Source organism: Cibotium barometz, chromosome 65 (genome assembly GCF_041138505.1).
Source record: "Cibotium barometz isolate CiBa-2024 chromosome 65, ASM4113850v1, whole genome shotgun sequence".
Lineage (NCBI taxonomy): Eukaryota > Viridiplantae > Streptophyta > Polypodiopsida > Cyatheales > Cibotiaceae > Cibotium > Cibotium barometz.
Genome location: NC_141110.1, coordinates 13,985,997 through 14,058,085, shown reverse-complemented (window position 1 = coordinate 14,058,085; position 72,089 = coordinate 13,985,997).

The window sequence follows — 72,089 nt, the reverse complement described above, 5'->3', positions numbered from 1 at the left end:
CCCGAGTGTCGGGCCCTGTCTCGTGCAAGAAGTGCTACTTCCGCTTCTAGCACCCCTGAAATTGTTGCGCGGTGGGGACATGGATCTTACAAGGACCGCTTGCTCGATCCTTGCCCATCGTACCAGAAGCGCACCATTTTAACCATACTGAGGCTGGTCAAGACCTCGAGAGGTTTTGCCACGAGCGACGTCCCTCGACAACTCCCCGCCGCCAGCTGTTGCAACAAATCTCTCCTTAGTTAAAAACATACCAAATGCTTCCTCCAACATTCTGGCGTAAAACAGTCCTTTAAAGAAAACAGACGTTCTATGCAAGTAAAATTCCCGGTTTGAGATTGGTTCCACAAAACCCTTTTTCTCTAATCCAGATTTTCTTAATGAGAATCATTGATCTCACTTCAGGGTAACCTACCCATCATTTGACTGAATTTCCAACTAGATTCTTGGTGATTTTGGTTAAGGGAAAACTATGCTAATTCAACTGTAGTCTATTGTTTAGGTCAAGAATTGGAATTGGTCATGAGGTTTTGCTTGATTCAGATTCAAGAGATGGGCAAGTAGTTTACTGGCCGCCCCTCTCACAGTCGTGGTCTAACCAAAATTATTCGGTTTACTTTTAACTTTGATTCCAAAGATTTTCTTCAGATGAACTTCTAGCTATAAGGAGAATTCTAACTTTATGAATTTCATTCCATAATAGATTAAGAATTTGTTCTATATGAGAATAAAGGATTTTTATAAAAATACCATCAACCCTAATTTTCTAGGTGGAATTATGGTGAAAATTTCTCTTTTGTCACCAAAATTTAATTTAAACCTTTCTCTACTTAAAATACCATAAAAATTCTTCTTTTAATTAAATACAAATATCTATTTTTTAATATCTTAAAATCCCTCTTTTTTCATTTAAATGATTGAATTCCAAATGTCATGGGAATTCCTCTTTTATCATCTAAAAATAAATTTATCTAAAATTTCTTTTTTTTTAATTATATAAAAATATCCATTATTTCAAATATGCTAAAAATTCCTCTTTTATCATGGGAATTCCTCTTTTCGTATAAAAATAAATTTACCAAAAATTTTTGTTTTCTTTTAATTAAATATTTATGCATAAATACTAAAAATTTATTTCACATGAATATGATGAAAATCATTCTTTTTGCATAAGATGTCAAATTCTAGAATATGGATAGGAAGTCCTCTTTTAGTTTTATGCATAAAAATAAGATATGTATTATTTTTTAAAAATTTGGCCATAGCTTCGCTACTATTACTGATAATTTTTTAAATTTTTCTTAAAAGAATAAAACATTGTAATGCAAATATGATAGAAGATCTATTCTTAAACTTAAATCTAAACTATGAATTTAAATCATAATTTTAACCATAATCATAAACTTTAGTTATGATTATTCTACTAGATTAAGCTATTTCCATTATTCCTCTTTTCCCAAATTGATAGGATTATCTCTTTTCCATTTAGAATCAATTAAAGTAGTTCTTAACTACGTATAAATATTCTAAAAGAAATTACCGTTATTTTGTTAACATAAAAGCAAAAAAATACCATTTTCTTATCCTCTATCTTCACCAAGCTTAGAGTTTGGTTTTGAAATAAGAATTTATCAATGAAAAACATTCTTTTACTAAAGAATTAGCCATAGGAATGACTATTCTTTTTGAGAGAGAGATATACATAAGAAAGCATTCTAATTAGGAGCATAAAGATTAACTTTTTCTTGATTATACATTAAAATTCTTAGGGAAAGCTTGATTTGAATTTAAAACAAACAATTAGAAACTTCTCAAGCATGAGAGGGGTTGAGAAGATGAGTCATTTGAGAATATTAATAAAAAACCATCAAATTCATTCTTACCTGAAGGATTAGTTTGCTTCTTTTTCTAGAAGTGAAGTTCCCAAACCAATCAATTGGTTTATCAAGTGGAGAAGAGATCTCCAAGAGTTGTTGAAGAGAGAGAGAAGCTCATAGATGAGAATAAAAAATAATGAGGGTCTATTTATAGGTGAGGGAGGCCACTGACTGAGTCCAATTGGGTTCTAGAATTTTCCAGCTTCAGTTTGACTAAATTTGGACAAGGTTTGGACCAGTTTGGCTCCCCTTTTGATCTAGTTTGATCCATGAGAGAGGAGAGATAAAAATATCATAATTTTTTTGAATTAAAAAACCTTTCCATTCATGTGAAGGAGGCACCTACCTCAAAGGTCTCCCCTTCCCTATTATCAAGGTGTCAAAAATTCATCATTTCTCCAAAATATCTCATTTTTTTAGTAATATATCTTAATTTTTAACTAATAAACCTTAACTCAGTCAACTCTTCATCTTATGTGAGTATTTACTCATTTTTGGATATTTTCTTTTATTCTTTGGATTTATCTTATCCCAACACTTGGATTAATCCTATTGGCCCATAGGAATCTTAATTGGACCATGATCCATAAATTTCTAAAAATTTAGACCCTTAGGCTAAGGTCCCTTATATCATTTTTAATTGATTCCTAATGCACCTTGGAGAATTTATTTTGAAATTATGTTTCAAGGAAATATGTTTTAGATATTAAGAGAATTTTTATATCTAAAAATATCTTAATATTGAATTATCTCTCTCTAGAATTTTTCTTCTCTCTGGGCAAAAACAAGGAAAAATAATATTTTCTTGTATTCAGAAATAGGGAATGATTACCGGGGATTGAGATAAAAGTTTTTTCATTATTCAAGCTAAGGAGGACAAGGAGGAATCTCACAATTACGTACATATGAGTTTTAAAATATCATGAATAAGCTATTTAAAAGTTATCTAATTTTGAAAAATAATCACACACTCATTTTTAAAAAAGATGTGTCCTTGATAGTGATAAAAAGGGGTTAAATGGTGATTTTAGTTATTAAATGAGTTTAAAAAGCATGAAAAATCTCCCTTAAAGAAACAAAAGTTTATACTTTCCAAAATACTTTTTTGAAAAATATCAGATAGGGACTTAGGTTCGAATCCTACTAGTTACTACACATGGTAAAGATGTTTTAGCTACAACATTTGTAGCCAACTTAATGCTGAGTAAGAACTTCTCAACTAAGAGTTGATGTTTTTCATTAACTTGATACAAAACATCAACTTTTAAGAAAATTTGATATTTTGCATCAAGTTGATGTAAAACATCAACTTTCTATGCAAAAGATCAACTTTTTTACAATATTGGATGTTTTGTATCAACGTTATGCAAAACATCAACTTCCCACAAAACTTGACATCAACTTGACAAAAACTTGATGTTTTGCATCAACTTTGATGCAAAACATCGAGTTGTGTGGAAAAGTTGATGTTTTGCATCAACTCGATGCAAACATCAACTTTTAGCCTAAAAGTTGATGTTTTGCATCGAGTTGATGACATCAACTTTTAGCCTAAAAGTTGATACAAAACATCAACTCTACCACAAAACTTGATGTTTTGCATCAAAGTTGATGCAAAACATTAACTCTACCACAAAACTTGTTGTTTTGCATCAAGTTTCGGATGCTTCAGAGAAGAAAGTTGGAGGATCGGAGGTCAATTTTCACAAACGAGGATTCGAATCCTACTATTTACTATACATGGCAAGAACTTCTCAACTAAGAGTTGATGTAAAACATTTACTTTTATGAAAATTTGATATTTTGCATCAAGTTGATGTAAAACATCAACTTTATTTGCAAAACCTCAACTTTCTATACAAAAGATCAACTTTTTTATAAAGTCATGGACAAGTATAATGTAAATAAAACTTGAAAAATTTTAAAAAAAAGACAATTGCAACTCATGGTTTCAAGAATGCCAAAATTCAATTACAATACTTGGCGAAATTACATAAGTGTATGATTCCAAAAAGCTCATATACAAAATAAAGCATAATGAAAAACTTTGGAGCTAGGGACTACATTGAGGGGGTCTACATCTCATGCATTGCGATTATTATTGTTCCTTGTTGCAACTCCACACCCGCTTCGCTTCTCACATTTCCATTGCTTCTTGCTTGGACATTTGCACCACTGTTTCTGGTTACATTATCCTAAAACATAGTAAAACTATCACAAGTGAAAATCAGTTTTGCAAAAATAAAGATGTTTAGGGTTTAGGAATGTACTTACTTGCCATGCTTGCCAAGCATTTCCTCTAGTAATAACAATACATTCTTCATCTTGCACCCTTTCAAATATAACTTTCAAACCCCGTTGTAATGCAAAATCATATTCATCTTGCATAGGGAGGCAACCCGTTGCTTCAAGCTCTAGACATACAAACAAATAAACATTTTAGAAAGTTGTTATTTAAGATAACCTTCTTTAATTAAAAGATAAGATACAATTTGAGGCTAATATATACTTACAAATATTGTTGGGATATTGACTCCTCCTTCACATGTAACATCGCGCCGCAAGTTATTTGCCATCTATCCAAGAAAAAACATAAATACTTATTAAAACTCTTATGCATATGGCCTTATTCATGTGGCTAATGCATAAAGCTACTGGCATGCCTATGGTGTTATTGGCATGCATTGTAAGCTACCAGCATGCCTAGGTTGCTACTGGCATGCGAGTTGCAGTGGAACCTACCGGCGTGCCTAGGTTGCTACTACCAACATGCATAGGAAGCTATCAACATGCCTAGGTTGCTACCGGCATGCCTAGGGAGCTACTGGCATGCCTAGGTTCCTACCGGTGTCCATTGGAAGCTACCAACATGCCTAGGTAGCTACCGGCATACCCGGGTTGCTACCGGCATGCATAGGTTGCTACCGGCATGCCTAGGAAGCTACTGGCATGCCTAGGTTGCTACTGGCATGCCTAGGAAGCTACTGGCATGCCTAGGTTGCTACCGACATGCATTGGAGGCTACCGACATGCATAGATTGCTACCAACATGCCTAGGATGCTACCGGCATGCCTAGGTTACTACCGGCATGCATTGGAAGCTACTGGCATGCCTAGGTTTCTATCGGCATGCATATGAAGCTACCGACATGCATAAGTTGCTATTGGCATGCGTAGGTAGCTACTACGGGCATGCATAGAAAGCTACCGGCATTCCTAAGTTGCTACCGGCATGCCTAGGATAGGAAGCTAGTAGCATGCATAGGAAGCTACCGGCATGCCTATGATAGGAATCTAGTAGCATGCATAGGAAGCTACAAGCATGACTAGGTTGCTACCAGCATGCCTAGGAAGCTACTGGCATGCCTACTAGCAAGCCTAGAAAGCTACCGACATGCCTAGGTAGCTACGGGCATGCATAAGAGGCTATCGGCATGCCTAGGTTTCTACCAGCATTCCTAGGATAGGAAGCTAGTGGCATGCATAGGAAGCTACAGGCATGACTAGGTTGCTACCAGCATGCCTAGGAAGCTATCGGCATGCATTGGAAGCTGTCGGCATGCCTAGGAAGCTATTGACAGGCCTAGGTTGCTACCGGCATGCATTGGAAGCTACCAACATGCATAGGTAGCTACTACCATGCCTAGGAAGCTACCAGCATGCCTAGGAAGATACCAGTATGTGTAGGTTTTCTACCGACAAGCGTAGGTTGTTGCCGGCATACGTAGGTAGCTATCGGCATGCCTAGAAAGCTATCAGCATGCATTGGAAGCTACCGGCAGGCCTAGGTAGGTACTGGTAGGCATTGGAAGCTACCTGCATGCCTAAGTAGCTATCGACATGCATAGGAAGCTAATGGCATGCATAGATAGCTACCGACATGCATAGAAAATTATGGGCAAGAAGAAACATACAAGAAAGAGATCTCTTACCTTGTGAAGCTTGTATGTGTTGAAAACCTATAATATCAAACCAAAATAAGAAAAGAAAGTACTTACAAACCAGTCCTAATCTTAAAAGCCCTAAAACTTACAAACCCTAAAACATGTAAAAGCATGAAAGAAGAAACATACAAGAAAGAGATCGCTTGTGAGGTTGGTATGTGTTGAAAACCTACAAAATTAAACAAAGTCAAGAAAAAAAAAGTATTAAGAAAAATCAAAATCTCTTACCATATGAAGCTTTAATGGAGAGCTATTAATTAGGAAAAAAGAAGAAGGAAAAGTAATCTCTTACCATATGAAGCTTTAATGGAGAGCTCTTAATTAGGGAAAAAGAAGAAGGAAAAATAATCGTAAGCTTCAATAAGAAGGGAAAAAGAAGAAAAGAAAAACTTAAAAGAGAGGAAAGAGAAAGGAAATACTCTCATAAGAAAGCTTTCATTGAAAGCTTGTTTGTATAGGAAATAAATGAAAAGAGTAGATATACCTTGCTTGAGAGGTAGAAGTGATAGATAAGACATAAGACTACAAAAAAACTTTGAGTACAAGTTTATTATATTCTAAAGATAAAACTACGTGGTGGCAAAAGAAGCAGGATATTTTACAGTATAGCAGCACTGTTTTGTTGTTATACATGTTGCTAGTGAAATTTCTCTGCAAAAAGCACTGCTTCACACACACATAGCAAAAAAAAGTTGCGGAGAGCAACGATAATACTCAGCATCATGAAAACCTTTGATATTTTCCTTTTGAAAATGTTGCTGTGATCAGGATATGTTGTGGTGAGTGGATGATAGGCTGTGTGACAGCCATTTTGGAGTGCTAGAGTTATGGCATAGTTATAGCGCCAACTCATATAGTCGGGTTCATGCCATAGACCACTTTGTATGTTGTAGAAGAGTACCACTTTGTATGTTGTAAGAGAGTACTTTCCCTTTATGTATGTACTCTTATATTTTAGTTATATGGTTGTAGAAGAAGATAGAAGAAAATTCAGCCGTCCACCTCTCTTGTGTCTTGCACTCTTTTGTGTGTGTGTGTGTGTGTGTGTGTGTGTGTGTTGCTACAAGCAACTCAAGCTCTCTCTCTCTCCCCCCCAAATTCTCTTTAGAAAAGAAACATTTTTTGATGAAGATGTTGATGAATTTGTTTGTTGGACTCAATTAAAAGCACATGAAGTTTTGCTATTTTTCTTTATCGCACATGAACCATCTCTTATGGAGGTTTCTTTTACACCACCCTTTTTTTATAGAAACATTATCTTCCTGTAGAGTTAGACGCTTCTTCCTTGTTGGTCTACTTGTTTGCCACACAAAGCTGTGTGTCGCTGCCTCATCTCACTGCTTTCCATCTTCACGAGCAACTTCTTCTTTCTCGTGCTATCCTTGATGCTGCTGCCGTTGTCCTCGCGTATTTTGTGAATCCCATATTGAGCCATCTACCAGGCACCTCTTTCTTTTACTGGTGAGGAAGTGCCTTAATGCACCCAAGACCGGATACCACTTTCTCTTCTAGTAAGAGAACGTCTTGGGCTTCAAGGAATTCTAAATCGCTACAATGTTTAACATTGTAGCCATTAGACTAGGGGGAGGGGGAGCTACAGGCTTTCTAGCATCATTTACTGAGCGCAACACCTCCATAACAACATGATGCATTTGCTATGCTATTCAAAAGATTTAACATAATGCCTCTACCTTAGTAAGATCAGCCGACAAAGGTAAAATGGCACAGATCTTCAGCCCTCATCTTATCTATTGCTGGTCTAGAGTCGAGGGGTTTCATTCAAAGAAAGCCTTTTGTGAAGGCCTCCCTCTGCCATATTTGCTAAAAGCCAGATACTACAATAGCTTGCTACTCTGATGAACTCTCAGAAGGCAAGGTTGGAGATAATGATGAAAGGGCCCCATGAAGGCTTGTCATGTGTTCACCATCGTCATCATCCTCATCAGCTTCTCGTCGTGCTAGCTTCTCCATTGGCCTACCTCTTGCCGGCTTCTTTCTGATACTTTTCTTCTCTTACCCTCCTCCTTCTCTTTGCTTTTCTTGCCAATGGCAGTGATAATCTATCTCAATTCTAATTTACACTAAGAGAAGCTTGGTGAAGATGAGAGAAAAAGAGGATTTTCTAAAACCTAATCAACTAATCAAATCTAGAAAATGATTGCTCCCTATCAAAGAAAACCTAATGTTCCGGATCACTTACTAATGAGCTAGCTCGAGCAAGCTCTGATACCATGTTAGAAATCATGGATCTAGGGCAGCTCATAGTAAGCAATCAAATCCATGGTGGAGCTTACGAAAAATACTAATACAAGATTATGCTAGAGATTAAGAGACCACACAATAATGAGGACAAAAACTCAATAATCTCCTTGTAATAATCAAGTTGCATACACCCATATTTAGAGCTTTGGGAAGGGATCCAATCCATGCTTTGTGTTCACCCTAGTGCCAACCATGTGTCCATAAATGCTCACACTACATGTCCTCCCTTGCACATTCCATGTGCTACCTTTTTAACCTTTGACTTTACCTTTTACAAATGACCAAACAAACCAACCTTTGCCAATGTACCCTTAGTCTATTCCTTTTCTAATGTGCATGCCTCTTCTCTTGTTCATGTGACTTACTCCCTACCTTTCTTCTGCTCTTTGCCACCACATTTCCCAACAAGAATAAGCTAGATGCGAGTTTAACATTGAAATATAATGAAGTAAAAAAATAATGTTTGTAAAGAGCCTATTATTTTTTGGATATATCTAAAATGAATTATAGAACATTTGAGAGAGAGAGAGAGAGAGAGAGAGAGAGAGTTATGGCATAGTTATAGTGCCAACTCATATAGTCAGGTTCACACTATAGACCCCGACCACTTTGTATGTTGTAGGAGAGTACTTTCCCTTTATGTATGTACTCTTATCTTTTAGTTTTATGGTTGTTTTGAGAAGAGAAGAAGATAGAAGAAAATTCAGCCCCGTCCACCTCTCTTGTGTCTTGCACTCTTTTGTGTGCATGTGTGTGTGTGTGTTTTGCGCTAGGAACTCAAGCTCTATCTCTCTTCCCCAAATTCTCTTTAGAAGAAACATTGTTTGATGAAGATGTTGATGAATTTGTTTGTTGGACTCAACCTGTTAGAAGCACATGAAGTTTTGCTATTTTTCTTTATTGCACATGAACTACCTCTTATGGAGGTTTCTTTTACACCTGTTTTTTGAGAAACCTTATCTTCCTATAGAGTTGGATGCTTCTTCCTTGTTGGTCTACTCCGCCACACAAAGTTGTGTGTCGCTGCCTCATCTCACTTCTTTCCATCTTCACGGGCGACTTCTTCTTTGATGTCCTTGATGCGGCTGTCGTTGTCCTCCCATATTCTGTGCATCCCATATTGAGCCATCCGCCATGCACCTCTTTCTTTTACTAGTGAAGAAGTGCTTTAATGCACCGAAGACCAGAGACCACTTTCTCCTCGAGCAAGAGAATGTCGTGGACTTCAAGCTCTTTTTGACGGTTATTTCAAAGATCTTTTCGACGTTATTTCAAAGATCTTTTCGACGCTTATTTGGATGATCGCTGTACTTTTCATTCAAATTCTAAATCTTTCCAGATCTTGCATGCCCTCGACATTTCAAATTACCTAACTATCACCGAATGCCACCCTCCACAAATACTTAAGGTAGGATTTCCCTCCAAAAATAAGCATTCGTTCCCATTTTGCAAATCAATATGGAAACCATGGACGACGCTACACCCTCAATTTTTGTTGATTTAGAGGAGAAGACACTTTGCCCATGTACTCGGTGCAAATACCAAGGGCTTGACGTCGACAAATTTGCAACGATCATACAAAAAAATGAAAAATATTTTCGGTGGAACGATTGGAACATCTAATTAGTGGCAATGTGCGCTTCAACAATGATGACTATGCATGATTGGCCTGGCTATGGAGAATGCTCATGTAATACTGTAGCTTGTTAACATATTATGTTAGGTCATGAGGTGATTATCATCCAAACTTACTTGCTACAATCTTTTTTGATGTTCTACAGGGCTTTCATCAGTGTCAGGGTATAATGGATGTCCATTATGTGGGCCACAACTTGAGGCTCGATACTCAAAGTCTATGAAGAAGATAGTATACGAGGGCCACAAGAAGTATCTCCCAATGGACCATCCTTTGCGTGAGGGAGTTCTAGAGGGAGGTCTCCTCGCATATGGAAGAGTAGTGATTGGAGGACCTTTTGGAAGCTGGATCCAACCTTTACACCTCCAGGAATGAAGCGTCTATCCATTTTCCATCAACTTCCATACTGGAATGACCTTCTAGTGAACCATCTTCTTGACCCAATACACATTTTCAAGAATATAGTCGAGGTGCTTTGGAAAACCATCACAGGAACAAACCATCACAGGAACAAAGGAGAGCAAGGCACAACGAGATGATTTACAAGAGGTTCAAGGCATACACCACTTATGGCCCCAAAAATAGGGTAGATGGAAAGGCGAAGCTACCAAAAGCACCTTGGGTCATGACAAAGGATGAGCAACGGGGTGTAAAGAAGTGCATTAGTGAGTTTTGTACCCCTACAAGATGCATGCAGTGCTTGAAGGGAGCATTTAGAAAGGATGATGAGTTTAGTGGCTTGAAGAGTCATGATTGGCACAAATTCTTGGAATTTGTGCTTCCTATAGCCATCAAGGATTACCTCAACGATGACATTAGAGAAACAATTTATAAAATTGGTGCAGTGATACGTTGGATATCAAGGAAAGAGATTAGTAGAGACACATTGAAAGCAGCACGATTAAACTCCATCGAGGCTGTTACAATGACTGAGAAATACTTTCCATCGAGGCTGTTACAATGACTGAGAAATACTTTCCAACAAGTATTTTAATCATTCAATTGCACTTGCTAGTTCATGTGGTTGAGATGAAGTTGCTGTGGCTCGGGATGTCCATAGTTGATGGATGTTTTTCTTGGAGAGATTTATGAAGACACTTAAAGGATTTACTCGTCAAAGAGCTCGTCCTGAAGGTAGTATGGCAGCGTGATGGCTTGTTCAAGAATCACTTGTATATATAACTGAATTTCTCAGTACGTCTGATCCTGATATGCCAAGATTATGGACATAAGAAGAAGATGATCGACTAGTTGGGGAAGAGCCAAAAGGAAAAGAGGCCTTGTGAGAACAATGGATGTAGCATTGTGTGAGAAGATCAATAAATTTTGCATCTTAAGCTCACATGCTATGGAGAAGAATCACTTGTATATATAACTGAATTTCTCAGTACGTCTGATCTTGATATGCCAAGATTATGGACACAAGAAGAAGATGATCGACTAGTTGGGGAAGAGCCACAAGGGAAAGGCCTTGTGAGAACAATGGATGTAGCATTGCGTGAGAAGATAAATAAATTTTGCATCTTAAACTAACATGCTATGGAGACATGGATCGAGAGATATAACTTGGTGAAGGCTGAAAGGAAAAAAGATCGTTTGAGTTTTATGAGTGGAACAACCCGCACACTACCGTACCTAACAAAACTTGCACTTCTTCCACTTACCTTCTAATAAATGGGTTCGAGCAAACCATACTACAGGATGGAGCAGTAGAAAGTAGATTCTCCAAAAAAAGATGATACGAAGAGCTTGGACCATGTAGAGCAGCCTCTGGATCAACAAGCTAAACGCAATGGTGAATCAGTAAGTGATGAGGAGGAGGAGCTTGCATATGGTTGTGATTTCTATGTATGTGAGTTAGAGATATCTATGCATTTTCTTTTATGTTGTGCTTTCGTGAATTTATACAATAAAAGTACTTATTTATTGTGCTTTTAGTATTGTAAGTTTGGGACAATTTAGTCACGCAGACGTCACTTTCGAGTAGAAGGAATAGATAAAAAGAGAACAACATTTGATTGTGGTATGAGGCTAATTTCATGCAAGAAAGTCATTCAAGTGCAAGTGATGGCAATAGTGAAGTAGGCATGCTAGATTATTGTGGAACAATCCAAGATATTATCAAGGTTGGATTCAGAAACTTTGATATGTTCATTTTTGATGTGAAATCGTTCAAGTTGGTAACTCAAGGGATGCAAGTAATTGTACGCAAAGACAAGTGTGGATCTCTTCAAGTAGACCGCACAAAGATATGGATTGACCAAAGGGACATATTTGTGCTACCAGAGCACTGTTAGCAAGTCATCTTTGTAGAAGACCTGACAGATCATAAATGGTTGTTTGTGATCCAAATAAATCCACGTGGAAAACAAATATTTGAAGAGGTGAAAATAACAGTTGGCTGTTTGCCAAATGGTGAGGAACTCCCCCCAGATCATGTGATGGTTGAGCATACACCACTAGCACCTATTGAATAACAAGAAGAACAAGAAGAAGACATACTAGTTGAGGAAGTAGGTGAGGCTCACACGGGACTAGGATTGCATGAAGGTGTACTCATTGAGCAAATACATCTTGAACGAGAAACAAACACTAGAGATAATCACAAGAAGAAGAGATTCAAGTTGAGTATGATCAAGATGCATGGACAGCTCTCATACTAGAGCTAGAAGAGGATGACGACATGGATGAATTACCTTCTACTACTACAAGACAAGATGCATGGATGATTAAGATGCATGGACAGCTCTCATACTAGAGCTAGAAGAGGATGATGACATGGATGAATTACCTTCTACTACTACAAGACAACTGGTTCCACCAATTGACAATAATGATGGAGTATTTCTAAAAATAGATTTATTTGGAACCATGGATCTCGAGGACGAGTAAGTTGATGATGAACTCTAATTTCATTGTAAAATAGAGCACTTTCTTAATTGCACCTTAGTGACAAGGAGGAGGAGCTAGCATTTTTTCTCCTTCAAAGAGCGTGATGGAAGTTATACCCTCCTCTCTCCCTCCTTCAAAGAGCATGATGGAAGTTATACCCTCCTCTCTCCCTAGGCTCCCCCCTTTCTCTCTCTCTCTCTCTTTATCTATCTCTTTCTCTCTGATCATCTCCCTCTCTCTCTCTCTCTCTCTCTCTCTCTCTCTCTCTCTCTCTCTCTCTCTCATAGACACATATGCTTGCAAAGAGGTAGAAAGAGAAGGCTAAAACACACCCCAGGATGGGAACTAGCAAATATTATATATAAATTTAAATTTTTTTAAAAGAAAATTTTCAACTGTTATTTCGACGCTTATTCCGACGACTTTTTCCACTGTTATTTCGATGCATTTTTCCATGCATATTTCGACGCACATATCGACAATGTGACCAGGCATGGAAACTAAGTGTCAAAAAACAATGATTCTCTTATAGTGTCTCTACTTTTCTTATGTCAAGTGTTTGGAAAAATCCGATTACTTTTCGGAATTTTCTTCTTAATATAGTTTTTGGTATATCTTGAGCATAACAATTCCAAATTTATTGGATAATGTGGATTTAGAACCTACTCCTCAAGAGATTTCTAATGATATGTCACATAAGGGGGTTTTGATAAAATCTTAAAAGGGTTCACCATGCTACCAATTTTTGATCTTGCAAAATGGGAATTGGGATTTTTTCGAACTCCCTAACATGGTCTTAATTTCAATTCCATCATTTCACTAGTGTGCATACTAGCCGACACTAAAAATTCAATGTGCACACACTAGAATTCCAACAAACAAATTTCATTTCAGTACAAATTCAACTCTAAAGCACCATCTTGGCACCAAGAGACATGCACTTGGAAGAGCTTAACACGCTAGGTATATCATGCCTTCTAAAGCAATGGTATGTCTGCATGTAGTGTGATGCATAGGGTGCGGCTAACATAGATATGCTATATAAAGGTTATGTACATCAAAGGGGTACTAGGAGGAGGTAACCGATAGGGGAATCGGGGGGTAGAAATGGCTTGCAACAACGGGTGGAGTTTTTGGTTGGTCAGGAAAACAGTGTCCACAGCAGCCAGCTTGCTCTGGTCTTGGCAGGGTCCACATGAAGTGTTGCACATAGTAGGCTATGTTCATGTGGATTACGTTCATGGCTTGTGTGACACCTGCACACATCCTCTTGCTTGTGCCAAACGGGAAGCCCCACAGTCCTTGAACCCCAAGTCCAGCTTCTCATCTCTGAGTACCCTCTCGAGATCCCATTCCTTAGGCCTACTCCACATGTCCTTGCTATGGTTGATCCCATACACATTGGTTTTATGATCTGCATCATAACGCATTATCATTGGCAATGGCTCTTATCTCCCCAGGCTCAGTGACTACCGATCCGTCCTACCTCCTGAGCTGGTGGACTCCTGCTCGAGCATGGCGAGGTCCAGTAATCTCAAAAAACTCCCGAGTCACTCTATCACCAAGCTGTGTCCACTGACAGGCCTAGCGACGATAGTAAAACTCATGTCTATGCTCCTCTGCCTCTCTAACTTCCTGGCGTGCCTGCTCAGTTGGGACGCCACCCACTCCCTATGTCTCAATCGCCGCTCCCGCTCGTGTGTCTCTCCCAGCCGTGTCAAGGCTGCAGCGTGCAAAAAAGAGCTGAGCTCGATGAGTCCCTGGGCACACTGGCCTGCTGCATCTTGGTCAGAGCTCTAGCTATCATGCCATATCCTCTCAATGTCCTCAGCGAGACTAGGATTTGTAAGTATCCTCTCTGGGATCCTTAACTGCAAGCTGGTGTCCCGTGTCCTCTCCTCAAGTGTCAAAATAACTGGCGCATGGTCTGAAAAAGAGGTACCAGCGAGAATGCCAACGGAGCCCCCTCGCTTCCCTAACCTGTCGCCCAAATAGAAGCGATCAATCTGTGATAGATTAGTCCCTCCTTGCCGATCCGATCGAGAGAAACTAAGACTGTCTTGAGAGCAAGAGAAAGCCTCATGCTACCATGCATCAGTGATCCTCAGTGTCATGCAAAATCGCTCCCAATCTGCAAGCTTTGTGCCGTGCATTGTGACATGACTGCCTCCCACCCTATTGGTCGAGTCGTCAAGCATGTTGAAGTCTCCCCCGACACACCAATGTGTGGCCTCTGGCAATGCATCCGTAACCTGGGTCCAGAACTCTGCTCTGGCACTAGCATGGTTGGGCGCATAGACATTGAGTACACCAAAGATCTCATCATGCATCCTCAGAATGACATACTATGCTCTACCAGGCACAATGATCCTGCAATCCACAATGGCCTGCCGCCATACATCCGCAATGACCATACATACTCCTCCCTGCCCACCCCAAGGGGCCAAACCCTACAGACCAAAAGGTGTCCCATCTACTAGGCATCACCAAACCGTATCTCTGGATCCTGCTCTCACCCAAATGGTGCTCCTGCATCATCAAAATATCAATACTACCCCCAACCAAGCAACTCTGAAGCTCCTGCCTCAAGCAACCACGATAACGTATATAGTGTTGTGCACTGCGCCAGGGCCCTGTACATTCCATGACATGATCCTCATGGATGACCTACTGAGGTGGATGCTATCTCAGTCGTATGGCGGGCCTTTGCAAGCAGCTTGGATGGAGAATAGTCCCCATCCAAACGGCTACAAATCTGCCCACTCGGTGTGCTGCAAGAATCTCAGATCAGGTTGTGTCCCATGGCGATTGCCTCCCACTCAGACAGAGCAACCTCATGTATGCATACATATCCAAGGTCGCGTGCTAAGTTTGCCACTATGCGAACCACCAAATGTCAAATCCCGGAGGCATCCACACTCCCGGGATCAAGGAAAAAATGAGCCAACTCCCATAGTCTGCCTATCACATCTGTCACCTCCAGATCGCTCACATGGTGAGAAAACTCAACTGCCTGAGTCTTCAAAGTGCTAAGAGCGAGATCCATCATCCACTCCCGGTCGCTAGGGCCATAGAGAGGGAATGAGAAGGCCACCGCTGAATCAAGTGCCTCCTCCCCTCGGGCCGGAGGTATGACTACATGAACTCTGATGGTGGGTGTTGGCTCATGGGGCCCTCCGCTCCAAAAAGCCGTGTGAAGGAATAATCAAAAGCCTCCGAGCACTGTCTAGTGTCGAGGCGACTCAGCCAACTGCGGATAGAGGATATCCGTGAAGCCCGAATCGGCATGGTAAGTCTCCTCTGCGGTGCTCGAGCAAGGTCGGTGCTTAGTGTCTACCGGACTATAGATGAGCGCCAGGGAACTGCCAGGGCCTCTCGAGGAGCTGAGGCGAGCTAAAGGGGAGGAGGGGGGGAGGAGCTGCTGCCAAAACCGGAGCAGGGGGACGGGAGGAGGCGAAGGTGGAAGCGAGGCGGCGGGAGGGGGGGACGGGGGAGGGGGGGTGGGGGTGGGGGTGAAGGAGGGGGTGCTGGCATCTCCTGGTCCCCTCAGTCGTCGACGCTGGGGTCTCCTCCTATAGGGGAGCAAAGCTATTCCTCACGGGAACCTAGTGATGCTGAGACTGTGGCTGCTGCTGCATTCGGTCTCTGGGTGTGCTATTGGGGCTGTCTCCCTCGACGCGGCGCCCCTTTCCAGGCCACCACTCCAAGGTCTCTGTGGGCTGAGCAGGTGTCTCGGAGGCTGCCTGCCGAGCCGCATCTGTGAGTGGGCCATCAGGGGTCTGCTCTATTACGGTGAAGGTCGGGGTCTCCTGCAAGGGCAGGCCTTGGCCAGGTGGCCGACTTGCTTGCAGATAAAGCACTGGTTTGGGAGCCCCAAAACTCCACTCTCTGATCAATCCATCCCCCCCCTATCCTAGGTAGCTGAATGACCTTCGGAAGGGAGGAGATATCAGGAACCAAAACTCTGACCGAAGGTAGTCCAACTGCTCTGGCCACCACTGAAGCTGGTACGGGGCCAGCCTCAAGCACCGAACCCACCAATGCTCCTAGCCTAGAAAGGAGCGGAAGGTACTCACGGCGGAGCCCAGGGAAGCAAACTGTAACAGGGAAAAGGCGCTCTCCCTGGTCGGCTGCTGCTGGGTCAAAGCCATGTTGCCAAGGTCTGAAGAATGCCCGAGCGCCCATGATGTCAAGGGGACTCATGGCTAGGACCTTGGCCATGCTCTGGGATGTCTCGAACTCGATCTCGTAGTGTCCATGGCCCAATAGCTGAACGTCCAGGATCTTGCCCACATCTGCAAGAAGGCGGTAGAGAAGATCCCAGATCTCCCCTCTGCTGGGGCGAGTGCCGACTATACGGCAGATGGTGGAATGTGCCTCGAGGCGTTCCACCTATAAAGATGCAACTCAATGTCCAAAATGTGGAGAGTCTCGTTTACTGAAGTGATTTGCAAGGTACGATGATTCCTCAATAGGTGTTGAAGAAGTTTCCTATCATACCCTACATTCCAACACACGTCTCAAATGGAAATCATGAACCACATGGCTAGTGGTATTAGTGAACTACAAGCTCCCTCCTTGGTATTAGTGAACTACTATCATACCCTGCATTCCAACACATGTTTTGGTGCAAGTCTAATACCAAACCCATGACATGGCATACACACAATTGTTCCACTGATGGCACAATAAGGATCATGAAGGATTCACCGACATGGCAACACATAGAAGAGAAGTGGTCGGAAGGATTCAATCCATTTGTTCTCAAATGGAAATCATGGACCACATGGCCAGTGTGGTATTAGTGAACTACAAGCTCCCTCCTTGGAAGTCAATAAAGCAAGGTCTTGTGATGCTAGCTTTTCTCATGCCCGGTAAGCACAAGGGTCGGGGGGGTGTCACTTAGTGTAACATATCTATAGACATGCATTCAAGGCCCCTTTTGTAAACCCCTATGTAACCACTTTATGGTAATTCTTATTATCCCCTCTCTAAATTTTTATGAAATTATAAGTCCATTTCTATAAATGTATTTTTTTGAAGAGAACTTTAAAAATATCATTCTGTAGGAGGCAAGTGACAAAAACACACTTTAAGCATCTAGGTAGTGTTATCCATTCCTTAATCTTAGATGCAAATTTCATGAGGGTGGAGTGCATGGATCTCAAGAAGGAGCATGTTAATGACCAAAAAATGAGGTAAACAAGGGCAGCCAAGAGTAAACTCCCCCCCACTCCCCCTTCCTTTGTACTTGGTGGGACTCAAATTCTTTCTACTTGCTTTGGGATCCCAATGCATAACCACTACGCCTTACACACTTTGGGCCTAAGTCTACCATCCTTGTTTACCCTATATCCAAGTAATCTGTGGAGAAACTATGGAAGGGCAAGAGTATAGACAATTAGGCTATGGAGCTGTGGGGGCAAACCCTAAGAACTATAAGAGAAGGACACATGAGCCCCAAGAGAACCCCACAATGTTTTTCTTGATAATGTAATGATAAGAAAATAAAACTATATGATAAAAATATAACCTAGAACTTTGGTCCGAAACCAGAGTTTTAACATATTAAATAAATTATTGCTTCTAAATGCATGTAATTAATGTACAACCATGCTAATCTAACTGTGTAAGTGACCTGGTATCATTTGTAAGTGATGGAATAACTCCTCATGTGTTCTATATCAAAATTCCATCATCATATCTCCATATATCCATCATCCACTATCTGGATGTCCATATGCCAATATGTGCAACTGCCCATATCCTAGAGTATAAATGATGTGTCTACCACATCCAACCATGTGATCTAACATTATAGACATGATGTCCATATATTACTCCATCACTCTACCATGTCAACCTATAGAATGTACATCAATAGGCCATCTAGAACAAACATCCAAAAGTGTTCCTATGCTAAATACATCAAACCAAGTAACTAAACTAGGGCTAATAAAATGAAGGTGAAGTTGATGTGTCTTTGTACCTAGTATAGAATTCTAGAAAGATAAATGACATAAAAAACGGTTGTTGTCTGGATCACACAACCATAATGTGAATTATCCAAAAGAGCACCCAGATCATTGAGACATATCACAAAAGACAGGATCAGTGCTCAGAAAACACAAAATATAGAGAACACACGAGTTTGCTACCAAAAGATACAACTAACTTCAAAATTCAGGTTACCCCATTTATATTTGGTTTGCCATACTTCGTTAAAACATTAGGCAAAATATGGACTCTCATTTTTTCCCTTAAGGATTTCCACACCTCCTCTCTCTAGAAAAATGGGCTCATGGTGAATTTTTTGCAAATCAACTCAAAAGTGAGCAGAGTTTGAACATTTGGAATCTACTCTTCGAGACCTTTCCACCAATGATATATAGCATGATAAGAAATTTTGAATATTCAAGAAGACCCCAAATTGGTGTGATGACATGGCATGTACATCATCACCAATTTAAGGACTTCTTGAATAATCAAAAATTTCCATCATACTATATATCATTGGAAAGGTCTCAATGAGTAGATTCCAAATGTGCAATCTCTGCTAACTTTTGATTTGATTTGCAAAAATTTCACCACCATGAGCCCATTTCTCTAGAGAGAGGAGGTGCGAAAATCCTTAAGGGAAAAAAATGAGAGTCCATATTTCACCTAATGCAAACAATCCCAAAAAAATTTCTAGACTAACAGTAAGGACCCCCAGTCATGAACGAGCATGATCGCCAATGTGTACACTAGATGAAGCCTAGTATAGAATTTTACTAGAAAGATAAATGAAATAACTAACAGTCACTTTCTGGATCACATAACCCTAACCTTGATTATCTGACAAAACACCTAGATTATCCAGACGTACCACAAAAGACACATTAATGCTAAAAAAACCTAGAAGATAGAGAACACACAAAAGATACAACTAGCTTTCACATTACCCCATTTACATCTAGGTTGTCCAAGCCTTTCATCTCAAACTCTACTTGTAAATTTCTTTAACATGCTCAGTCATCTCATGGCTACTCCCAGTCAAATTTAGGTCATCCACATATATGATGATGATAGTGATGTCATACCCTAATGTCATGACATATAGAGAACTATTTGAGTCACACAATCCGAAACCAATACCATGTAGAAACCTATTAATCCTACTATACCAAGCCCTTGGGGCTTGTTTCAATCCATACAATGTTTTTTTAAGTTTCACACCCTATCTAGAAACATAGCTTGTACATATCCTAGAGGCTACTACATGTACACCTCTTCTGAGTAGTCACGATTTAGAAATCCATTTTAACATCCATTTGATATAAATTGCAACCTTTGCTTATAGCCAATGAAATAGTTTCCTTGATGGTAAGTCATCTTTGCCACTCAACTAAATGTTTCCTCACAATCAATGCCATGCTTTTGGGCATACCCTTTACACAACAACCAACCTGGCTTTGTGTCTGCTGATTGTACTATCAACATTGTACTTAATTTTTATAAACCCATTTGCAACCATGAAATGCTTCCCTAAAGGAAACTATTTCATTGGCTATAAGCAAAGGTTGCAATTTATATCCAATGGATGTTAAAATGCATTTCTAAATCAGTCACGATTTAGAAATGCATTTTAACATCCATTTGATATAAATTGCAACCTTTGCTTATAGCCAATGAAATAGTTTCCTTCATATGGTAAGTCATCTTTGCCACTCAACTAAATGTTTCCTCACAATCAATGCCATGCTTTTGGGTATACCCTTTACACAATAACCAACCTGGCTTTGTGTCTATTGATTGTACTATCAACGTTGTACTTAATTTTTATAAACCCATTTGCAACCATGAAATGCTTCCCTAAAGGAAAATCATGGAGGTGGAGATCGGAGGAGTGGAGCTTCCAAAGCAAGCTTGGGGAGCCTCAAGGGGACATGAGCTGGAAGCATTGGTAAGTACCCAACGATTGTTGTGTCTATTGCTTCTCCCATTTGCTGTTGTGTGGAGTTCCCTCTTGGGAGGTGTGGTAGCCTAAACATTTTTTGAGCTGCTTACTGGGGAAACACCTTTTTTTCTTCCACCCTCTTAGAGCTTAAGCTCCCACTATGCATGATTCACCATTTCCTTTGCATTTGGAACGTGCACTGTGAAGAAACTGTGTAGATAAGGTTTGAGGGGTAGAGAAAATATTACAGAAAATCATATGTTGGAAGTGTAGGTGAGTACTTAGAGAAAGATACACTCAATTTTGTTGTTTTTTGTCACCAATTCCTACAGTGTGAGCTAGCAGGAGGTGACACATTTTGGTATGTATTTCAACAAATCACAAAAGCTACAAAATCAAAGAGCCATCGGTTATGGTTATGACTTGCATTGCATTCCTTATCCTTGGCACAACCATTTGGGATCATTGTGTTGACATGATTGTTAACACGTGAAAGTACAAGAGAAACGTTTCACGACATGAACCATTCTCTACTACTTCACGGCATGAAACACGTTTTCGCAATCAACACCGAGAATCTTGGGATTACCTTACTAAAATTAGGTCATCTTAGCCTGACACATCTGACATAACCAATTCAAAAAATCTTATCATGTGAACAATATTCTGCTACACGATGTGAAGCATTTGATACTTCATGGCCTGAACCATGCAAAGATAGTTCGAAAGAAAAACAGGAAATTGGTTGAGTAGTGATTTCACCTCTCGAAATACATTATCATACACTTGAGGTCTGGTAAACTCATTGGAGACGACTGAGCCATAGCCAAAAGATGCCATGATATCTAAGTACTGGCAACATCGTGAGTCTCCAGTCCTCATCAGGACGACACAAGAAGCAAGAACAAGAAAGCTAGCAATATGCCAGTGGAAGAACTTAGTAATGCCATCTTGAAGAAATTAAAAGTTAGGGATGGGAGAGAAGTATCAGGAAATGCTTATCTCTACCCCCAAAGAGAACTGATTTGGTGCTCAATTTGCAAATAGAATCCTACGAGCATCAAATGCCCTCACTTAGACCAAGGCAATTACTCTTGTGCTCACTGTCAGAGATTGGAAAACCATGACACTTATCCAAGAAGGGTCCAGCCCTTAGCACAACTTCCACCATCCAGAGTGTCGCTAGCCTTGCTAGCACCACCAGTACAAACCAATGTGACTATAGGGTAGCCAAATACCAACCTACCGAGAGCCCTAGATGTGTTAAATGCTAGACATGTCACCTCCTTTTCCACCACCTGTTCTATCTCCACATCCACCACAGGCCAAAATCAACCTAGTGTTGATTGAGGAGACCTTAGATGAAGTAGAAATCATGCATGAGGTAGAACTCAATAATGACACCAAAGTATTGTCTTACAGAACGGCATGCCAGTACCAGTGTTTTAAACCACGATACAATGGAAAAGAAAAGACATTAACTCAACTATGCAAAGGGGACCCATATAATTTTTTCATTGTAATGGACCTCAACGAGTAGCGGAGTGTCCTCTTAAGAATGTGGCTAATGCTAGTCAAGCTCATCCAAGCTTGCAGCTCAGACCAACGTGATGCCTACACTTTTACGTGTGAAGTGCGGTGTCGATCATTTGATCAAAGACTGCCCATAGTGCGCCAGTAGTTCCACCTCTATGTCTAACCACGCCACTATCAGGATATAAGTGTAGTGCAGCCTGAGAATATCACATCACTTAATGTTTTGACATGAGCGCAAGCAAAACAAGTGGACAAAGGGAAAAACCTAGGAGCTGTTACAACCGCTGGAAGAAGAGTGAAAAAAGTGGGCAAGGGAGATACCATGGTCACAATCCAAGATGGATCAAAGAAGATACCATTGACATGGATCCACCCAATCAAGGAAAGAAGGTGACCAAGTGCCAAACAGGATGGGCAGACCCAAGAAACTGCACAAGGGAGAGACCAAATACCCCTAAGGGGATTGGAGAGTATCCAAAATAATGAAGAAGAAATAAGGAAGCTAGAAGAAGCTAAAGTCATAGCTCAGGAGTGTGAATGCAATCACAAAGCCAAGTTAAGGGATAATCGAGCTAGGGATATAGTGTATCCAAGAATTGAGCTGTTAAAGGAAAGGAGATTGGACGTGCCTACTCCAATCCTAGAAGAGTTCAAGGAAGGGGCTCTAAGTGACCTCATGACAATAATGTTTGGGGAAGTAGATCAAGATCTGTCAATCCATTCATTCCCTCCTAGGATTGAATATGTGACAAACATGTGTAAGGAGCCCTCACTTACTAAGGAACCTAGAGACATAGGCAGTCTCGTAGCCATACTGTCGACAATTGTCAAAATGTCACTAGGACCAGTGTGATGCTACATGCTGGCATTGTGGGCAGATGTCAAGGAATGGGTAGAAGGAAGATTGAACCCAATGTCCTCTACAGAGGGTAGCCAGTCACCTCTGGAAGAGAAAAACCTAGTGCATGAGGAAGAAACAACCCCCAGATTTATCAAAATACTTGTCAACCAATTGGGCCAATATTATGAGAGTGATGATACAAATGCCACAATTCCAATCCACCACAACCGGTACCAAGAATTTGCTATCCTGGATGGAGGTACGGGTGTGAGCATTATTACCAAACGATGGGAAAACTAGGGAAAACTAGAATTGAAAAGAGAAGATCTATTTGTCAAGATGGCAGATGGAACTTCCTTAAGACCAATGGGGCTGTTGAAAAACGTTAAGCTTAAGGTCTTTTCATTCCGATACCATCATACATTTGTTGTAATGGACCTTCTTTGCTAGCTGGATTCATATGACATTATCTTGGGTAGACTCTTTGTCACGTAGGCTGTAATGCCTGTGACCGACGGCAGACCGGATGGCCATGTCCGGGGTTCAGTGGGAGAGGACGCCCATGCGGAGTCATGGGCGGCTAGGCTAGTGTGGACGGCAGGCCACACACTATATAGCCTGGGGAATGAGGGGCAATCCTCATTCTTCCTCTATGGCTGGGTGGTGAGCCAGAGGCCGTCCCCTCTTGTGGTAATGCCCGTATAGCGGCGTTACGGGAATGTAACACTGGTATCAGAGCGTGGTTCGATGGGATTGTCAGAGCCCGCGCGTGACCGGGGGACCGGAGCCCACTTGATGGTTCTCGACCATTCGTCTCCTTATCCTTATCTCGAATGGAGGGTGTGGAGGGAGGCAGCCATGGAAGAATGGAGGGGAAGAACTCTCTCTCTCTCTCTCTCTCACCGTCACACACAGCAAGCAAATTGGCAGGTAAGCTATTTCGTTTGGTTTTTAAGCTGAGCATACACTTCGTATTGACCATAAAGGTCATGTAGTTTGGCTATAGTGTAAATGTGAAACCGCAGTGTGTTTACTTGGGCTACGAGGACCGGCAATGGCGTCAGTTGTGCCCAAATTAAACAAAGTGCTTATCACGAGAAATCAAGGTAAGCCTAATTGAGCCGTAGTGCTCATAACCCTTCACAATCTTTTAACAGATGCTCGAAGATTGTGATAAACTTTGGCAAATGAGAACCATGTACAAGCGTAGTCTTGATGTGGTTATGCCTCGTGTCCAAACAAGTTGCTTACTGTTTGTAGCAATAAAAGGCCTTGGCCCGTAGAGGCAAGCTGGCCCTTGTTGGTAGTAACAAAATAGTGTCACTACTTGGGCCTAGAGATTAGTGACTAGTTTGATTTAGTCACGTGATTGCCTGGTAAAAGTAATCCCTAAGGTGTGTATTACTTGGGATAAAGGGGCTAAGAGTGCTGCTAATAGTACTCAATTGAATGGTTTATCTACGAGTACTAATCTGAGTGATTAGTACATGCCTAGATATAATAGCAGATTTAAGATTGATTTGTAGAAATCAAAGGTAAATCTGAAGGGGTATAGTCTTGAGATGTAATGCTCAATACCCTTATAAAATTGATCGAAGAGAACTATTCTTAAACTCACTAGCATGGTTTTCTCTTCTTTTTATTGCCATGCGTTGACATCCCACTGCTCGAGAGTTTGTGGTGATCTTTCGAGGGGGGAAAGAGCCTTTTTATATGTCACATCAATTGGTTTGGTGGTAATTTGATGGTATGGGACATCAAGTTCTCACCGAATCGATTGTTGTCTTGGTGGAATGGGACGCCAAGGCTTGTGCATGTAACTTGACTCTTTGGCAGGTCTGTATGTACACTTGTCTGTAGTGATAAAGTGTGCAAGATAAAATTTGAACTTTGACAATTACAAATATAGCCATGAGTTGGGATAAAACCCAGTTACAGAGTTCGGAGAAGCTCTAGGTAGCAAGACCATGATGGTGTGCTAGTGCTAACAGAGTGATTTAGTTCCGGAGTGATCTAAATGTAGAGGTTAGCAGTAAGACTAGTTTGGTTGGACAGTTTCATGCATGGGGGACGCCCTATAGCATTTTGCAAGTGTAGTCTTGCCTATGTTCAACATAAGTGTGCGATTGTGAGCACATTTTAGTTGCTACCATATGAATTTGGAAAATATGTTACTTTCCTACATAAGCAATTGTAATATTGCATGACAGGCTATTTTGCTTACAAAGTTCATGTGCGTGTAAACCCTATGAGTCGTATGACCCCTGGGAAATGAGTGGAGCATTTCTTGGATTTAATAAGGTTTTACATGGCAATAGTGAGTAGTATCTCACTCCAGATGAGCCTGATTGTTTTAGTATCGGATCCGACATATGTAGTGTACATAAACTTGGGCTAAGTTAGGATAGGAGACTAAGCCGGAGAGCTTAGTGGTAAATCCTATTGTATCTGGTGAGTTTTGACTTAACCGGAGTGTTAAGAAGTAAACTCAAAGTCTGGGGCTGAACCGGAGTGTTCGGAAACAGACATATCTTTTGTTAAATCGGAGAATTTAGCAAAAGATGAGCTTGGGGTGAACCATGGTACCCAGGAAAAAAGCTCTTCAAACTAAAATAGTGCACAATAATTTTAGGGTGATAAAAATCTATCGCAGGAATGTTTTATAACTTTCCATAGATGATAGATGAAGACCATGTACTTTACGGAGTTAAAGTACATAGGTGGTGACTTTGGCGCCACATTTTTTGTAGGAAGTCACCAGTGGTGTGGTTAGGTCAGCCGAGACTCCACAAGACCTATGCACTAGTTTTTAAGTTGACCTCTATGATAAGGACGTCCAAAAAAATTCGGGTTGTAATACGAGAGATTGTACTGCAATGTGCAATGGAGGGGTCAATTTGTGTAGTCACTTTTTAGCAGCAAGTGACTTTAGCATCTTGTTATAGATCGTTGTATATGGTACTCCCACTCGGGGGAGGTACGCCATTGGGTACGGAGTTACTCACAGACTAGTATGGAGCTACTAGTGTGATGATAGTGGGTACATAGTTACTCACTACTAATACATAACTGCTAATAAAATTAAGATCCTCGAGTGAAAAATACTCTAGATCAAGATTTTAAATTACCGAACCACATTCATGAGTATCGGGTACTCATAAATATGTTGACGTTGCTCAAATCGAGGGACCGATTTGTTCGATGGTATGGAATAAGAAAGGAGAAAGGAGTAACTTAAAAGTTACACATCACTAGTCCTAGTGAGTTGTCAAGGTCATCTGTAGTTTGATGATCCCCTCTACCTATCAGATAACATTCAATTTTGCAAGCCTTGGCATTTAATCCGTAGTGATTATGACTTTAGTGTGAGATATGGTTATGAAGTTCTTACAAAAGTACTCGTTTATTTGCTTGTCATTGGTTATAGCTTGGTAGAGATTGCCACCTGTGATGGGTAGGTAGCTTTGCCGCTATAATGAGGAGGCAGCAAATAATGTTCTCATAGTTATACTTCATACCAACACCAAACAGGGATAGGATGAAATTCCTAAGTTCATCATCACGAAGTACTGTGATGTTTGCATTTATATTGAATGTATGATGTAATGAGACATTGGGCTTGTGTAATTACCATCAATTATCTAGCAACCTATGGCTTCGCAGCAAGCTCAGTCATTATCTGTGGATTGATAATGTGGTTGTTAGTAGTTTGGAATTTTTCTTGATAGATGGTACAACCCACCCAATTAATTCATAAGTGTGTAACCACTTATGAAGGGTAATAATATGCAACAATGAAGCACTTTGTTACAAGTGTGAAACCACTGATCTGTTGCAAAGCAGTTTATCAATAGTACCACCATATGTGCGTAGACACTATACCACATCTTCGTTGCAAGATGTTTAAAAGTTTCTTGGAAGGACTCAAGAATAAAATATATTAAACACGGTCTAGATTTATTCTTGGACCTATGACACTAGCGCGTAGTCTGCTTGAGAGTAGAGTTTTTGAGGACAAAAACCTTTCTTGAGGGAAAGGAGGGATATCCTCAAATATCACATAAACTCAAATAGTTGTGTGAGTCCAGACAATACTTGAAGGGATGTGTCTGGTAATAGCAACAAAGAGTTGTAAGTGATTGGATGTAACTCCAGACACCCGTAGTGGTGCAAGAATCTTTATCAAACATCTCCACATACTATATGGTCTGCCCGCATATATAGTATGGCATAAGAGATAAGAAGTTTGATTGTTATATTTGAAGGGAAATCTTCAAAACTTACATTTACTCTGAGTTAGAGTAGAGTTTAACCATCCGAAGATTGATGGTAGTTAGAAACTCAACAAGATTCTAGAGCATATGCTTGTGCAAAGATGTTACTCTAAGAGAGAAAGTATCTCTCAACTTTGGAACTAATCCTTGTGATGCATGATTAAATTGGCTCTAGTTTATTTCTCCTATGGCCGTAGAGCTTTCCAAGGAGAAGTTTTAACAAGTTGGTAATGCAACATGGTAGCGTAGTCTACAAATATCTAGTAGCATAGTCTGAGAACTTGCGCTACTAGAGTGCTCTCCAGTACATTAGCTTCTGTGCTAATGACATGATGCAAAATCAAGGCATGAAATTTTCCTTAAGGTTTTGGGTTGAAATACCAAATCATGATCCTGTCTTTACAGAGGTCTTGTGTGAGCATGATCCTGTCTTTACAGAGGTCTGGCGTGCTGTACGCGTACGCACTTTGTCACAGCCGTGCCCACCTTCCTCGTCGGCACGTAATGCTAGTCCGGAGAGACTGGCCGTAAGTGCCGCGGGTAGCGAGGCGAGAGTTAGTCCGGAGAGGCTAGCCAAGCCTTCAGGGTATAGTTTTGATAGTCCAAGAAGTGTGGGTCATCGTGGGATTCAGAAGACCTATTCACTAGTAAAAATACAGTTTTATTGGCCTAGTTTGTTTAAGAACATCCAGACTTATGTGCTGAAATGCAGTAAGTGCCAAGTCAATAAACAGAACGTCTTAAAGTTGGAGGACTACTCCATCCACTGGAGATTCCTCAAGGGAAATGGAAAAGCATTTCCATGGATTTCATTACTGGTTTACCCAAGATGAGTCGAGGGAAAGACTCGGTGTGGGTGGTAGTGGACAGGTTAACTAAACTGGCAAAGTTTATTACCACGAGAAAACAGTAAAAACACCAGAGTTGGCAAAACTCTTTATTGAACATCTCTATAAGCTATATGGTCTGCCCGCAGATATAGTGTCGAATAGAGATAGAAAGTTCAACAATCATTTTTGAAGGGAAGTCTTCAAAAAAGTTGGATAGTACTCTGAGTATGAGTATGGTAGATCATCCGGAGTCTGATGATCAAACTGAAAGAATTAACCAAATTCTAGAGGATATGTTGCGTTCTTATGTTAGTAAGAAGCAATCTAATTGGGAAAAGTACTTGCCCTTATTGGAGTTTGCCTATAACATCTCCAAACACTCAGCGACGACTGAATTTACACCATTCATGCTAATGTATGGATTCCAGCCAAGATCTCCAATGGTTGTAGGCCTAGAAAAGGAGAAGATTCAATCTGTCAAGGATTTCCTTGAAGATATGAATGATATGCTCAAAGCTGTACGCGAGAGCATTCGTAGCGCACAGGATTGCGCTAAAACATTTGCCTATAAAGGACGTAGACAAGTGACCTTTGCAGAAGGTGACTTTGTATTTTTAAAGGTTCCTGCGCAGTTAGCAACCATGAAAACGGGAAAGTGTGATAAACTTTCTCCTAGATATTACGGTCCTTTCAAGGTCCTTAAGAAGATTGGGGACGTAGTCTACAAACTTGAGTTACCGGAGAGTTCTCAAGTTCGTCCTGTCTTCCATGATGTTAGTAAACTGAAGAATCAGTTCGCGGGTTAGAGAACGTAGTTTCTCTAGATATTTGGTGGAATTGATCACTCCACCAAAGATACCACATGAACCGGAAAGGATTTTTGGGTATCGAGACAGACAAACCCAACATAAAGTGTACCACAAGGTACTTGTTAAATGGACAGATAGGAATGAGGAGGTGGCAACCTGGAAACGCCGTAGTGCAATTTCCAAAAGGTTTCCCCAGTTTATTTTCGAGGACGAAAACTCTTCTTAAGGGGGGGGTAACGTCACGTAGGCTGTAATGCCTGTGACCGACGGCAGACCGGATGGCCATGTCCGGGGTTCAGTGGGAGAGGACGCCCATGCGGAGTCATGGGCGGCCAGGCTAGTGTGGACGGCAGGCCACACACTATATAGCCTGGGGAATGAGGGGCAATCCTCATTCTTCCTCTATGGCTGGGTGGTGAGCCAAAGGCCGTCCCCTCTTGTGGTAATGCCCGTAGCGGCGTTACGGGAATGTAACACTCTTCATGAGGGAAGGAAAATTGATGCATGATTGGACATTAGATCAGGTGTATAATCGAAAGGATTTGGAGATTCTGAAAATTGATCTACATGATGGAAGGCACACCCCGTGGAAGGGAAATTGTTTGGAAATGATTCAGTCACCATAGAGCAAACCACATCCCTATAAGTCTGCCAACATGTTGAGAAGAATGCACGGGAAGAGGAAGAGGCTACAATGTATGCGTTGCTTCCATCTCCATATTTTAGCGAAAACTGGATGCACGTGCTTGCCACTATAGATGTGTTTTCCCCTATAGGAACCGAGTACATTAAATTGGGAAACATTCCTACCACCTCATTGTACATGGTAGATGTGCAAGCAAGAGAAGAGGAAAAAGAGGATGAAGCCTCCAGCACAAAAGGGAATGGCTTGCAAGGCCGAAATAGCACCTAATGCCTTAGGACATGGCAGAAACAAAATAGTTATATTGCTCAACGAAATTTCCTATTACGAAGTAAAACCATGGATGCCCAGTGGGGCTAAGATATCTTGAGGTCACTAAGGTGCACGAGGAGTTTTCTAAGACTTGGGTTAAGGAGTTAAGATAGTCCTCGAAGGAAAACAAGGGGAAAAGGCTATGCCACAAGAGCTAGAAATGCCTAAACTCACTAAGGAGTTAAGATAGCCCTCCAGCACAAAAGGGAATGGCTTGCAAGGCCGAAATAACACCTAATGCTTTAGGATATGGCGAAAACAAAATAGTTATATCGCTCCACAAAATTTCCTATTATGAAGTAAAACCATGGATGCCCAATGGCTAAGATATCTCGAGGTCACTAAGGTGCACGAGGAGTTTTCTAAGAATTAGGGTAAGGAGTTAAGATAGCCCTCGCAAGGGGAAAAGGCTATGCCACAAGAGCTAGAAATGCCTAAACTCACTAAGGCCGACGTAAAAAAAAAAGGCTCTGGCTAAAGCCGAGCATGAGGCAAAAAAGGTAATGGCTTGGACAAAACATGAGGAGGACAACAAGTCAAACCTGCTCTCAGTGCTAGACCATTTTAAAACACATGCCATTAATGAACCAAAGGTGGTTCAATTGACCAAAAAAAGAGTAAAGGAAGATGGTCAATCAATGTCTTACGATGGCTGTGATGAAGTTAAGGTGGTTGATATTGCAGAGCCAGGAGGGGAGGACACCAAACCTATCTACATTGTTAAAGACTTAACTGCAAAACTGAAGGAAGAGTTCAAAGCTCTCTTAAAAGAATTCAAGGACTATTTTTCTTGGAAATACACGGAAATGAAGGGTGTACCAGTGGAGGTGGTCCAACACACTATCCCAATCATGGAAGGATCAAGAACATCCAGGCAAAACCCATATCAGATGAATCTGAAATATGCGGCAATTGTAAAGGAGGAAATTGATAAACTGATTACTGTAGATTTGATCTATTAAATCAAGCACACAGATTGGCTTTCACCAATCTTGATTGTACCAAAGAAAAATGGAAAATTGAGGATCTATGTTGATCTCAAAAAGGTTAATGCAGCCATCAGGAAGGACCACTACCCACTGCCATATACAGAACATGTATTAGAACGGGTAGCACAGGTGAAGAAGCCTACAGCTTCTTAGATGAGTTTTTGGGCTATAATCAGATGTCCATAGCACTAGAAGACCAGCACAAGATGGTCTTCAATAGGATGTGGGAAATATATGCTTATAAGGTTATGCCTTTTGGCCTCACCAATGCCCCAGCAACCTTCCAACAACTGATGTGCATGGCCTTTAAGAACTACTTGAAAAAGTGACTGGAGGTATTCATTGATTATGTGTATGCACTCACACTAGACTGAGCACTTGGCTTGCTTGAGAAAGGTGTTTGAGAGATGTCAATTATATCGTATATCCTTAAACCCTTTAAAGTTTCAATTATGCATCAAGCACGATGTAATCTAAGGGCTCATTGTGTCAAAAAATGGTATTTCCACACTAATGAGAACAAGGTAAAATTGATCTTGAAATTACCCCCCACCAACCAACTACAAAGGTTTACAGTGGTTTATGGGCCATGTTGGGTATTATGGACACTTCATCATTGTTGAAATTAGAGTAATGTGATGAGCTATGGTGGATCAAATGCTAGAATCAGCATCATTAACAAAGTGATTAGATGATAATTAAGACGTAATTAGTGAGCAATTAGCTAATAGCTTAATGTAGGCATGGATAATCAAAAACCAGCAAATTCTCATTAGGCCAATGCCTCAATTTATAGAGTTTACATCCAAGCATCTAATCCCACTGATTTCTACTTGATTCATTCCACCTCTTTTGCTTGATTCTCTCCACCTCTTCACTTTTCCCAGAATATCTCCACACTTCCTAAATCTTCTCATGCTACCCTTTATTCTCTCCCAGTAGATTCTTCTCACCTTTTCACAAGTTCTCTCACATTTACAGATTCTCTTTTATAGCCTCTAACCAAGGGCTTGTTCCCGCACATACCCTATTCACTTGTATATTTCAACACCTCAAGTGAATACTCCTAGAACACCTAGACCCTATACCAAGTTTCCCTCTTACTTGCGACCAGTGTCTACTAGCACACCTCCCCTCAAGTTAACTTAGCACACCAGGACCCTGTACCAAGTTTCTCTCTTACTTGATAGCCCGCGACCAGTGCCTCAAGTCCCTAAACTCATAGTCCTTCACACTCTCTCTCTATGTGTCCAAGGCTATTACAAGTGCCTGCGACCTTGACTAAAGTGCTCACACATACATCTACCACGTGGCCTACATCATCGGTGGCTCAGAGGTGGTTTTACTTTGTTGGGGCAGGTTACATTGGGTTGTGGGGTCTCTCTCTCTCTCTCTCTCAGAAAAGATGATCCGACTCCACTTCCTTTAGAGCCTCCATGAAGTTTTCCGATGTCGTTCCTTCTCCACTAGGTTTGCTATAGCAGTCGCTTGCCATGTGTCTTGGCTCTCCACAATTGTGGTAAGTGAAGGTCCTTCCTCCTACTCTGCCTCTTCCTCATCCTCATCCTCGAGAGAATCCTCCTAGGGTGAAGAATGCTTTTTCTTCTCTTGCTATTGAGTCGAGCCATTTCTTCTCTTTGCCTCTGCTCTCTTGCTCTAATAGAGCTCTTTCTATCTCATGTAGCTTCAATTCAGGTACATTCTTTAGTGTTGCTACAATATTTTCATATTCACCTTTGTCCACACTCTTCAGAAGCACTGCTAGTGCCTCATCATCTTCTACCTTTTTGCCAATAGCTGCCAGCTGTTGCTCAATGCTTTTATATCTGTTCAAGTGTGTTATAAAAGGTTCACTTTCCTTCATACCAATTTGTAGAATTGCATTAACAAATTTATCGTTGAATTTTTAGCTTGTGTGCCAAATAATTTATTAAGTTCATCCCCCATGCATCTTTTGCCCATTGTATCCCTGTGATATGATGAATGATTTCATCATTTAAACTGAGTGCAATAAGTCCCAATGCTTTTTCATTCCTGCTCTTCCACTCATTTTTTCCTCTCGCCTCTGGGCATTCATCTCTTCCCTCAACTAGCCCCCACAGATTTTTCCTCATAAGCAAATACATGGTTTTTATCTGCCATCTGTAAAATTGCTCCCCATTAAATTTGGCTATTTCTTGTACTGTACTCATGATGATGTGAAGGGGGTCTTACCTCTTGATCCAATTTCAAGATTCAAGGGTAGTGTCTACCCTTTTACAACAACTCAATCTGGTGTTTAAGAGATGATTACAACAAATTTATCAGCATAAAATCACCAGAAATTACTTTAAATCAAGGGTAACCAATTTGTACGGAATGGTTGGAGTATCAAACCAACTCTGAATTGCAATCTGAAATTATACGGATCTGTATCAGATACCTAATGGTTAATTTGAACCCTCAATTGTACCAAGATATAGTGATTAGCAAATTAATCCACTATTTTGTGTACAAAAAATAGAGTATGCGGGGAGTCCAGATTTGATGCCTTAGACTTCAAATGAGCTCAAATTCTTTCAAGGCCATCAATAGCAATGAGTCTAGTAGAGGATTAAGCCAATAAACACAAGATTTGACCAAATATTGAATGCTTAATCTCTGTTTTACCAAAGTCACCTGCATATTTGATGAAGAGCTTGGATCTCACTATAGACTTGATCAAATTGAATTCTGACTTCACCAGCTTGTAGAGAATGCTTGAAAACACTTGGGGCTAAGAGGAATTAGACCCATTTGATATAGAGCAGCAGAAAAATCAAATTCACCTCAGAAAAATGGTGCCCACTAATCAGCAAAAATCGAGAGTTCTACATGGCGTGTGTACATGGCCCTCTAAAAGGTTCTGTACAAGGCATTAATAAATAATACTCACTCAACACCATTCAGAGCACAGACTCTGATTTATCATGATAGCATAATGATTGCACAAACATCAAGAAAGACATGATAAACACTGAGCAAAGACATAGCACATCTTCTCCTTCATTCATTAGCGATCAAAATCAACGTCCCATCCATCTAATCCCTAGATGCAACTGTCAGGGTAATAACTACTCGGTTTAGATCCCAAAGGGTACATCCACACGTAACTAACCCCCAAGCCCTTTGACTAAGGTCTAAGAATTACATAAGAAAGCCCTAACACTTGGCACAGCCTGGTGGCTAAATTTTCCCCAAAAATTTGACCTGAACCCATCAATCCCTGATCACCAAAATCTGATTTCTACAAATTCAGAATACATCCATATGGCTTCATACAAGTTAAAAATGAAGAACCATATATGAATAAGGATATCCATACTCCAAGAACATGGAACAGGACATAAGAATCTGCACGACTCTTCAGCATCTGCAACATATCTTGATAAAGATCCTCCAACATCTTCAACATGTACCAAAAATGGCACTCCAATGTACTTCAAACAAGTTAGAATCATTATCATCATGAACAATTGGTTAATTGAAACCATTGCATACATCTTTGGCTTTAAAAACTGATTCAGTAAATCAAAAATATGCTTTAGGAAATTTGCATTCTAAAAATTTTGATTTGAAATCTGAAATTCTGAATTATGAAAATCTGCATCCTGTAATTCTAAAATCTGATGTTCAGATTCTGAAATTTGAAAATCTGCAATAATCTAATTCTCTGAAATCTGTTTTTCAGATTCTGCAACTTGAAAATCTGCAATCTCTTTCTGAAAATCTGGAATCAGGAAATATCCTAAAATTGCAAATCCATCTGTCTTTTGAAAATTCGGATTTTTCAAAATCTGATCACATACTCCTGTTAATCTGATCTGAGAGACCACTCCCAACATGATGTCAGATTGAAGTTTCTCAATTTTTGCATAAGTCAAAATTCTTGAAATCTAAAAAATTTTATTTTTTGAAATCTAATTCTATATCCCTGATATTCTGAATTGGAATAAGACTCCCAAAACCTGAAACTAAATCTGATCATTCTTTAAAATCAAATTAAAAATCTCAACAATCTGATTCAATCCTGTCTTTGCAAAAACTTTATTGACAGAATTCTGATTTGATTTGATTGCTCCTATGACATAATCTGATCCCCATAAAGCTGGAAAACATGATTTCCAAATAGTTTGAAGCTCTGCCCTCTTGACAGGAAAAATTGACCTGCATTTGAATGAGTTTTTCTTCAAATCTACAACTTCTACTGTATTCTGATCATTGTTTCCATGAATCACAAACTGAATAAACACTTCTCTTCTATCAACTTGGATTTTGGATTCATAAACTTCATTGTGATCATACAAAGACTGATCTCTTTGCAGTTGTAAATTTCACTAACTTTGTCGCTGACTTTGTTGAGAACCCCTAATTGCTTCTCTTTCAATCTGATTTAATTTCTTCCATATCTGATCCATTCTGAGTATGCATTTTGCTTCAATGATAGTCACACACCATTCAGATTTGAACTGAACTCCAAAAATAAACACAGATCTGAAAATATGATTCAGTAAACATTGAAACTGAGTTGCTCCAACTTCAGGTTGTGCAGAAATTTGCCTCTCCTGCATTTGTCGATGGTCAATTTGAACATCCAATGGATTATCTAATATCAGTTGCACCATTTGGTGAAATACCTGACTTTTAGGAAAACATTCCTGTCTTTTACTGACTGCTCCCCTGCTGAATTTCTTCAATGTTCTTGAAGATTAATGGACAATGTGAGCACTTATCTTCATCATGGAATTCAAATCTATTAAATTCTCCACCATCTTCACACCTCTCCTTAGCATGGATAAGCTTTAAAGCCCCATCATGCTCATCATAAATGTCAATTGCATGGATAGGTAAACATGCCCCATCATACAATAATAACTCAACATCAATCAACTCATCATGAAAAATGCAAGAATTATGCACATCATAATCATCCACATCATCAAGAAAAAGTAAGAATTTCTCAATCACCTCATCACGATTTTCATCAACCATTTTATTGTGGTGGGTAGTGTTAGATGTGAGTGTAGGGCCATCCTGGGACTCTATTTGGCTTCTTTGGCTCTCTAGATCCTCAATTATGCCTCTAGGCTACATCCTTTCCATCCCATCTCCATCACAAACATGTTTTTCATGCAAGTAAACATCATCTTTTTGGGATTTATTGCTATGTTGTAATGCATCACAAATTGCACAAGAAATGCAAAGTCTAATACACCATGACATCATTCTCATCACTTCTTTTGATGGATAATCTTTAACTACTCTATGAGCTAGCTCTAATGTTGGGCTAGGGGTATCTTTTGGGTTTTGTTGGCTCTCTTGGTTCTCACCCATTTGTACTCCCTTCACTCCAATCACTGGCATCTCCATTTGGTAGCTAAACCATTCATCATCATCACTTGATTCACCCTCAAATTCATCCTCATATTTCTCCCTCAATTTCTCACATTCTTTCTCCAACTTTTTCACCCTCTTCTTGCTAGAGCAAGATCTACATCTTCTATCCTCATGATCCCTATGATACTCATATGCATCTTCCAACACTCCTTCAAATACATCTAGCTTCTCTCTAGCTCTCTTCATCTTCTCACATGATGATGCTTTATGAAAATGCTTGATGATTTTGTGAAATTTTGTGCATAAATCAATCATGCAAAACTTCTTGCATTGATCTCCTTTTGAACATGGCTCACACATGCATGAGCATTCATTTGTGGCATGTTTATGACTCATGCAAATCAAACACTTCTTTTTCTTCTTTTTACCCATATTTGAAGTTAGAAATTAGATAGATATGTGAGCTCTCATATTCAATGCACCACACCAAATAGAGCCCATATGTATGCTTGGAATGGAGAGCTGCGGTGCTATACCGAGATCCACTCCACTCATGACAAATAGGTGCTCAAACATTGCTAAAAACTTTCTAAAATCAGAATTTGAGGTGTTTATTATGCAAAATCTGAATGATGGCTTACTTGGAACATGTCAACCTCCAATGTGAAGTAGCACTTTGAATGAGGAATTCCACCAAGGATATGCAGATTCTGATTTTGCTGCACCTACAGATTGTGATTTTACTGCACTTGTGCAGATTTTGATTCTGCTCCACCTTCAGGTTTTGGGTATTCTGCTACAAGATCAGAGCAGTCTGTAGATTCAGAGTAGTCTGCTTTTTGCAAGATCAGAGCAATCATTCAGTATCTGACTTCCTAGAACCATAACTGATTATGTCAATCTGATTTCGCCTCCTAAATCTGATTTTGCCTCTGAATCTGATTTTGCCTTTGAATCTGATTTCGCCTCTGAATCTAATTTTGCCTCTAAATATGTCATATCCTCCTACAACTCAGGGCATTCGAACTCGCAGGATCACCAGTGTGTACATGGCTCTCTAAAAGGTTCGGTACAAGGCATTAATAAATAATACTCACTCAACACCATTCAGAGCACATCAGAGCACAAACTCTGACTTATCATGACAGCATAATGATTGCACAAACATCAAGAAAGACATGATAAACACTGAGCAAAGACATAGCACATCTTCTCCCTCATTCATTAGCGATCAGAATCAACGTCCCATGCATCTAATCCCTAGATGCAACTGTCAAGGTAATAACTACTCGGTTCAGATCCCAAAGGGTACATCCACACGTAACTAACCCCCAAGCCCTTCGACTAAGGTCTAAGAATTACATAAGAAAGCCCTAACATGGCAGTTTGCGCTTTTGATTTGACTGCCTGGAGTAGCAATGTGTTGGCTGTTTGTGTCTAGAAGGATTTGGCCTAATGTTGACTGTGCAAGGAGCTAGAGCTCCTCCACCAGTTGGGGGTACAGAGGTGAGTTGAAAAATAACTAAAAATTTAATTAATTTCTAATTATCTACTAATCCTAATTAACTAGATAATGGGCTCATAAACTTGATGAATTATAGGCATGGCTCTGATACCATGTTGAAATTAGAGTAATGTGATGAGCTATGGTGGATCAAATGCTAGAATCAACATCATTAACAAATTGATTAGATGATAATTAACTATGGTGGATCAAAAGCTAGAATCAACATCATTAATAAAGTGATTAGATGATAATTAAGATGTAATTAATGAGCAATTAACTAATAGCTTAATGTAGGCATGGATAATCAAAAACTAGCAAATTCTCATTAGGCCAATGCATCAATTTATAGAGTTTATATCCAAGCATCTAATCCCACTGATTTCTCCTTGATTCACTCCACCTCTTTTGCTTGATTGTCTCCACCTCTTCACTTTTCCCAGAATATCTCCACACTTCCTAAATCTTCCCATGCTACCCTTTATTCTCTCCCAGTAGATTCTTCTCACCTTTTCATAGGTTCTCTCACATTTACAGATTCTCTTTTATAGCCTCTAACCCGCACACACCCTATTCACTTGTATATTTCAACAATCATATTCTATGATAAAATCGCCAGGCCATTGTATAAACTACTCATTGCCTTTGAATGGACTGAGGAATGCCAAGAGGCCTCTATGACAAGTTGAAGAATGTATTGGCTCATGCACCAATCCTAAGACCACCCAACTAGGATCTTGTATTCCATGTGCACATTCATGAAAAAATCAAACTTCGCTATAGGATGCATATTGGGGCAATCTGGGGAATTCAAATTGGATTACCTAGTTTGCTTTGCCAATCGTATAACTCAATGATGCAAAGATAAACTACAACACCATGGAGTAGGAAGGGTTTATGCTCTAAAGAAATATAGACATTACCTATTGTCCAACAAATTTTTTATTCTTTGTGGACCATCAGACTTGTTATATCTAGTGAACAAGCCTTGCACCGCAAACAAGAAGAATCACGCGATGGTTGCTTCTACTCCTGGAATTCGATTTTTTGGTCACGGCGGTTAGAAAAGGAACACAACATGTTTTGGTAGACCATATGTCTAGAATTCCTAATGGAGAACTAGAAACAAGCATTGATGATGACCTTCCAGATACTTTTCTATTCAAACTTGACATGGTGCTTGAGTGGAGCGAGGAAATATCTAACTATCTAGCTCATGGGCTCCCACAAGATTGACCCTTAAACAAAGATAAGACGTGTCGACTTATTAATTTGGCCGCACCTCATTGATTGATTGGTGGAGAATTATATAAGCTAGTAGGCAAGGATGATATCCTTAGTAGAAGTATGCGAGAAGATGAGTTTGTCACTATCTTAGAAGAATCACATGCTAGAATATCTGGAGGCCATTTTGCGGGAGAAGTTACAGCTCGCAAGGTGCTTCAAGCAGGATTGTGGTGGCGTACATTATTCAGGGATGTCATAGAATTTGTAAAGAGATGCGAGGAGTGCCAATGATTTTCTATTCCACAACAAAAGGAAAGGATGCCACTCACCCTTGTGATTGTGCGACAACCTGTTGAAAAATGGGGTATCAATTTTGTTGGACCCAGTAGTCTAGCAGCGCATCCATCCTCCCAAAGCACATTATATGATCGTGGCCACAGATTATTTCACTAAGTGGGAATAGGAGAGAGCCTCTAAATGAGATGATTATCGAATAGATTATTTCCAGATTTGGCTGCCCACTTGAATTAGTCAATGAGACCGGGGTTCATTTCATCAATGAGGTGAGTAGACACTTACTGACAGGATTCCTTGTAGTACACTGCAAATCATCACCTTATTACCCACAAGAAAATGGCCAAGCAAAGAGCACAAACAAGATCTATCTTAACAAAAATGTTAGAAGCCAGTCACACAAATTGGCAACACAAGATGATTGCAGCACTATGGGCCTATCATACATCATATAAGTTAGCAATGGGATACACTTCGTTTTGCCTAGATTATGGCATTAATGTGGTAATTCATATGGAATTTTTACTTCCCAGCCTGCAAACTTTTGTACAAGAAAGGCTCACTGAAAATGCATTAGCCGAAAGGTTGTTTGAATTGGAAAACCTTGACGAAACCCGATTGATTGCCTTGCATGGGATTATGGTCGAAAAACTACGATGGAAACACTGGTTTGACCATAACTTGAAGTAAAAAGAATTGGAAATAGGGGACCTCATCCTCATGTATATTATGGGAAGCACCAAGAAAAAGAAACTAAAATACAGAGGGCTAGGACCTTAGAGTGTCTAAAATCACCCTTCAAGGGTTAGTCCACATTGAAACTATCGAAGGGTACATCAATGGAAGTAAAATCAAGAAATATTATGGACCCATGACCTAGGAAATGCTCACACAAGAGCATCTCTTAAAACAAAAAAAAGAGCTACTTCAGGAAAATATTAAACAAGCTTAAGAGGAAGCCAAGGCAAGGGAAGCCAAAGCAAAACAAAGACTCCAAGGGAGAACGCTACACGTCAACATCACTTCACTCACTTTTCTTGACAAGGAGGATTTGGATATTGAGCCTACACGACTCAGTGTACAAGTCTCTACAAAGGAGAGCCACACGACAAGCATCACACTCATTGATACACAATCAAGTCATAACTTGATTTCCTATGAGATGTGGGTAGCTTTAAACAAACCCCCCCTAGAGGCAACTAATGCCAAGGTTCAAAGTGTGCATCCCTCTATCACACATACAATATGACTTTTGAATGTATTATCTATTAGAAATAATCCCTTGGTCGGGAAGGTGTTTGTTATGCCTGCTCAGGGACAATGGAAGAGGAAATGCTTCTTAGACAAACATGGATCTACACCAACAACTACCACATCCAATGGGAAAAACAAGAAGGGGAACTCAAATGACAAAGACACAATCATCGTGCTCTTATTGAGTCCATTGATTAAAGGGAAACATGCAGTGGCATGCAACATGGACTCTCCAATGCCATGAAAAGAAGAAAGATTAATAGAACAAGCATCCTCATCGAAAGGTCTTCCCTCTTCAAGAGAATCAAAGAAAAGGCAGCAAAAGTATCTAGGCAAAAAACAATGGGTTCCCAAGGCCCAGCTTCAAGCACAAGGATACTATGATATAGACAAAGTCTCATGGGTAGCAAAGAAAAAAATACATGCTATCAAGAGACAAGAAAGGCAAGACAAAGACATGAAGCTCTATTCAAAGCAAGCCCACACACAACTCAATATTCAACAAACGATGGATTTGGAAAGGCTTACTAGTGGTAGATGGCTATTATCAAGGAAACAAAATGGTATGGGTACCAAAAAACAAATTCAAAACCCATTTCTACAAGTTCTTCTAGAATAATAGAAGAGTATCAAGGAAACAAAATGGTATGGGTACCAAAAACAAATTCAAACTACAAGTTCTTCTAGAATAATAGAAGAGTATTAGAAGCACAAATAGGACAAAGCTCGAACTAAATTAAGTATTAAGGAAGCACCAACGTTGATCTGCAAAAAAAAGCAAGATCAAAACCAAATAATTAGGGAGAGTAACACCGCCAATGTCACCCAGCAAGAAGGAAAAGTTGAACCCAACAGTGGACCAAGGTAAGAAAGGCGTGCACTCACATGCACAAGGAGAAAAACAAGTTCACCAGGACTCGATGGATGTACTTCTCCAATGTGAGGGAAAAAGAAAAAGTTATCACTCAGAATTTATGCGACTGCAACAACACATTCCTACAGGCTCCAAAGTACAACATTGGTTCCCATGACACTAAATGAATGAAGGAGGATGATAAAGGCTACCCAGCTCTAACAACTGGGTACAAGGTAAAAGGGTATGCTTTTCATGCCATGAAAGATGTTCATTTGTTTCATGTGTACACTTCTACTCCTTAGAATGCATAACATATAGCCTTGGAATACTTGAGCATATAGAAAACAATAGGGTATCAATATTTGCATGCATCAGGGTACAAAATGTTTCACGTTGTGAACTGTTTCAAAATGTTTCACGCTATGAAACAATTCAAAATGGTTCACACCGTGAAAACCCCAACAAATCGTGGGCAGACATGTGACATACCCATCAGGGGGTAGACAGCGTGATCATAAATACATCTTCTTTCTTGTTTTTGTCATTTTTTCATTACCCGATTTTCTTTGTGTTATTCTCGTCTGCATTGTCTGTTGCATTGTGTGCGTTGTCTACATTGTCTTCCTGTGATTTCTTGCAACCATCAATTTCCAAGTAGGATCTCTTCACACTCTCGAGTTATTTACATCAGCAAAAACAATGGTTTAAATCGTTTTAATGAAATCATCTCTGCATACATAGATTGAGTCTGTGTAAGCTTATTTTCATTCATCTTGATATTTATCTAGTCATTTGTGCTTTAAGTCTAGAGACCAATAAATCTCTTCATAAATGCACATAAGTATTTGTGCTTTAAGTCTAGAGACCATTTGTGAAATAGCAGTCTGCTATTTCACGGAGTTAAATGAAAATCGCGAGTTGAACCAAATATAATAAAATGGCTAGGTTTGCATTTTCCACATTTGGGCTACTCATCAGCATAGATAATCTAACACACTTGCCCTTTCACGGGTGAGATCCCACTGGCCACATATCACCCAAGATGATGTATGGTATATGGATTCAGGTGCTTCGAACCACATGACAAGTCATGGGGAGTGGTTCAAGGAGATGAAAAACCTTGAAAGACCAGGTTTTGTGGAAACAGGGGATGACACTGCTCATCCGATTGCCCATGTTGGAGTTGTGCCATTGTTTATGCAGGATGGCAAAGTGAAGTACCTTGCAGATGTCCTTCACGTTCCCAACATGATGAGGCATCCTCTTCTTCACTATCTACAAATACATTTTTTCTCTTCTATGTGTACGCTTGAAGCTTAGATGCCTTTGGTCATCTGCCATGTTAGCATGATTGAGGATGTGCTACAGAGTGCAACTATAAAAAAATATTTATATGATTATATTACAAAAGCATTATCTTGATACAGTTATTATCTTAATTGTAAAACCCTATTTTGGCTCTTAATGAGAGTAGTGAGAGCCTTGTGAACATCTGGGTCAAGCTCTTCCTCATCAGTGAGAGGATCTGGCTGACGACCATGGATCGCTCGTCGCCTCATGATTCTGCCAAAAATGATATATTAATAAATTTTTATTTTGATTTCGTCAACAAGATCCTAAGACTACAGATGTTCAATAAATAATTTCTTAAAGAAGATAAAAGATCTTATTGGAGATCTATGACATATGTCCGAGTAGCAGATTTTGCTTCATCAATTCATCATAAAATAAACAATCACTTATACAACAGTTTCCACAAAACATTTCTTTATTTATATAGAGGTTGCAATATGTACATAGAGCATCTCAGCTCTAGAAAGTCAAAACCTCCTCGGAAAATGCATAAGACGACGATATTGGGCTACAGACATGCCTTGATATAAAGGTTGCAATATGTACATAGAGCATCTCAGCTCTAGAAAGTCAAAACCTCCTCGAAAAATGCATAAGACGACGATACTGGGCTACAGACATGCCTTGATATACAAATGTTCCCTTACTGCCAAGAGAGCTACTATCTTCTCCTTTGGAATAAAGAGGCTAAGAAGTCTATAGATGTGGCAGGAAAGTTTGAAATCTCAAGGCGTAGGGTGATATAAAATAACACCATGAATCACTTTTAGCCTTATCAGAATCATGGCCAATGAGATATTTTCCCTCAAGCATCACACGCTGGTCGCAAGACGTGGACATACTACCCTGCAAACCACTTGTGCTGTCGTCTCTCCGCTAGGTCTGGGAAATATAAATCTTCAAAATGGCTTGCGAGTCTGGCTTGGCTCATTCGAGTTGTAGCGGAAGAGATGAGATGCTTGAAGAAGGCGAAAGAACTTAAGAAGTCATATCTTGTGACTGAGTGAGATCGAGAATACCGGATAAGTGAGTCATATCTTGTGACTGAGTGAGATCAAGAATACCGGATAAGTGTGGAACTTCCATCTATAAAACCAAATTCTTTGATTAAAAATATTCATTAATGAAGCTTAAGGAATGAAAATACAATACGTTAATGCTCTTTCTGAGTTTTTAGTATAAATTTCTGATAAGAATTCATTTTTCCTTATTGGCTTTCAACAAAGCTCTAATACTAGCTCTGAGACCCGTGCCCCCTCCGTGATGCCCCCTCCGAGGGCGCTGGCAGTGGAAGCAGCGTTAGCCTCTCGCACGGGGCAAGGATCCACACTCGGGGCCTCACCCACGGATGTCTGGACAAGAGACTAGCCTGACGGTTCCTCTGAAACCGAACCCAGAAAAACTTCCCTCGCCCAAAAGGCACGGGAAATTCCACCACGAAAATCATCTAACGGGAGAATTGATCTAACGAGTCAAAGTCTTAACTAACTAAACTGATCCGACTGAACCCAAAAGTCACATGGTCAGATCAAGGAAGAGACTTGCACTTCTTTCATAGAATCACAGCTTTTTTCCTCCTTTAGCGAGGCACAGCCATGCTGATTCCCTCCCACAGAACAAGGGTCTTCCTAGGACTTATTCTAACTAATGTAACTTAATCGTAACCATTTGTATCGTAGGAATCCCCAGATCCAGCCATGGGTTAGCCAACCACACAACCATTGTATTGGTGGGATTCCTTTATAAAAATTTGGTTATGTTTTGCCCCAGTACCGAGGAAAAGAGTTCCCACGCGTCAAGCAAACTTTAAGGTAGGCATACCACTTACACACCTAATATGAAATTGCCATTATAATAGATTGGACTGTCTTTAAAATAATCCTTCAATGAAATCATAGTATTACTGATCATAATCCTCCAAAATATTGAGTCCATTGTTTTACAAAATATATCATCCGAACTCTTCGTTGAAGACCAGATGGTCAACCAACGAGATCCAATATCAAAATTCCATTCACAAAAGTCATTCTTTCGGTTCATCTGTATCTTTCTCGATGTATGCATGGGTGTCCTAGCAACCGTGAGCCCGTGATCCCACTAAAAAAATATTTCAATTTTCTACTCTTTTAACATGCTTAGGTTTACTCAAAGCCTCCATAGTTACCATCTTCTACATATATATATATGAATATAAGTCTATCTTTGCACACCTATAATTTGACCTCTTTAAACTCTTAGCATTGGTTGTATAAATAATAGAGCAAATAATTATGTCATGCAAACTGTCAAGGTAAGTATAAGGATAAAGGCTTTGCTATGTGGGTCTAGAAATAGACTCAACGATATTTGTAGAATTTTTCATAAATTATGAAGCTTATAATGTTATGTATTCTAATATTTTTTGAGTGCTTGTCAAATAATGTGCATATTTATGCATAGCACTAGTGGAATTTGTCCCAAGAAATTCCATTAAAAAATTTGTCTTAGATTCATGAAATTTATAAAATAAATTTTTATTTGAAAAAGATTGATATTTCTTTAAGTTATGTAGACTCCTATATCATTTTGTAATTCAAGTTTATTTTTATGTCACAAACAACAGCAGTTCAAAAATCTACGGTCACACGTGTTCTCAATCTTGAAAAAAATAGCAAAATTCATATAACTTTTAAATTTATACATGGAGTTCTAGATGTGTTTTCAAAAAACTATGTTTTTAAGCCATTTTTGAGATTTCACACATTTTGGGAGGGAATCTTTTTAGGTAACCCTCGCCAGTTACCTATTTCAACAGTGTTCAAATGAAAGAAGATCACGCTGAATGAAATTTTTTAAAAAGATTATAGAGTTGTAGAAGTCTCCATATAGGAAATTTTCAAGCACATTTTAGATCAAGGAGGATTCCCATTCTATTTATGAGTTATTTATAACTAAATCAAATGATCTTAGTTTTGAGGTCCCTTTTTAATGAGAAGAGAACTTGGAATGTTTCATTTAGATATACAATTTGGAAGAAATTTCATTATTTGTGGAGTAAAACTAGAGACTGATGAAGGGACTTAAAAACTTGTTAAATATCCATGGCAAAGTTTCTAAAAAGCAACTATCCACAAATAGTTTATTAAAATGTAGTTTTGTATTGGTTAATAAGATACATTAGGTTGACGAATTACCTTCTTGATATGATGGAAATGAACTTCCATTCATGGAACTTAGGTGTAGGAGTCAAGGGGTAGAGAATAAGTTTGATGGTCCAAAATTGGGAAGCAACTTAAGACTTAATCCAATATTGTTTCTCCTCTAGAGTGTGTATGTATTAGACCTAAATCTCAATCATCACTAAAGACCAACTTGTCTCCCCTCCTTACCAAATCGTTTTACAAGCTTTGTGAACTCTCGTAGGAGAGGAGCAACAGTTTCTCCAAGAAAGGCTGTATCTCCTGGTTTAGCTGTATTTGTTGAGAACATTTCCATGAATAATGGTTGTCCTCTCCACGTGAGCTCACGAATCTCCTTCCAATCTAAGGTTCGGTATTCATTGGCCCATTTATCAACGATTCGGTTCTTGTATCCTACAAGCTTCTCGACTACTACCACAAGTGCTAGAGGAAGATCTAGCACTGGCAATCTAGTTGTGGCATAATATCCTTCTAAAGAGTCCTTATAGACCTCTTGAAGTGGGTCATCCTGAAAGACCTTTGTCACTGGAATTTTTCGTACAAACTCCCACTTCCATGCATGGAATTTATTCTTATATAGCTTCTCACTAACAATCTAATTAATTACGTCAGACATGTTTTCCTACAACAATCAAATAACCTGCAAACAGACAACTTTTGTATGCAACCTGTAATACAGTAGTATCTCTTGGTAGAGTAGTCCTTCAGCACAGCCTGTGTGTCACTAAATGTGACCAGAGTACATGTACATACACCCAGTATTAACAATACATGTGCAAACCTTGTGTGCACTTCCAAAATGCACTGTTGCACTATAATAACGAGATTTTGAGTAGAAATAGTTCTCTACCAGAACTTCAAGAAAACTACTGAAAATACCCTGAAGTGACAAAACAAGGCCCGTAACGTGCCCGAAATGCAAATCTAGCAGAAAACATTTCATCCAATAGGACAGAATACTTGCCTTGTAGCTTTGCTCTCGCAAATACAGCTCCTCAATTGGAAATGTGTAGCTCCCAGAGAAACTTAGGGAGTGTTGTACCTAAACCTAGAAGGGGAAAGAGATGACGGTGCTCTTACCCGTGTAGTACCGCTTCCTGTCTTGCTTGTTCTTGCCTCCTTAGCTCTCACACAAACCAGGCTCTAATACCATAAAGAGAATGTGGGGGAGAGGGAGAGCTTCAAACCCTAGCAAGCAAACACACACACACAAGAGAGAGCAAGACACAAGAGAGAGATAGATAGCGAAATTTTCTTGTATCTTCTTCTTCTCTACTCAACCAACATAACAAAAAGATAAGAGTACACACTATATGGGTTAGTACTCAACTACTACAACATACAAGGGTCGGTCTATAATGTGAACTCAACTAAATGAGCTGGCGCTATAACTATGTTAGTCTCTAGTAATCCAAAATGGCTATCACACAGCCTGTCATCCCAATGGCCGCATATCACCCATAATGTCACCAACCATGCCAGTGGTGTAGATGCGGAAGCTATCATGGAGGTGGGTCATCAATGTATGCCGTAGCACTAGTTGAGCTTGATATCTCGACAATTTTCATGGCCTTGTCTAGTGTCGAGGCACTAGGTTTGCATGATGGTGTGGATGTCAAAGAGCATCGAGCACATGGTGCAATGTTTTTTGATGATCCAGGATCCCATTTATCAAGGTAGTTCTCTATTTTATTGTACTAACAATTTCTTTAAAATGTTCTTTTTGTATTGGCTAGATATCTCATTAAACATTGATCTTTTGTGTAGGCACTAGCATTTGCGGTGCCGATTGTCGATCCAATCACATCGCATATGATCGAGAGTCTCATGGCTGAGCTCTAGCAAGCGAAAGTAGAGTTGGACTTGTCTAGAGAGCATGTAAGACTACAGTTAGAGGATATGAGAGGGCATCTTTGCAATGAGGTGACAAGGTGGCATATCATAGAGCATCATTTTGAGCACTATTTCCATCAGATTCGACTTATGGTTTATGGTGGGGGACTGGGGTCAAACCCCTTTGTCACCTTATATCCTCGTCTAGCCATCATTGACATTAGAGGTTGACGTCCTTTTCCATCCCATGCTCCATAGTTTCATCATGACACCACCTTCCCAGTTTGCATGGATTCCCTTTATGCCACCAGGTCCTATGGATTGGGATGTGGCCACTTATATCACCTATTTTGCATTAATCTTCAGTTGGTGCAACGATCTAGTTGTCCCATTTATAGATATTTAATGGATATGGCGACATACAAAGTGTTGGGCTTAGATGATCTCTACTCCACCACATGAGAGATCGATCTAGAAAGGTAAGGTGGTCTCCCATATTACATGCAAGGATCTGAAGACTATAGCACAAGAGTTGGGCATTGGTGTTGAAAATATTCCTCCTAGATTTGAGGAGCCTACACATATGGAGTGTAGGGAGCATGATCTAGAGAGTGTCCTTGAGGAGGGGTGGGCAACATATGAGCAGGTTGGTAGTATAGGTCCTAGTGGTTCATTAGCTCCTCCATAAAACTATCATCATACCTGTACTCAACGCGTTGAGGAGGAGACCCGTCTTGAGTGGGAGGTATGAGCTCACTAGGACTACAGTTTATGGTTATAGAGATATGATCGACTACAGGGTTAGAAAGATAATGAGGCACATAGGGCCATAGAGATGGTTAGGACTATCCACCTACCTCCATCTCTTCAGTTAGATTAGGCGAGCGGTAGTGGTAGTATCTCCACTCCAGTCATCACAGAGGAGTCTCGATAGGTAGCTATGAGGTTTTGAGACGAGAAGGTGTTTGCAGTGTCCTTAGGGTTTGGATTAGATGATAGTGACTGAACCTAGAGTAGTTAGCACTTATTATTTTTTATTGAGATGTATCTTTAGTGACTAAACCCAGAGTAGTTGGGTTAGCACTTCTACCTTGTCTTTTGTTGTTCATGATTTATTCAAATGTATCTTGGTGCTTTATGCTTTGTACTTTGTTGATCATGATATATTGAGATGGTTCACTCTACTTTTCTCTTGATACTTTGTTAATCATAATATATTGAGCTGGTTATACTAATGTGCATGCTTTGCTTTAAGACATTTATGTATTTGGTGTAATTTATTTCCAAAGTTTCAATTGGAACCTTTTGTCTGTGTCTCTCTCTCTCTCTCTCCCCCTCTCGTATAGAAACCTCATGTAATTAAACTTTGCATGCATGTGGGATGGGCCTAGCCCCACATGCCGTCAAAGTTTCATTAGTACATCAGGCAACATTTAGTTTGTCAAGTGTGTCCCAGTGCCCAAATTTTAAGTCTCTACTAGAGAGGATAGAAAAAATCCCACTCTTCTACATGTCATCGTCGTACTTGAAAGATCCATGCCTCCTATGCGCAATGAATTCTGGGGTGCTAGCAGCGGAAGTAGCACTTCTTGCACAGCAGGGTAGAGCCTCTCACTCGGGGCCTCACCCATAGATATCCGGACAAGAGACGAATCCCTCGGTTCTCCAAAACCAAACCCAAAAAAACTTCCCTCGCCTAGAAATTCCTCTGGGATAATTTTATTCTAACGTAGTCAAAAGCCTTAACTAACCAAACTGATCCAACCAAACTCGTAAGTCTCATGGTCAAATCAAGGAAGAGACTTGAACTTGGATCATATAGTCCAACGCTTTTTTCCTCATCAAGATGCACAGTCGTTGATTCTTTTCCATAGAACAAGGGTTATCTGGGATTTACTTCAACTATTGTAACTTAAGAGAATTGAGTCTCATTTTAGGGATCCATCAGTCCAGCCTAACCCCATCCAATCCCATGGGTTAGCTAACTGCCCAACCACTGGAGTGATAGGATCCTTTTTGAAATTTAGTTTTTTTTTGCCCCAGGTACTAGGGACAAGAGTTCCCATGCTCCTTAGCACTGCTTCAAGCAAACTTCAAGATAGTCACACCACTTACACTGTAAGATCCATGTCCCCATCGCACAACGAGGGGTGCTAGCAGTAGAAGTAGCACTTCTTATGCAGGATAGGGTCCCACACTCGAGGCCTCGCCCACGGATATCCAGACAAGAGACTAATCCACCGGTTCTTCCAAAACCAAACCCGGAAAAACTTCCCTTGCCCGAAAAGCACAGGCGATTCCTCCAGGATAATTTTTCTCTAACGTAGTCAAAATCCTTAACTAATTGAACTGATTTGACCAAACCTGTAAGTCCCATAGTCAGATTAGGGAAAAGATTGCACTTGCATCATAGACACCAACGCTTTTTTCCTCATTAAGAGGCACAGCCATTGATTCTTTTCCATAGAACAATTTTTGTCTGGATTTACTTCATCTATTGTATCATAACATAATTGAGTCTCAATTAAGGGATCCATCAGTCCAGCCTAACCCCATCTAGTCCCATGGGTTAGCCAACTGCCCAACAACTGTAGTGATGGGATCCATCTAGGAATTTGGTTAGGTTTTGTCCCCCGTACATGATCGTAGAGAATTATTGGAAGATGGTAACATGTAGGAATCTGTTGTAGTTTGAGCATAGACTTGTAAAATGTCACGTTCAATCAATGACTCTATCTTGGCACGCATCTAGCTACTTGTAATCAGGGCCTAAATTTGACGGGTTACTTAAAATTTCAAGTGACATACACTTTTTCAAACTACTTTTCACATGACATGAATTTCCAAAATCATGTTATTCAAATGGCAAGCAATTTATCAAAATGAAAAGCTTTTTTAAAAACTAAAAAACTATATGTAATTACACAATCAATTTATATGCATAGAAAGTTGCATATTGGATTTTTTTTATTATAAAAGTGTTATTTTCAATAGATTCAATTTCTATGCATAGAAAGATGCATATTGGATATTGTTTTATTATAAAATTGTTATTAGATTCAATTTCTATGCATAGAAAGATGCATATTAGAAAATTTTCTTAATTATAGAAGTGTTATTTTCATTAGATTCAATTTCTATGCATAGAAATATGCATATTGGAAATTTTTTTATTATAAAAGTGCTATTTTCATTAGATTTAAATTCTATGCATAGAAAGATGCATATTAGAAATCTTTTTATTTTAAAAGTGTTATTCCTATTAAATTGATTTTATGTATAAATAGATGCATAAAGAATTTTTATATCAAAATTAGATTCTCTTTAATTCTATGTTTAATTTTCATGAATATTTAATAAATGAATAAGTAAATACTCTGAGGGAAAATTTTATCGTTTCATATTCACTCGGTTTGTAAAGAGAATTTAAGAAATCTATCGAAGTCGAAATATTCAGATAAATGATTAATTCATTCCTCATCAAAATTCGTGATTAATTTAGAAATTAGTTAAGTGAATATTCAATGAATAAAATTCAGTAAATTAGTAATTGAAATATCACCCCCTTTTCGAGAAAGATAATTCAGGAAGAAAAAGAGATGTGAGGTAAATAGAAGTGATGAGATGTGTGATGTGAATCAGATAGATGTGAATGAAGGGATCACTAGATGTGATGTGAATAGAGGTGATGAGATGTGAGGTAAATAGATGTGATGTGAATCATATAGATGTGAATGAAGGGATGGATAGATGTGAGGTAAATAGATGTGATGAGATGTGTGATGTGAATCAAATAGATGTGAATAAAAGGATGGATAGATGTGAGGTAAATAGATGTGATGAGATGTGTGATGTGAATCAAATAGATGTGAATGAAGGGATGGATAGATGTGATGTGAAGAGGTGATGAGATGTGTGATGTGAATCAAATAGATGTGAATGAAGGGATGGATAGATGTGATGTGAATAGAGGTGATGAGATGTGAGGTAAATAGATGTGATGAGATGTGTGATGTGAATCGGATAGACGTGAATGAAGGGATGGATAGATGTGATGTGAATAGAGGTGATGAGATGTGAGGTAAATAGATGTGATGAGATGTGAGGTAAATAGATGTGATGAGATGTGTGATGTGAATCAGATAGATGTAAATGAAGGGATGGATAGATGTGATGCTCGAATAGAGATGATGAGATGTGAGGTGAATAGGGGTGATGAGTGTCAGATAGATGTGCATGAATGGATGGAACACCATATTAGTGAATTTGGGAATTTTCCAATTCCCATTTTTGAATACTTAAAAAAGGGGGACATGGATAACATGTTTGTAAGTTTCTCAAAACCCTATCATATGACCTATCGTTGGAAAGCGCTTGAAAAATGGAATCTAAAGAGCTATAAAGCGCTCATTTTGGATTAGTGGTGTTCAAGTTATGGTTAATCCAAACTTTTGACCACGTGTCCCAAACTTGTGAGAAATTCCCATATTCCCCAATATGGTGTTATGGATGGATGTGATGTGAATAGGGGTGAATAGATGTGATGAGATGTGTGATGTGAGTTAGATAGATGTGCATGAATGGATGGATGGATGTGATGTGAATAGGGGTGAAGAGATGTGAGGTGAATAGATGTGATGGGATGTGATGTCAGGTGAATCAGGATGTAAATGAATGATATGGGATGTGAGTGGATGTATGTGAAAGAATGGATTATGTGAATGTATGTAAAAGAATGTGATGTGGATGTGTATGCGAAGGAATGTGGTGTGATGTAAAATGATGTGATTTGACATGAATATATGTGGATGTGAAGTGATAGATATGAATGTATGAATAGATGTGGGTAGTCATACACAGGTGAATGATTGGATGGATGTGTATGAATGAGATATGGTGTGGACAGAAGTGATGTGATATAATGTAGATAGAACGTATGTGATGGGATGGTTATGAAAATGTATGTGGTGGTATGAATGAACAAATGTGATGGATATGAATGAATGAGATGTGATGGGTGTACATGGATGTGATGGATATGAATGAATGAGATGTGACGGGTGTAAATGGATGTGATGTAATTGAATGTGATGGACGAGAATTGATGTGGTGTCATGTGAATTGTGATTTGAATGATTATGATGTGATGAGAAAGGGAATACAGATGAAATAAATGAGAAATGATGTGGAACAATGTGGAAAGCTGAAAGAGTTCGCTATAGAAACTGTATTTATGATCTGTTTTTTTTAAATGACTGCTTTATGTCAAGAATGTTGGGGAAGCATTTTGACCGTCTTGTGAATGAGGTCGTGGAGACCTAATCTGATAAAGTTACAAAAGCTGATGGAGAGTCAATGGAGGACGTCTCGCATAGCAAGGTCGGCCGAGGTCTTGACCTGCCTTGGTTCGATTAAAATGGTGAGCTTCCGATACAGTGGATGAGGGACCAAGGAAGCGGCCTATGAGTGAAGTGCTAGGTGACGTGTGAAGGATCCTAGAGGGTGCTGACCATACGGTGCTCGGGATTTGGGTCACCAAAGATACCCACACGTGCATCATAGAAGATATTGGAACAAGGAGTAAGAGTTGTTTTTTGAATTCGGGCAAAAAACAATGGGTTCCCAAGGCCCAGCTTCAAGCACAAGGATACTATGATATAGACAAAGTCTCATGGGTAAGTAAAGAAAAAAAGACATGCTATCAAGAGACAAGAAAGGCAAGACAAAGACATAAGGCTGTATTCAAAGCAAGCCCACACACAACTCAATATTCAACAAACGATGGGTCTGGAAAGACTTACTAGCGGTAGATGGCTATTATCAAGGAAACAAAATGGTATGGGTACCAAAAACAATCTCAAAACCCATTTCTACAAGTTGTTCTAGAATAATAGAAGAGTATTAGAAGCACAAATAGGACAAAGCTCGAACTAAATTAAGTATTAAAGAAGCACCAAAGTTGATCTGCAAAAAGAAGCAAGATCAACCAAGTAATTAGGGAGAGTAACACCGCCAATGTCACCCAGCAAGAAGGAAAAGTTGAACCCAGCAGTGGACCAAGGTAAGAAAGGCGTGCACTCACATGCACAAGGAGAAAAACAAGTTCACCAGGACTCGGTGGATGTACTTCTCCAATGTGAGGGAAAAAGCAAAAGTTATCACTCAGAATTTATGTGACTGCAAAAACACATTCCCTAACAGGCTCCAAAGTACAACATTGGTTCCCATGACACTAAATGAATGAAGGAGGATGATAAAGGCTACCCAGCTCTAACAACTGGGTACAAGGTAAAAGGGTATGCTTTTCATGCCATGAAAGATGTTCATTTGTTTCATGTGTACACTTCTTCTCCTTAGAATGCATAACATATAGCCTTGGAATACTTGAGCATATAGAAAACAATAGGGTATCAATATTTGCATGCATTAGGGTACAAAATGTTTCACGTTGTGAACTATTTCAAAATGTTTCACGCTGTGAAACAATTCAAAATGTTTCACACCGTGAAAACACCCGTCAGGGGAGTAGACAACGTGACATACCCGTCAAGGGGGTAGACAACGTGATCATAAATACATCTTCTTTCTTGTTTTTTGTCATTTTTTCATTGTCTGGTTTTCTTTGTGTTATTCTCGTCTGCATTGTTTGTTGCATTGTGTGCGTCGTCTACATTGTCCTCTTGTGATTTCTTGCAACCATCAATTTCCAAGTAGGATCTCTTCACACTCTCGATTGAGTTTGTGTAAGCTTATTTTCATTCATCTTGATATTTATCTAGTCATTTGTGCTTTAAGTCTAGAGACCAATAAATCTCTTCATAAATGCACACAGGTATTTGTGCTTTAAGTCTAGAGACCATTGGTGAAATAGCAGTCTGCTATTTCACGGAGTTAAATGAAAATCGCGAGTTGAAGCAAATATAATAAAATGGCTAGGTTTGCATTTCCCACATTTGGGCTACTCATCAGCATAGATAATCTAACACACTTGCCCTTTCACGGGTGAGATCCCACTGGCCGCATATCACCCAAGATGATGTATGGTATGTGGATTCAGGTGCTTCGAACCACATGACAAGTCATGGGGAGTGGTTCAAGGAGATGAAAAACCTTGAAAGACCAGGTTTTGTGGAAACAGGGGATGATACTGCTTATCCAATTTCCCATGCTGGAGATGTGCCATTGTCTATGCAAGATGGCAAAGTGAAGTACCTTGCAGATGTACTTCACGTTCCGAACATAACAAAGAATCTCGTTTTAGTTGGCCAGATGATTGAGCAGGGTTTGCAGGTTTGGTTTAACCCTGATGGTTGTTATGTTGAAGACTTTAAAGACAAGTGCAGGTTGAAAAGGCAACAGAGTGAGCAGAATGTTTACGTTGAATGTAGACATGCCTAAAATGAGTGCTGCAATGTTTGCAAATGGTTCAGGAATTGTTGCAGACACAGACATTTGGCATAAAATAATTGGACATGTGAATGTGCAGAGAATGAAGTCTATGCAGACTAAAGAAATTGTGACAGGGCTGCCAAAGTTTAAAGTGGAAGGTATGCAGAGAATATGTGAAGCATGCCAATTTGGAAAGCATACAAAGCATGTATTTCCACGTAACAAATATGTGAGCAAAAATGCACTAGATGTTGTGCATTTAGATGTATGGGGTCCTACAAAGACTATGTCTATGGGAGGCTGCAGGTATTATGTGACATTCATTGATGACCACACAAGGAAAGTGTGGGTATATTTCATGAAGGAGAAGAGTGAGGTGTTCACTCACTTTCAGAATTTCAGAGTTTTGGTTTAAAAGCAAACAGGGAAATATGTAAAGTGCCTAAGGTCAGATGGAGGGGGAGAGTACTTCTCCAATGAGTTCTCTGAATTTTTGAAGAAGAATGGTATTCGGAGACAGTTTACATGCAGATACACTCCGCAGCAAAATGGAGTTGCTGAGTGGAAAAACAGGCACATTGCTGAGATTGCACGAGCATTGATGGAAGAGAAGAATATGCCGCATACCTATTGGGCTGAGGCTGTTTCTACAACAATATACATCATGAACAGGACTCCAACTGCAGCCATACATGATGTAACTCTAGAGGAGAGGTTTACTGGCAGAAAACCTGATTTGTCTCATCTGAAAGTCTTTGGATGCATTGCATATGTGCATGTGCCAGATGAGCTAAGAACTAAGCTGGATCTAAAAGCTGAAAAATGTGTTTATTGGATATTCCCTTGAGCAAAAGGGATACAGGTGTTATAACCCTGCTACACGTGAGTTGAGGGTAAGCAGGGATGTTGTCTTTGATGAGATGAGCAGCTGGTATGCTGCTGAAAAAGATGCTGTTGGGGCTGATGTCAGTGGAAGTGTGGTTGCACAGAATGCAGGTCAGCAATCACAGTCTTTGAGTGGACCAAGAGAGTCTCATCTAGTGGGTCTGTTGATAGACCATGGAGTGGTAGGCTGCATCATAATACCAGTCCTACAAATGTGATTAGTACATCACGTAAAGGAAAAGAGAAAGTGGTTGAGCCCCTTGGTATGCTTGACATTTCTGCAGGGAATTCTCATGTTGATGGAGAGTCTAGTGGCTCAGATATGAGCCTTGAAGGAGAGTCTAGTGGCTCAGATATGAGCCTTGATGAGGAGCTTGGGATCCCAGCTATGAGAACACCTAGTGTAAAGAAGGCTATGGAAGCCATAAATGAAAAGCTATGAAGATCTGAGAGAGTAAAAAACCCTGTGCAGAGATTTATCTATGATGGTTATGTGGCACATCATTATGCATATATGGCAAAGGTTGTGCAGGTTGTAGAGCCCACATGCATTGATGAGGCTATTGGAAATATGTGTTGGGAGAAAGCTATGGATGAGGAGATGGATGCACTATATGGAAATGAGACTTGGGATTTAGTGCAATTGCCTGAAGGCAAGAAAGCCATTGGATGCAAGTGGGTGTACAAAGTAAAACATAACAGTGATGGAAGCATAAACAGGTATAAGGCTAGGTTGGTAGCCAAAGGATATGTGCAGACATATGGCATTGATTATGAGGAAACTTTCAGCCTAGTTGCCAAGATGGCAACAGTGAGAGTTGTGATAGCAGTGGCTGCGTCAAAGCAATGGTCTTTACATCAGATGGATGTAAAGAATGCATTCTTGCATGGGGATTTGCAAGAAGAGGTGTATATGTTGCAGTCACCTATGAGGATGTGAGTCACCTCGAGCATGTTTGCAGGTTGAAGAAAGCCTTGTATGGCTTAAAACAAGCACCAAGAGCATGGTCTGACAAGATTTTTGAATATCTTGTCACTATTGGCTTTCATGTAGCCAATGCAGATTTCTCACTGTATGTGAGACATGGTGATAGAGGGGTTGTGCTTGTTGTCATCTATGTAGATGACTTGATCATTACGGGGGACCATGATGCAGAGATCTTTGATGTAAAGATCTTGCTAAGACAGAAGTTCGAGATGAAGGATCTGGGGGAGCTCAGATATTTCTTGGGCATTGAGGTGATTAGGTCACCACATGGTATTGGATTACTGCAGAGACAGTATGGCTTGGACATGTTGTCCAAGTATGGTATGACAGGCTGTAAGCCTATTTCCGTGCCATTGGATCAGAATGGCAAGTTGAGTGCAGATTCAGGAGAGATCTTGGAGGATCCTACTATGTATAGGTGCATAGTAGGAAACTTGATCTACATGACGATCACCAGACCAGATTTGAGCTATTCTATTGGGTTGGTGAGTCAATTTATGTAGGTTCCACGGAAATTGCATTTGGATGCATTGAGATGCATACTGAGGTATGTGAGGTCTACTTTGCATTGTGGACTATTTTATGAGACTGGGACAGAGATATGTGTACATGGGTACACAGATGCTGATTGGGCTGGTAGTATCTCAGATAGAAGATCTGCTAGTGGCTTCATGTTTTCTTTGGGGGGTGCTGCTGTGACTTGGAGCAGCAAGAAGTAGCCTACGGTTGCTCTATCCAGTACAGAGGCCGAGTACAGAGGAGCTGCTATGGCAACATGTGAAGTAGCTTGGTTGAGAAAGCTACTTGCAGATTTGGGTCTATCAGTGGATAGACAAGTTGTCATTTTCTGTGACAACATTAGCAGTATACAGTTGGCCAGGAACCCAATTTTTCATGCTCGCACGAAGCATATAGAGATCCACTACCATTTCGTCAGAGAGAAGGTCTTGGCAGGAGACCTTGACCTTGTTTATGTCAGCACAGAGGATCAGGTAGCTGACATCTTCACCAAAGCATTGGGTACAGAGAGAAGCTCCGCAGATTCAGGGCTTCACTTGGTGTACATGAGATGGAGTTGAGCTCGAGGGGGAGTGTTGAGATATCGAGCTCATCTAGTGAGGCGGTGGACACTGATGACCCGCCTGGGGGATATGCCCCACACTTACACCACTAGCATGGTTGGTGAGATCTTGGGTGATATACGGCCAGTGGGATGACAGGCTGTGTGACAGCCATTCTAGAGACTGGCATAGTTATAGCACCATCTCATTTAGTTGGGTTCACACTATAGAGAACGCTTGTATGTATTGGTTGAATACCTTTGTACTCTTATCTTGTATATGGTGTGTTGAGTGTTGAGTGAAGTAGAAGAAGATTTTCAGTCTCTCACCTTGTATGTTCTCTATTAGGGTTTTGTGAGTGTGTGTGTGCTTGCAAGAGCTCAAGCTCTCTTCTCCCCTGCATCTTTTAAGGGTCCACTGAGCAAGTCCTCATTACCGAGGAAATGATCTGAGAATCACTACAGCTACCACCACCCATACCAACACATGTCCATACCATCTATCATATGCCTATGGAGGATATCCTAAAGAGGGTCTCCTTAAACTCAAATGGACCTAAATACGAGAACATCAGAGATGAAGTGGATGAAAAAGGTTGTAGGGCAATGTCAATGATCATGCAAGTGATGACAGGTATAATAGGGCCCCCCTCAATAGAATATTAAAAGTTTATGAAGAAAAGTAAGATGAGTTGGCTTGGTACATCCACCGGGAGATGGAGAATTAATTAATGTTACACTAATCAAATGTGTGTAATCCCTATCTTCTTACCAAAGTACTCAGGAGGTTGGGGTATCCCAAACTCAAGGAAAATTATAACCCTTGACACACATTTCAAAAGAGCAGCAGTAGGAGGGCCAAGCGGTCTTAAAAGAGACCAAAGAACTCATTCATGAACTAAAGGGGAGAAAGAAATCAAAGAAGGGTAAAGAGATGTGTGGCAGCTTATAACAACTGGAATCGAAAACACAACATATGGAAGAAAAAGTGGTGGCACATGATATTTCTTCTTTCCAACGAGTTCTGGAGCTCGGGGGTTCAGGATATGTAAGCCCTCTGTATCGCGTGCGTTCAAGGACTACTTTAAAAATCCCTTATCTATGAATTTTTCATGAATAAAACACACCCTTTTTTATTCAACTTGTGAATATCCCCTTTCAATGGTACCCTTCTATATGTAAAAAACACACCCTTTTTTTATTCAACCTGTGAATACCCCCTTTCAATGGTACCCTTCTGTATGTAAAAAATGTATAAAAAGGGGATTTTAAAAATCCCTTCTATTGAACCCATGTGCTATGCTTACATATTTATGAGTGACCCCCCCTCAATTCTGGAGGAAGAAGAGGCCAAAGATAAAGAAAATATCAGCATGATAGCACAACCAATTCCAAAGTCAACACAACACATGCCACCTTCCTATTAGCCCTGCTCAAATGGTGTTCCCTAACCTTTCACCACTCCATGACTCCCTCATCTCTTATGCGTTCTATAAGTCTTATTGTTTAATACTATATGCAGGTGGGCTTACCATGTGGATAGTCGACACCATGGAGACAATCTACCCCACTTGGCTAGTCGGGGTCGACCACACCTTTGATAGGTGCAAGTCTGAGTGGCACGAGGCTGCGTGGTGTAGGCCCATTACACTATGGCTGTGATGAGCATACACCACCTACCTTGACTAGACCCACCCCTGCTCCCTCACATCTGCTGTATTCACCATGACGACAATGTAGTAGGGAGTCTGGAGGGACTAGTACATGAGTTGAGGGGGGGGAGAAGGCTGCTTTTGCTTTGAAAAAAGCAGCACAAGGTCTCCCTATGTGTCTCCCTAGTAGGGGTCTCTTCATCTACTCATTTAGGAGCCAACCAGGAGCCAACCAGCCCCCAAGAGACCAATTCCACCATTTGATCCACGCACCCTACCATACAACGTGGATGCTGATGGTGCCCTTGTGATTGATGCATGAGGGAAGAAAGCCATGAACTACATGCATTTACTTGCCAACATGGAGTTCACTCCTTCAAGAAGTGGAAAGCACAAGAAGAGCTTTCAAAGCAATACATCATTGATGTGCTTAAGTCGAAGTTCCCTATTCCACATGCGGGTCTTTGCTTCTTGGAGGAGTGGATGACGAGAAGAATCAAGATTTTGCTCTCTAATAGGAGAGAAAATATCAAGAAAGTAGTAAATAATAATTTGGAAACGCCCAACATTTGCACGCACGAGGAGTGGCACGCACGCAGCTTTGTGAGAAAGCATCCACATGATTTTCAACAACAAGTGGCAGCAAGTGCTTATGGAAGTGAGGGGCTTCACACTTGGGCCTCGGGAGAAAAGTCCTCCTTCATTGCTCGTTTCAAAGTACTTACTACACTCTTACTACACTAATATTTTCTTCTCCTCTTTCATTTTGTTTTGTAGTATATTGTTTTCTTTAATTAATTGTATATTTTCTTAATTGTTTTTTATAGAGGGAGGTTGTTGGGTGTTACCCAAAAAAGAAGGAGTACAACTATGGATATAGAGCCCCTCATCTACAATTGTGGGCGTGGATGCATATGCGAGGCGTACACTTGAACGAGTCCGTTTTGGAGACTCAAGAAGATGAGGTAAGTAGTGAAACAACCCTTCTCTTATCTACATCTAATTATATTTTATTTCCCTATGATTACCTTGTGCTTGATGGTATGTATGTATACCTTGCACTTGATGGCATGTATTTAGGATGAAGGGGAAGAGGAAGAGGAAGATCCTGATAACGAGCATGAAGCGATGGAAGGAATTGAAGAGGAGGACAAAGATGATGATGATGAGCACTCGAAATCTAATGAGGATTTCGATTAGCCACCTCTTCATTGATATATTGTTTTGTATATATGGCCAAAGGCCCGACACTTCGTGAAATAAAATAAAATCTGGGCTCAATTGCATTCTTCCCAATCAATGTGTTTTTCATGTTTATGTTTATGTCATAAAATTGTAACTCTGTTTTAATTAAAAAAAGAGTTGGGGTAGACTAGGGAGTCCATGCAGACTTCCTAGTATACCCTAGATTTTCTTTTAGTGCAAAATACTTTTGCCTGTTGAACAACGAAAGCAACAACGAAATATCGGTGCACTAAACAATGAAATTTTGCTCTTGAGTAGCAATATTTCACTACTCAACAGCGAACAGCAAAAGTAGCAGCATTTTTAGCAGAGGGGCAAAAATAGCTCGACATCTCCCTACCTTCTAGTTTGTAAAAGCAGTGCTATTTTCACTACTACACCCTCATTCTGTTGTAGTGGTAGCCCACTTGACAAATAACCTTGTAAGTTTTCACAACGACATCATGGTCAGGAAGGTTAACAAACGTAACAAACAAAATAAAATCACAAAGAAATCACGATTAGTAAACATAGCTTATGGAAGTTTACCAGACTAAAAAGATGGAAGAAAAAAAGGCTAAGAGAAGAAGAAGAAGAGATGAAGAAGATATGGTAGAAATAAGTGACGTTGTAAGAGAGGCGAGAAACAAAGAGAACTAAGTTCAAACTATGGAGAAAGTCTTCAATCAGACTAGCTTTCAATTAGTCTGGCCTCTTTTCTTGATATTCCTTCTTACATACATTTTGGTAGGTGGTATTCAGGCCTGACATTCTTCTATTTTTGAGTTTTATGCCAATATATTTTATTCCTCTTTTTTGAGCTCCAAATTATGGAGACCACTCTGACAAAAAAGATCCATGTTATATGGATCTAGAATCCAAGCACTTTCATTGGTTGGCCTTATATTATTTTAATTGGCTCTAAAAGGGTCCATTTTGGAGCTTAAATTTTCCCAAGGGGGTATGTAAACTCTCTATATCATGTGTGTTCAAGGCCTAATTTAAAAACCCCTTGTTTTAAACCCACATACTACGCTTACATATTTATGCGTGAGACCCCCCACCCCCCGAATTTTCCTTAATGTGGCATGTGCTTTTTAGTTCATGAGTTGTTAAAATTAATGAGACTACAATTTCACAATTGTTGAAGGTTCTATATATCATCAAGATTGCATTCTCACAAAAACACTATAGTGGACAAAATAGGTAATATTTTCTGAAAACGAGAAACATTTTGCATCTTTCAAAGATTCCATCCAAAAATTTTAGTTTTTTACCTTTTTAAAAAGTGGTCTACACATGCATACAACACTACCAAAAAATGATAACTTTTGGGCACTTTATACATATCTTACAAAAATTGACATGAAAAAAAAAGACTTATTTGTTTAATTTTTAAGATTATAATTGAAAATCTAATAATAAGTTTTCAAAAAACATGCCAAAATAGAGACAATGTTTATTATTTCCATCTTCAATCCATTTAAAAAATGATACAACTCTAAAAAGAAGCTATTTTCTAAACATATAGCTTATGGCATGGTTATGGTTCCTCATAATCATTGCTATACCATCACCACAGTTGATGTGCCTTTTCCTGAGAAGGTAGACGAGGCATCCTCTTCTTCACTATCTACAAATACATTTTTTCTTTTCTATGTGTACGCTTGAAGCTTAGACTCCTTGGGTCATCTGCCATGTTAGCATGATTGAGGATGTGCTACAGAGTGCAACTATAAAAAAATATTTATATGATTATATTACAAAAGTGTTATCTTGATACAGTTATTATCTTAATTATAAAACCCTATTTTGGCTCTTAATGAGAGTAGTGAGAGCCTTGTGAACATCTAGGTCAAGCTCTTCCTCATCAGTGAGAGGATCTAGCTGACGACCATGGATCGCTCGCCTCATGATTCTGCCAAAAATGATATATTATTAAATTTTTATTTTGATTTTGTCAACAAGATCCTAAGACTAAAGATGTTCAAAAAATAATTTCTTAAAGAAGATAAAAAATCTTATTGGAGATCTATGACATATGTCGGAGTAGCAGATTTTGCTTCATCAATTCCTCATAAAATAAATAATCACTTATACAACAGTTTCCACAAAACATTTCTTTATTTATATAAAGGTTGCAATATGTACATAGAGCATCTCAGCTCCAGAAAGTCAAAACCTCCTCAGAAAATGCATAAGACGGCGATACTGGGCTACAGACATGCCCTGATATACAAATGTTTCCTTACTGCCAAGGGAGCTACTATCTTCTCCTTTGGAATAAAGAGGCTAAGAAGTCTATAGATGTGGCAGGAAAGTTTGAAATCTCAAGGCGTAGGGTGATATAAAATAACACCATGAATCACTTTTAGCCTCTTTAGAATCATGGCCAATGAGATATTTTCCCTTAAGCATCACGCGCTGGTCGCAAGGCGTGGACATACTGCCCTGCAAACCACTTGTATTATCATCTCTCCGCTAGGTCTGGGAAATATAAATCCTCAAAATGGCTTGCGAGTTTGGCTTGGCTCGTTCGAGTTGTAGAGCGGAAGAGATGAGATGCTCGAAGAAGGCGAAAGAAGTCATATCTTGTGACTGAGTGAGATCGAGAATACCGGATAAGTGTGGAACTTCCATCTATAAAACCAAATTCCTTGATTAAAAATATTCATTAATGAAGCTTAAGGAATGAAAATACAATACGTTAATGCTCTTTCTGAGTTTTTATTATAAATTTCTGATAAGAATTCATTTTTCCTTATTGGCTTTCAACAAAGCTCTAATACCAGCTCTGAGACCCCCGCCCCCTCCGTGATGCCCCCTCCGAGGGCGCTGGCAGTGGAAGCAGCGTCAGCCTCTCGCGCGGGGCAAGGATCCACACTCGGGGCCTCACCCACGGATGTCCGAACAAGAGACTAGCCCGACGGTTTCTTTGAAACCGAACCCGAAAAAACTTCCCTCGCCCAAAAGGCACGGGCGATTTCACCACGAAAATCATCTAGCGGGAGAATTGATCTAACGAGTCAAAGTCTTAACTAACTAAACTGATCTGACTGAACCCAAAAGTCACATGGTCAGATCAAGGAAGAGACTTGCACTTCTTTCATAGAATCATAGCTTTTTTCCTCCTTTAGCGAGGCACAGCCACGTTGATTCCCTCCCACAGAACAAGGGTCTTCCTAGGACTTATTCTAACTAACGTAACTTAATCGTATTTATTTGTATCGTAGGAATCCCTAGATCCAGCCATGGGTTAGGCAACCACACAACCACTGTATTGGTGGGATTCCTTTATAAAAATTTGGTTATGTTTTGTCCCAGTACCGAGGAAAAGAGTTCCCACGTCCCCTAGTCGGCGCTTCAAGCAAACTTTAAGGTACGCATACCACTTACACACCTAATATGAAATTGCCATTATAATAGATTGAATTGTCTTTAAAACAATCCTTCAATGAAATCATAATATTACTGATCATAATCCTCCAAAATATTGAGTCCATTGTTTTACAAAATATATCATCCGGACTCTCCGCAGATGGTCAACCAACGAGAATCAATATCAAAATTCCATTCACAAAAGTCATTCTTTTGGTTCATCCATATCTTCCTCGATGTATGCATGGGTGTCCTAGCAACCGTGAGCCCGTGATCCTACTAAAAACATATTTCATATATCATGCCCACTATCTTCTTATAAATAATAGAGCAAATAATTATGTCATGCAAACTGTCAAGGTAAGTATATACAAAAGGCTTTGCTATGTGGGTCTAGAAATAGACTCAACGATATTTGTAGAATTTTTCATAATTTATGGAGCTTATGTTGTTATGAATTCTAATATTTTTTGAGTGCTTGTCAAATAATGTGTATATTTATGCATAGCACTAGTGGAATTTGTCCCAAGAAATTCCATTAAAAAATTTGTTTTAGATTCATGAAATTTATAAAATAAATTTTTATTTGAAAAAGATTGATATTTCTTTAAGTTATGTAGACTCCTATATCATTTTGTAATTCAAGTTTATTTTTATGTCACAAACAACAGCAGTTCAAAAATCTACAAAGGTCACACGTGTTCTCAATCTTGAAAAAAATAGAAAAATTCATATAACTTTTAAATTTATACATGGAGTTCTAGATGTGTTTTCAAAAAACTATGTTTTTAAGCCATTTTTGAGATTTCACACATTTTGGGAGGGAATCTTTTTAGGTAACCCTCGTCAGTTACCTATTTCAACAGTGTTCAAATGAAAGAAGATCACGCTGAATGAAATTTTTTAAAAAGATTATAGAGTTGTAGAAGTCTCCATATAGGAAATTTTCAAGCACATTTTAGATCAAGGAGGATTCCCATTCTATTTATGAGTTATTTATAACTAAATCAAATGATCTTAGTTTTGAGGTCCCTTTTTAATGAGAAGAGAACTTGGCATAATTCATTTAGATATACAATTTGGAAGAAATTTCATTATTTGGGGAGTAAAACTAGAGGCTGATGAAGGGACTTAAAAACTTGTTAAATATCCATGGCAAAGTTTCTAAAAAGCAACTATCCACAAATAGTTTATTAAAATGTAGTTTTGTCTTGGTTAATAAGATACATTAGGTTTATGAATTACCTTCTTGATATGATGGAAATGAACTTCCATTCATGGAACTTAGGTGTAGGAGTCAAGGGGTAGAGAACAAGTTTGATGGTCCGAAATTGGGAAGCAACTTAAGACTTAATCCAATATTGTTTCTCCTCTAGAGTGTGTATGTATTAGACCTAAATCTCAATCATCACTAAAGACCAACTTGTCAGCCCCTTACCAAATTTTTTTACAAGCTTTGTGAACTCTCGTAGGGGAGGAGCAACAGTTTCTCCAAGAAAGGTTGTATCTCCTGGTTTAGCTGTATTAGTTGAGAACAATTCCAGGAATAATGGTTGTCCTCTCCACGTGAGCTCACGAATCTTCTTCCAATCTAAGGTTCGGTATTCATTGGCCCATTTATCAACGATTCGGTTCTTATATCCTGCAAGCTTCTCCACTACAACCACAAGTGCTAGAGGAAGATCTAGCTCTGGCAATCTAGTTCTGGCATAATATCCTTCTAAAGAGTCCTTATAGACCTCTTGAAGTGGGTCATCCTGAAAGACTTTTGTCACTGGAATTTTTTGTACAAACTCTCATTGGTTCTCAGCCCCTTGATCCATTTTGCTCTTGCCTTTCTTGTCCCTTTCCAAATTTAGATCTACAAAAAGTAAATCATCGATGGATGGCTTTGAGGACTGGGCATTGCATTAGGACCTCAATATGGAGTCTTCTTGGGCCCTTTTATTTGGCAGTTTAAGGGAGTCAAACCTTTTCTCTTAAGAAGAAACGTTTTCTAATTTAAAGCTTCAAAACGGCTACTTTATTCGAATTTGAATTTTGGGAAAAAAATGGAATTTAAAATCTAGCGGATAAAACCATATCATGTTACATATCTATGGAAAGCTCTTGATGCGTAGATCACGGATCTATAATCTCCGCTCAAATCGGATCTTGTATGTAGAAGTTATGGAAGTCTGAAAATTGTAAAATTGGCCCCCTCCCCTTTGGGAGACAAGTGCACCCTTTGACCACTCTTACACCTCTCTTAATCACCAATGGTTTTTGCTTACATGGCGGGTTCCTATTTGTCAAAAAGTTAAACGTTTCCATAACCTCATGGCAAATTAAAGGGCCCAAAAAAACTCCATTGAGTTCCTAATGGATGGTCCAGGCATGTCCGGCTCAATGAGCCAATCATCTCTAGACTCCCTTGCTCCGGAAGGCTTTGATAAATCTAGGAACTCACTAGAGAGCTCTCCTAATTTGTCTACATTCTCTGGATGATAGGTGACTTCATAGCGAACACCATCTCCACCCATGTACATGTTACCCTGGTCATTGACTAGAGGTGCTCTATCAAGTTTTGAGAAAAAGTCAACAATCTTAACGAGATACCGTTGTTGTGGATCCCTAAAGATCTCAGCTCCTTGAGCATTCGTGTAGACATATTGAAGTCTCACATTGAGTGGTAACCCCATGATGTTGGCTTCAAATGGATTAAAAGATCTTGTGGGTGTCTTATTTGGGACTAAGGGATGACTATTTGATGGCCCTAGATTGTCCATAGACAATGAGCTAGTTGTCCTGGAAAGGGTATCAGATTGGGATTCGGAAAAGGTTTCAGCAATATCTGCCAAATTTCCTACCGATTGGGTCCCACTTTCCTGTGTACGGTACTCTAGAAGGTGCCCTAGATCCTATGGCAGTGTCTATATGATGTCCCGACCGCAAGTGCATAAGGTCAAATTTTTAAGTTTTTTTTTAAAATCCAAAAATTTTCAAGTTGGCTCAAACTTTGCCAGAACCCATTTTGAACCCCCTCGAACACATTAGGCTAAACATTAGGAACTCAATGGAGTCTTCTTGGGCCCTTTTATTTGGCAGTTTAAGGGAGTCAAACCTTTTCTCTTAAGAAGAAACGTTTTCTAATTTGAAGCTTCAAAACGGCTACTTTATTCGAATTTGAATTTTGGGGAGAAAATGGAATTTAAAATCTAGCGGATAAAACCATATCATGTAACATATCTATGGAAAGCTCTTGATGCGTAGATCACGGATCTGTAATCTCCGCTCAAATCGGAGCTTGTATGTAGAAGTTATGGAGGTCCAAAAATTGTAAAATTGCCCCCTCCCCTTTTCGGGGGAAAAAGTGCACCCTTTGACCACTCTTACACCTCTCTTACAAACCATTGGTTTTTGCTTACATGGCGGGCTCCTATTTGTCAAAAAGTTAAATGTTTCCATAACCTCATGGCAAATTAAAGGGCCCAAAAAGACTCCATTGAGTTCCTAATGAAAAATAGTGTATTTTTCAGTTTCAAAAATCACCTAAAATTTACCAGTTTCCCATACTGAACTCATTATGGGAAAATGGGTCCGGGACCAAAATTTCGACGATGGGTGTTTTCTAACTCCTCTCGGAAAGTTAGAAAACCTCCCAATTTTTTGTGGCAGAAAATGAAAAATTTTCTAGACTCTTTTTTTTGGGCACCCCTTTATCCGGTGCGGTGGCGATCTTTATGGTGCGGTGTGTGGGTTTGTCCGCGTGGTGCGCTGTTCACGCACAGTCGCCTTCTTTTATTATTATTTTTTTCTTTTTTTTAGTATGCTTAATGCGTGTGCAACGAATTCAATGCGTGTGCACCTGTGAGATTTGCAGCAAATTCACTGCATGTGGCAGGGAACTCAATGCGTGTGCAGTTGCTGTGAGATTTACAGGGAATTCGAAATGTTCAATCTTCATGTGTGTGTACAGATTTCAATTTCTCTACAGGTGCAAGTTTAACAGAGAACTAAAATGCACAAAATTAAAGATGCAGAAAACTAAGCTAAGAACATAAAATAAAACAAACATGCAAAAATTTGAAACTGTAAAAATTAACCTCCAGATAGCAAAAATTATCCTCAAACAGAATGACAAAAATGCAAATCAAGCCTCTCTCTTTCGCACACAAATTGAAATTGGCAGGTTTAGCGCCTATCTCCAATCCTTCCTGTGTGTTGAATCCTTGTCGTGACCTCAAGGGAGAGGCGTAGCTTAGCCAATCGCACTCAAATTGTAAGACAATAAAGAGAATTCAACAAAAGATTAGTCTTAAATAAGTACCAAAATTAGTCCCAAAGCGTGCTCTCCTATCCAACGGTTTTGCAACCTATTGGATCTTAACAAGGAGTGGTAGTGTGTGTATGGTGCTCAACTAATGTAGGCACTCGCTCCCCGACAGCGGCGCCATTGTAGAGCGGTTCTCTCTACCGTGCAATATAGTGCTCATAGAGTACTACCGATCAACAAATGTGTTAAGAAACACAATGTCAATCTGAGGACTCGACCTCATTAGTGCATGAAGGGTTATCCCTTGAGGGAGAGCTCACATACACGAACCACCACTTGACAATTCGACCATTCAACATCTCAATAAATCTCTCAATCCCTTAAATCCACTACACTAATCAAGAGAACAAGCAATGCATGGCAATCTCTTAATCCCATTCAAACATTGATTAAATCTTAGCTTTCCCTAATGCAAGCAAACCCATCATTAGGAACTCAATGGAGTCCTCTTGGGCCCTTTTATTTGGCAGTTTAAGGAAGTCAAACCTTTTCTCGTAAGAAGAAACGTTTTCTAATTTGAAGCTTCAAAACGGCTACTTTATTCGAATTTGAATTTGGGGGGAAAAATGGAATTTAAAATCTAGCGGATAAAACCATATCATGTAACATATCTATGGAAAGCTCTTGATGCGTAGATCACGGATCTGTAATCTCCGCTCAGATCGGAGCTTGTATGTAGAAGTTATGGAGGTCCGAAAATTGTAAAATTGCCCCCCTCCCTTTTTGGGGGAAAAAGTGCACCCTTTGACCACTCTTACACCTCTCTTACAAACCAATGGTTTTTGCTTACATGGCGGGCTCCTATTTGTCAAAAAGTTAAACGTTTCCATAACCTCATGGCAAATTAAAGGGCCCAAGAAGACTCCATTGAGTTCCTAATGAAGCGTGCATCTACTAACCCATAAGCTTAAGCAAGCATAGAATGTAACATTCACAAACCCACAAGCTCATAGAGAGAGTCTATCCATGAATAACTCATTGCCAATGAAGTGGGCAAGAGCTTGTATCAATGGAGACTACACACACACACACTACAAGCATGCATACACAAGAGAAAGAAAGAAGCATTCAACTAATCATAGATTAATCTACTTCAATGATGCTAAAACAGATTAAGAGAAAGAAGTGGAGCTATACTCATTAGAGCTTGATGCTCATTAGAGTACAATAGAGAGAGAGTTAGAGAGTTGCCATAGCTTGAGAGCTCAAGAGCTTCACTCAATAGCTTATGAGAATGGCCAAAAATGTCCTCTTTCTTTAGCTAACATTTCTTTTATAGAGATGTCACTAACCCTAACCCTAGGCTTCTTTCACACATGGGTGGACAACCCCATAAGTGAGCCTTGCTTAATACACTTAGAAAAAGATTTACATTGCACTTCAGCACAAAAATATGGAAAAATTATGTGCGTCTTTATGTTCCCATGGCTACAATCCTGCTCTCTCGCATTAATTGCTTTTGGCCTCCTTCCATAATCCGTGTTCCCGTGAGTGTTCCCATGGAATAGAGAGCTTCAAGCCCTAGCAAGCTAACACACACACACAAGAGAGAGAAAGACACAAGAGAGAGATGGATAATTGAATTTACTTCTATCTTCTTCTTCTCTACTCAACCAACATAACATAAAGATAAGAGTACACACTACATGGGTTAGTACCCAACTACTACAGCAAACAAAGGTCGGTCCATAATGTGAACCCGACTAAATGAGCTGGCACTATAACTATGCTATTCTCTCATAATCCAAAATGGCTATCACACAGCCTGTCATCCCACTGGCCGCATATCACCCATAATGTCACCAACCATGCTAGTGGTGTAGATGCGAAAGCTATCACCTAGGTGGATCATCAATGTTTGTGTAGCACTAGTTGAGCTCCATGTCTCAACACTTCCCCTCGAGCTCAACTCCACACACTACACTCTAAGTAAGCACCTAAACCTATGGAGCTTCTTGTGCCCAATGCCTTCGCAAAGGTGTCAGCCACCTGATCCTCTGTGTTAACATATACCAGATCTACATCTCCTGCTAGAACCTTCTCCCTCACAAAGTGATAATGCACCTCAATGTGCTTCATTCTAATAATATATACTAGGTTACTGGCTAACTCTATGCTACTCATGTTGTCACAATATATGACAACTGCCCTATCCACGGGATCTCCCATGTCACCAAGTAGCTTTTGAAACCAAGATACCTCACAAGCTGCCATAGCAGCACCCCTGTACTCTACCTCTATACTCAAAAGGCAACTGTTAGCTGCTTCTTACTACTCCAACTCACAGCAGCACTCCCAAATGAGAACAGAAAACCAATGGTAGATTTCTTGTCTACAATAGTACCAGCCCATTCAGCATCTGTGTACCCATGCAACTATATCTTTGTACCAGCCTCATAGAAAAGTCCATAATCAATGATGGACTTTATGTACCTGAGGATCTGTCTAGCCACATCCAAGTGTGGCTTCCTAGGGGCTTACATAAACTTACTCACAAGTCCAGTAGCATAGCTCTGACCTTGTAATGGTCATGTAGATCAAACTACCCACTATGTGCCTATATGTAATGGGGTCCTCCAAAAGCTCACCTGTATCTGCGGAAAGCTTTGTGTTTTGTCCAATGGCACTGAAATAGGCTTACAGCTTGTCATACCATACTTGGACAACATGTCCAAGCCATACTGCCTCTACAATAGTAAAATGCCATGAGGTGATCTCACCACCTCTATGCCCAAAAAATACCGCAGCTCACCCAAATCCTTCATCTCAAACTTCTACTTCAAAAGCATCATGACATCTGTATGTCTGCATCACTATCACCAAATGATAATCAAGTCATTCACGTAGATGACTAATAGCATGATCCCTCTATCTGTATTTTTCACATATAGTGAAAAATTTGCATATTGGATATCTGAAATCTAATGGTAACAAGATACTCCCCGATCTTGTTTGATCATACTCTGGGTGCCTCTGCTTCAAGCGCCATACAAGGCTTTGCGTACACTGCCCACAAAATCCAGATGTGCATCACTCTCATAACCTAGTGTCTGCATCAAGTACAGTTCTTCTTGCAGATCAACCAAGCTACCTCACATGCTACCATAGCAGCTCCTCTGTACTCGGCCTCTGTACTCGATAGAGCAACCGTAGGCTGCTTTTCATGTGGGAAAGCATGTTTGGCCTGCTTACCAAGTTGGCATGCTTCACATACCTTATGCATACCATCAACCTTAAACTTTGGCAAACCTGCAACAATATTTTGGGCATGTATAGGCTTCAGTCATTGTACACATCCAAAGTAAACATCCTACCATTTCTGTTACCATTTGCAACCAAGCGACACTTATTTTTTAAGTCTTCCACAAAATATCCTTGAGGATTAAACCTCACTTGCAGACCATGCTCAACCATTTATCCAACAGAAATGAGATTCTTTGTAATATTCGGAACATAAAGTACATCAGTCAAGTACATCTTGCCATCCTTCATAGACAATGGCACTTTACCAACATGCGTAATGGGATGTGCAGTATCATCACCTATTTCTACGTAACCTGGT